General features: G+C 44.7%; 1 protein-coding gene and 4 pseudogenes across 1 annotated transcript; 4 read left to right on the forward strand and 1 right to left on the reverse strand.

Annotated features, from left to right (window-relative positions):
- The first annotated feature begins 8,235 nt into the window (after positions 1-8,235).
- On the forward strand, positions 8,236-9,171 carry LOC115638283 (olfactory receptor 10C1-like). Its single transcript, XM_030539873.1, has one exon. The coding sequence runs from the start codon at positions 8,236-8,238 to the stop codon at positions 9,169-9,171; it is 936 nt and encodes a 311-aa protein (XP_030395733.1).
- Positions 9,172-17,434: 8,263 nt separating this feature from the next.
- LOC115638203 lies at positions 17,435-18,366 on the forward strand (annotated as a pseudogene).
- A 4,429-nt stretch (positions 18,367-22,795) lies between these two features.
- Positions 22,796-26,377, forward strand: LOC115637918 (annotated as a pseudogene).
- Positions 26,378-34,749: 8,372 nt separating this feature from the next.
- Positions 34,750-35,683, forward strand: LOC115637919 (annotated as a pseudogene).
- A 19,036-nt stretch (positions 35,684-54,719) lies between these two features.
- LOC115637920 lies at positions 54,720-55,669 on the reverse strand (annotated as a pseudogene).
- Positions 55,670-72,089: the final 16,420 nt, after the last annotated feature.

A 72,089-nucleotide genomic window follows, 5' to 3' on the forward strand; every position in this document is an offset into this window, starting at 1 on the left:
ATGAAGGCAGCTTTGCTGTTTGGGAAAGTGCTTGCAAGAGAAGAGGACTGTAAAGCAGCAAAGAGACTGTAAAGCATTTCCCCAGTCTGAGAAGAGATTAAGAGGTGTTATCATCCAACTAGGTCCTAGGGTTACTGACCTCTGGTTATACCAACTTGCACCTTCATAGGGCTTCTGCAGCTTGTAATGATCCCAAGTTAGCATCTGTCTGCCCCTTGTTGCCAGGGCTGGATGACTTTATTGGACCAGCAGAGTGTTGTCCCCAGCTTCAACATCTTCTAGCACACCCGCACAAGCAAGTGTCTAGAACTCTGAAGTTGAGAGGAGTGCACACTTGGGATGGAGGGGGGAGTGTGGGGCTGGTGCCAATGTAAATGTAAGCTGGTTAAGTTTCATGTACGGCTGTAAACTGTATGTATCAACTGATTTATTGAAGCGACTCCTGCTTAATTAAATTGGTTGGGATATTTTAATTAATCTCAGCCTGTTATATAACATTTTCTTAAATTGTTAAGTAAAGGTATGTTTATTCTAATCTAAGTATATATTGTTTATAATTGGAAACTTTGAGCAAGTCCCATTGCACAGATTAGCTCAGGTTTCTTCCTGAAGGTTCCCAAGGTATGCCATTGAGTGGGTACAGGACCCAGCCTGGTTGGGGAACCACCAAGATTCTTTCTTTGCCGGTTTGTGGGATGCACTGAGACTTGTGCACAACATTGTCTTCGTATTGCACAACATTTTTATTTGAAAAAATTGAACAACATAAAATTAAGACAGCTCACATTAAATGCATTAAAAACGGGCTAACTGTTATATGTCAAAATGTACCTGTAAACTAGGAATCATCATAGAGTGGAATTGTGTCTGCAGGGGTCAGTACTTAGCCCTACACTAAACAAAATATTCCTCAATGACCTGGATAATATTTGCAGGTGAATGACGAGGATAGGTCACTGATTCTGAGAGATCTGAATCTCTTGGTTAACTGTGCACAAACAATTTGCTTTTCAATACGGCTAAACGTAAATGCATACTTCTAAGAGCAAAGAATGCTGGACATACTTACAGGATGGGGGACTCTATCTGAGGAAACAGTGACTGTGGAAAAGATTTGGGGGTCATAGTGGGAAATCAGCTGAATATAGAATCTTAGAATCATAGAACTGGAACGGACCTCGAGAGGTCATCTAGTGTGGTCCCCACTACTCAAGGCAGGACTAAATATTCTAGAGCATCCCTGACTGGTGTTTGTCCAACCTGCTTTTTAAAATCCCCAATGATGGAGATTCCACAAACTCCCTAGTCAATTTATTCCAGTGCTTAATCACTTTGACAGTTAGGAAGTTTTTCCTATTGACCAACCTAAACTGCCCTTGCTGCAATTTAAGTCCATTGCTTCTTGTCCTATTCTCAGAGGTTAAGAAGAACAATTTCTCCCCTTGAAACAACCTTTTATGTACTTGAAAACTGTTATCATGACCCCTCTCAGTCTTCTCTTCTCCAGACTAAACAAACCTATTTTTTGTTCAATCTTCCCTCATAGGTCATGTTTCCTAGATCTTTAATTATTTTTGTTGCGCTTCTCTGGACTTTCTCCAATTTGTTCACATCTTTCCTGAAATGTGGCACCCAGAACTGGACACAATACTACAGTTGAGCAAGGAGTAGAGCAGATGGATTACTTCTCGTGTCTTGCTTATAGTACTCCTGCTAATACATCCCAGAATGATGAGGGTTTTTTTTCAACAGCATTATACTGTTGACTCATATTTAGCTTATGATCCACTATGAACTCCAGATCCCTTTCCACAGTACTTCTTCCTAGGCACTCATTTCCCATTTTGTATGTGCGCAACTGATAGTTCTTTCCTACTTGGAGTACTTTGTATTTTCCTTATTGAATTTCATCCATTTTACTTCAGACCATTTCTCCAGTTTGTCCAAATCATTTTGAATTTTCATCCTATCCTCCAAAGTACTTGCAATCCCTCCCAGCTTGGTATCATCCACAAACTTTATAAGTGTACTCTCTATGCCATTACCCAAATCACTGATGAAGATATAACACAGAATTGGACACAGAACCAATCGCTGTGGGACGCCACTCATTATGCACATCCAGCATGACTGTGAACCACTGATAACTACTCTCTGGGAACGATTTTCCAACCAGTTATGCACTCACCTTATAGTAGCTCCATCTAGGTTGTATTTCCTTAGTTTGTTTATGAGAACATCTTGTGAGACAGTATCAGAAGTCTTCCTAAAGTCAAGATATACGACATCTACCGCTTCTCCCACATCCACAGGGCTTGTTACCCTGTAAAAGAAAGCTATCAGATTGGTTTGACACGATCTGTTCTTGAGAAATCCATGCTGACAGTTATTTATCACCTTATTATCTTCTAGGTGTTTGCAAATTGATTGCTTAATTATTTGCTCCATTATCTTTCTGGGTACAGAATGAGCTCCCAGTATGATGCTTTGGACAAAAGAACTAATTCCATCCTGTAATGTATAAACAATGGAATCTTGAGTAGAAGTAGAGAGGTTATTTCATCACAGTATTTGCTTCTGATGTGACCACTGCTGAAATACTGTGTCTAGTTCTTCTGTCCACAATTCCATAAGGCTATTGATAAATTTGAGAGGTTTCAGAGAAGAGCCACGAAAATGATTTAAGGGTTAGAAAACCTGCCTTATGGTGATAGACAATATGAGCTCAATCTGTTTAGCTTTAGAAAGAGAAAATTTATGGGTGATTTGATTACAGTGTACAAGTATCTACATGGGGAACAAGTATATAATGATGGGCTCTTCAAACTAGAACCAAAAGTTCTCACATGATCCAATAACTAGAATTTACAATAAGACAAATTCAGACCAGAAATAACGTGTAACATTTTTAACGAAGGAGGTAATTAACCATTGGAACAATTAAACAAGAGTCATGGTGGATTGTCCCTCACTGACAATTTTAAAAGCAAGGTTGAATGTATCTGAAAAAAGTTTTGTTCTATGAATTATTTTGGGGAAATTCTGTGGACTGTGTCATACAAGAGGTCAGACTGTGATCATCACAGATCATCACAATGGTCTCTTATGTTCTTGGAATCTTTGAATCCAGAGGCCTAGAGAGAGGCTGCTCTGCTCACGCCCAGAGCCTTATAACCAGGTACCCAGGGAATGCTGACACCAAGAAACTGAGGTTCCTCCAGGATTTTGTGAATATCAGTGGCAGCTGAATCTGGGACTTAGGCTTCTAAAGTATCAGTTAAGATACATCAAGATTATCTTTGTGAATCTAACCCTAACTCTCTCTCACAATGAGAATATGAGTTATGGGGTAATGTTTCCATGAACTTGCCTTAAAGGCCAGATTTTCAAAGGTATTCAGGTCATTCAGCTGCCTAATTCTGAGTCAAGTAAATGGGAACTGGGAATGTATATATCTTGATAAACATGGGCCCAGCTGCCTAAGTCACTTTCAAAACTGGTACTTAAGCTTGTAAATCAAAAAGATGTTTCAAAAATTATTTGGATTAGATTGGTTATCAGACTTCACCCTTGATTAATTAGGAGCAGTTTCTGGCAATCTTATTCACACTGACAATAATGAGGCTTCTGTAGATGAAGGAACAATTTATTGTTTTTAAGAATCTTCCCTTTGCCCGTGTGAAGTTGTCATTTGTTGAAAACAGCATTGGCTCAGTCCATTAATTGTGATGTGATGCGAGCATTGTGCCGTTGTCCTTGGGTGGGAATTGCAAGTACTCAGCGGCATTTTGCTGGAGGCGTCCTGCACTTGAACCAAACCCTGAGGTCCTTGTAGGGTATGAGAGGTGGAATTTGGAAATGTGTCTATGGGATTTATGAGCCTAAGTGCCAGCTGGATATCTGTCCCAAAAATGCAAAATATTCAGTGCCGTGTTCTACTCTGTTGAAATCATTAGATATTTAGCACTAATTTCAGGAGAAGAAAGAGTACAGTATTCCCATTATAATTATGTTATCACTTCATGTAACGAGACATCCGAGGTGTACCAAACCCCAGGTCCCTGGGGCTTATAAAGAAGCTGTTAAATATTGAAGTTCCATCCATGATTGAATTCTTTGGTAACCACAGAGAGGAGATGAATGTGGGACACAGAACAGGTGAGAAATTCCTTGATTTGTCCAGAGTTATGTATATTTCCTTTGGATTTTTCTAAGTGATCTCAATCTAGATGAGTCTTTTGAAATCCCTATTATTTCTTCAGTTGAAATGTGCTCTGTTTAAAAGTCCTGAGTTCAATCCCACTTGGCGTAAACACTGAGTAACTCTACTGCAGTTAATTGTAGAACTGTTTGAAAATATTCCAACACAACAATTTTCCATCAGAAAATGCTGGTTGGATGGAACCAAAGCGTTTTACATGGGAATATACTGATTTTGTCTACATTTTGAAATAACATTATCAAAATGTTTTGTCCATTATATTCCTTTCTATTCTGTTCCAGTTAAAATGATAACTCTGAGAGATATTATTTGACCTTTTTAAAATGAAACATTTTTACATTACTGAAATGAAACATTCTAACATGCTTGTAAGGTTCAAAGAAAATTTTTTGACTATATCAGTCTTCATAAAAAAAACTCTGAACATTTGCCTTTCATCCTGATTTGTAATTTAGTGAAATTTTGAAAACTTAGCATTTATCATGGCTCATAAATTCATTTTTTTTACTACTTATACTTAATACTATGAAACAGGCAGATGAATTGCTTGATTCTGATCTCATTTACACTGGGTTTTCACTGATGGAACCACATGACATCAGAAGAAGATCTGACAGGATATATGTAAAGCTACCACATCTTCACTCCTGTTTTTCACTGGTGTAACTACATCAAATTGAGTGAGTCACCTTAGGAAAAACTGTGATATCACTAGTTATTCATGATTTACTTCCATTTATAGACAGGAGAAACGCCCTAAAAATTGTAGATTGACAAAGACATTTGAGAAACTGTCAAAATATTTATTCAGTTAAATCTGAGACTTCCAAACGAACATAAGGAAGTTAAATTTCAGTGATGAGTAGGTCTCATACAGATGATAAAATAAAATAAAATAAAAATAAAAATGGCACTCAATAATACTGATTCCTTTTTAAAGCACACATTCCAGAGAACACTAGCCTTTTCCAAGCATGATCTACATGTCTTTCATCAAGTCTTTATCTTCACTGGTGGCACTGCGTAGGGTACAGGACTATGTCTACATCTATATGCCACAGTGAAAGGAAGTCCATGATCACAGTTCAGTGTGTAGTTATTAGGACCGTTGATTAATCACAGTTAACTCACATGATTAACTCAAAAAAATGAAGTGTGATTAAAAATAATTGTGATTAATTGCATTGTTAAACAAAAGAATACCAATTGAAATTTATTAAATATTTTTGATGTTTTTTGCATTTTCAAATATATTGATTTCTGTTACAACACAGAATACAAAGTCTACACTGTTCACTTTATATTATTATTTTTTATTACAAATAGTTGCACTGTAATATGATAAACAAAATAAATAGTATTTTTCAATTCACCTCATACAAGTACTGTAGTGCAATCTCTTTATTATGAAAGTGTAACTTACAAATGTAGATTTTTTTGTTCCATAACTGCACTCAAAACCAAAACAATGTAAAACTTTAGAGCCCACAAGTCCATTCAGTCCTACTTGTTCAGCCAATTGCTAAAACAAACAAGATTTTTTTACATTTATGGGAGATACTGCTCACTGCATCTTATTTACAATGTCACCTGGAAGTGAGAACAGGTGTTTGCATGGCAATTTTGTAGCTGGCATTGGAAAGTATTTACATGCCAGATATGTTAAACATTCATATGCCCCTTCATGCTTTGTCTACCATTCCAGAGGACATGCTTCCATGCTGATGATGCTCGTTAAAAAAAATAATGCATTAATTAAATTTATGACTGAACTCCTTGGGGGACAACTATATGTCTCCTCTTCTGTTTTACCTGCATTCTGCCGTGTATTTCATATTCTAGCCATCTCAGATGATGACCCAGCATGTTTGTTTTAAGAACACTTTCACAGCAGATTTGACAAAACACAAAGAAGGTACCAATGTGAGATTTCTAAGAATAGATACAGCACTTGACCCAAGGTTTAAGAATCTGAAGTGCCTTCCAAAATCTCAGAGGGACAAGGTATGGAGAATGTTTTCGGATGTCTTAAAAGAGCAACACTCTAATAAAGAAATTGCAGATCCCAAACCACCAAAAAAGAAAATCAACCTTATGCTGGTGGCATCTGACTCAGATGATGAAAATGAACATGTGTTGGTCTGCTCTGCTTTGGATCGTTATTGAGCAGAACCCGTAATTAGCATGGACACATGTTCCCTGGAATGGTGGTTGCATCATGAAGGGACATATGAAGTGCATCTACACGTAAATATCTTGTGATGCCGGCTACAACAGACCCATGCAAATGCCTGTTCTCACTTGCAGGTGACATTGTAAACAAGACATGGGCAGCATTCTCTCCTGCAAATTGTAACCAAACTTGATTGTCTGAGCGATTGACTGAAGTAGGACTGAGTGGACTTGTAGGCTCTAAAGTTTTATATTGTTTTATTTTAGAATGCAGTTATTTTTTGTACATAATTCTACATTTGTAAGTTCAGCTTTCATTATAAGAGATTACACTACAGTACTTGTATTAGGTTAATTGAAATATACTATTTCTTTTGTTTTTTACAGAGCATATATTAGTAATAAAAATAAACATAAAGTGAGCACTGTATGCTTTGTATTCAGTGTTGTAATTGAAATCGGTATATTTGAAAATGTAGAAAACATCCAAAATTATTTAAATAAATGGTATTCTATTGTTGTTTAACAGTGTAATTAATTGCAATTAATTTTTTTTAATCGTGATTAATTTTTTAATTGCTTGACAGCCCTAGTAGTTATATGCTGTAGTGAAAGGCTCCAGCAGGGGGAAACTGTGAAGAGATGCAGGATTTTTCCCCATTTCCACACTCATTCTCTGTATTGGGAGAGGCTCCATCAGGGGGGATTTCGCAGGACACCACACTGCTAAAATAAAAGTGTAGATGGGGGAGAGATTGCTAAGGTATGTAGAGAGCCAAGTAGGGTACATACCCTAAGGATCATGCATGTCTTTACTCACCGAAGTCATGCTTCGCCATTTCCACTGCCAAGCTAGAGGATCATACCCTGTATGCCTCCATAAGTACAGTGCAGTATTAATGTACCCATATAGAGAAACATGGACCCTAATCTTCCTTACCATACTGTAATATTCATGCAACCCAGCTGGGTCCAGTGAAGCTACTCCTAATTTATCGTGGTGTCAGTAAAAGGACAACTGTTGGAAAAGAAATGGATTACAAGAGGTTTAGAATGTGGGAAATAGGGAAAGATTAATGGGTAGATAAAGAGAGGCACAAACAAAGGTGCAGGCATGAATGAAGACGGAACAAAGTGAATAAAATCAGAATTAAGGACACTGAAGTCAATGGACTGTTGCCAATGTTGTGGAAAGAAGAGGAGAAACAAGCCATCTCTGTAGCACAATGCATAACATAACTCCCACATGTATTCCCATGTAGTCTGTTGGAACTGTCATGCAGTGAATATATGATAAACAAGTCTAAGTTCTCAGCTGATGTATATTGGCCTAATTTTTCTGATTGTGCCACACACCAGGCAAAAATCTGCTATATATTATCTTAACTTACATGCCCCAACAGACTTGGAGGCAGATTTTGACATTTAATTCCATCAGTGTAAATCCATTGAAGCTGTTTCTGATCACACTCATGGTTTACACAAATACAATTTCATCGGTCAAAGTTTTTTTTTTCCCTTTTGATGCTAGTAAAAAAAGTATATTTACACTGAGGTTAGGAAGATACCCTAGTATAAACCTGTTGGGACTGAGAGGAGAATGCAAACCATCAACCTTACTGAAATTATTCTGGATTGACAGTGTTCTGACAGGACAATTGGAGCAAAATAATGCCAGTCCTGATTCATATCAGACAGATAGAGGGATGTATGTGTGGAGAGATAGTGGACAAGTCATGATAGATAGATAGATTAGATGTCAGTTTGACTTGATTTAAGGTATCAAACTAATATGCAGTTTTTCTTTTTAATTCTCAAGTTGAATTATACTGAAGAAGAAAATGAGAAAAAACACCTCTGTGATTGAGTTTGTCATACTGGGCTTCTCTAATAACCCAGATATGAATCCTGGTTTGTTCATGGTTATTCTATGTATTTACATCATCACAGTGCTGGGCAACATCCTCATCATTATCATCATAAGTGTGGATCCTGTTCTTCACACTCCTATATATTTCTTCCTCAGGACCTTGTCTTTCCTGGAGATCTGTTACACATCAGTGACTCTACCCAAGATACTAGCCAACTTGGTCTCAGAGAGTAAAACCATGTCCTTTGCCAGTTGTGCTGTACAGATATATTTCTTCCTACTCTTCGGTGTTACTGAATGCTTCCTGCTTGCTTGTATGGCCTATGACCGCTACAGTGCCATATGCAATCCATTGCACTACACTGCCATCATGAATAAGAGGGTTTGCATCCAGCTGACAGGTGGCCCGTTTATCTGGGGCACCTTGGCGGCCATGGGGCACACAACTTTTGTCTTCACACTTCCTTTTTGTGGATCCAATGCAATCAATCACTTATTTTGTGAAATCCAGCCAGTGCTGAAGCTAGTGTGTGGGGACACCTCTTGGATTGAGATCCTGATAATTTTGGATGCTGCCTTCGTCCTCATAATGCCTTTCATTCTGATCCTGGAATCCTACATCTGTATCATCTCCACCATTCTTAAAATTAGGTCCACTGAGGGCAGGCGCAGAGCCTTCTCCACCTGCTCCTCACACCTCATCGTGGTAACATTGCTCTATGGGATGGCCCTTGTCATGTATGTGCGTCCCAAGTCCAGCTTCTCTCCAGATGTGAACAAGTTACTCTCTCTGTTCTACTCAGTGGTGACTCCGATCTTGAACCCCATTATCTACAGCCTCAAGAACAAGGAGATGAAAAGTGCTTTGAGGAAAATAGGAATGAAGATATTTCTTTCAGAAATATAGATAATTTCCCTTTAACTGGGTTATGCCCTCTCAAGAGACTCTACAGCATGGAAGAAACATCTCAACATTATGAAGAAATTTATCTAATCAAATGTAGTGCTGGAAACCTTTTTTTGAAGTTTGTATTTCAATTAGTTTTTGTAATTAAAACTATGAATTTTCAGCAAAAGAAATGAGGATTTTTTTTCAATCCCCTTCTGTCCTAAAAATCTGTGACTATTTAGAAAAGAAAAGAAGAGAAAGTTACACTGCTCCCTCTTTGCATTTTTCGACCTGTTCTAATTCTAGTGTATCTATATTTTGTAGAAAAATCTCTCATATTTAAATTAGAGTTGGTTGACATTTCTAACTTCCTCAAAGATTTCTCTTCACTAGATGCAAAGAAAAAAAGATGTATTGGGTGGAGGAGCTTGAAAATTTTTTGCTATTATTTTTTCAGCTTCAGTAGAAGTATTTAAGTATTTAAAAAACAGCTACCCCTCTGATATTTATAATTAGATTGCACGTGGTATATTTGAGGTCTAAGAGGAAATCTACATTGCTGGTGAACTCATATATATCATTCTTTGGTCCTGGGACACATAAAACCATTAATCACAACATCTATTTTTCACCAGGAATTCATTGTTCATCAGGGGTACATCCAGTGTGATTAATATGTCTCCTTCTCACCATGCCTAAATTTTAGGCATATTGAAAACCACTGTGTTTCACAAATCCTGGGTTTGGGGCCTAGCTTCCCTGTAGAATGAGTGGAAGGAGATAGACTCCAAACAATGGGCTCCACAAAAGCCAGGATAAACTAGCTAGTGGGAGATGCTGAGTTGAGGCATGTGTGCTAAGCCCTGCCCCTCAACAGGAGTCCAGTGCCTAGGTCCACACTGAAGTGAAGTGTCTGTCTCTGCTTGTGATGTCCAGAAAGGAACTGTCTTCTGGAGGTAGGTTCCTGAGGGGTTTCTTGCAAGAAACAATGGAGGAGGAGTTGGGTGCAGTAGCAGCTTCCCTATAACTTTTAGCTTAGAGGCTTTGGTACACACCTGGTAAGTGGGAGACCCCCATTCAGTTCCCCATCTATCTGATGAGGAGAAGGGATTTGTCGAGAGGGTTTCCACCTCCCAGATGAGTGCCTGAACAACTGATCTCTGGGATATTCTTTTATGGGGTTCCCTCAGCCTCATCTGTTGAGTAGCATTCCAATTTACATAAATAATTAAAGAGTCGTCAGAGCAGTGCACCTGGTTCCTGGGGCTGCCACCTTCCAGGGGAGAACCTCAACCACCAAACTAGAGGGTGATTCTCACATGCCCTTTGGCCTAATGAATATGCAAGTATTTATCAAAAAAAGCCATGAGAGGTAGGAAATGTCTGTTCAAATTCTTGGTCCTTTTCAGGGGGAGGGGAAGTTGAACAAGGGATGTCCCATACCCCAGCTGGGTGTCCTAACTGTAGGTACCCTCTACTAGAGGGATGTCTGAACTGGTTTGGGATTGTTACAGTTGGGAAAATCCTGAGTGTGGCAATCCAGCCTTGGAGACTACAACTCCCAAGATGCCTTGGGAAAAAGAGAGACACTTCTGCTTCAAAGGGATGCAGGGAAACCATGCAGTGGGCTCCATCTTGGTGGGGAGCTGAGATCCTGCCAGGAGTGTGTGTGTGGAGATTTCTTTGTGAAGCTCTTTGCAAGCCAGGACTGCTGCTAAACTGCTGCTAGAAAGCCGGAAGCTGCTATTGAGAGTCTTCTGGGACTTTGGCCTAGCCAGGAGCCAGGACAGCTAGTGTTGGGCTTCACTGGAGCCAGTGCAGAGAATGTTGCTGTGCCCAGAACTGACAGAAGTGGGTCTCCAATGAAGAGCGTGTGAGCAAGGTTGTAAACATCTGGTTTTGGACCAGAACTCCTGGTAGAAAAGGGACTCTGGTGGCTCCAGTAACCAGTGCTGACCAGGCCACTGAAAGTTCGGTCGGCAGCGCAGCAGGATAAGGCGGGCTCCCTGCGTGCCCTGGCTCTGCGTGGTCCCTGGAAGCAGCAGCATGTCTCCCCTCTGGCTCCTAGGCTATGGGGTAGCCAAGGAGCTCTGTGTGCTGCCCCTTCTCTGAGCTTCGGCTCCCCTGCTCCCATTGTCCAGGAACCACAGCCAATGGGAGATGTGGGGGTGGTGCCTGCAGATGGTGCATCACATTGAGCCACCTGGCTGCATATCCTCCTAGGAGATGGAAGGAAGACATGCCACTGCTTCCGGGAGACATTTGAGGTAAGCGCCAGCTGAAGCCCACACCTCCTACAGCACCTCAACCCCTCAGCCTCAGTCCTGAGCCACCTCTTGCACCCCAAACCCCTCATTACCAGCCCCACTCCAGGGCCTGCACCCCCAGATGGAGCCCTAATCCCATCCTGCGCTCCCACCCCAGCACAGCCCAGAGCTCCCTCCCACACTTGGAACCCCTCATTTCAGGCCCCACCCCAGAGCCTGTACCCCCAGCTGGAACCCTCACTCCCTCCTACACTCTGAATCACTTGGGTCCAGCCCATAGCCTCCTCCTGCACCCCAATCCCCTCATCCTCAGCCTCACCCCAGAGCCTGCACTCCCAGACAAAGCCCTCATTGCCTGCCACAACCCAACCTTTTGCCCCAGCCCGGTGAAATTGAGTGAGTCGGAGAAGGTGCGGGAGATGGAGTGAGTGGGGTGGGACCTCAGAGAAGAGTGGGGCTGGGGTTGGGCCAAAACTGTTTGGTTTTCTGTAATCAGAAATTTGGCAACCCTAAATCTGAGTAACCACCAACTTTGTTGTTTGGGAAAGTGCTTGCAAGGGAATGGGGACAGCAATGAGACTATAAAGGGTTGTCTGAGGCTGGGAAAGAAACAAAGGGGGGGAGGGATAGCCCAGTGGTTTGAGTATTGGCCTGCTTAAACCCAGGGTTGTGAGTTCAGCCCTTGTGGGGGCCATTTAGGGTACTGGGGTAAAGATCTGTCTGGGGATTAGTCCTGCTTTAAGCAAGGGATTGGACTAGATGATCTTCTGAGGTCCCCTCCAACTCTGATTTCCTATGAAGGGGTCTTATCATCAATCCAGGGTTACTGATCTCTGATTATGAAAACTCCCACCTTCAGAGGGCTTACAAAGCATTTAATTACTCCAGGTTAGCAGCTCTCTGCCCCTTGTTGCCTGGGCTGGATAGCTTTATTGAACCAGCAAAATGTTGTCCCCAGGTTCAAAATCTTCTAGCAGGCCCATGCAAGTGTCTAGAACTCTTACATTGAGAGGAGGGCACATTCCAGGGCGAGGTAACTGGTGCAGGTGCAAATGTAAGCTGGTTAAGTTTCATTCACTGCTGTACACTGTATTTATTAATTGATTTATTTGTGTGCCTCCCACTGATTTAAATTGGTTGTGACATTTTTAATTATTCTCAGCCCATTATATTACATTTTCTTAAATTGTTAAATAAAGGTGTGTTTGTTCTAATCTAAGTGTCTATCAAGTGTTTATAATCAGTGCCTTGAGTAAGACCCATTGCATAGATTAGCTCAGGTTTATTCCTGGAGATTCCTAAGGTATGTCATTGAGTGGATGCAGGACCCAGCTCAGTGGAGGAACCACCAAGATTCCATCTTCGCTGGTTTGTGGGTTTCACTGAGCCTTATATACAACATTGTCTTGGAACTAAACAACATTTTTATTAAATAATAGAACAACATAAAATTAAGACAGCTCACATTAAATGCATTAAAACTAGCTAATTGTTAGATCTCAAAATGTAACTGTAAACAGGGAATCATCACTTAGTGGGAATGTGGCTAGCGAGGTCCTTTAGGTATCAGTACTTAGCCTTTCACTAGTCAAGATTTTTATCAATTACCTGGATTGTATTTGTAGGTGACACAAAAGTTAAGGCTGTAGAAAATAATGAAATGGCTAGGTCACTGATTCTGAGAGATCTGAATTGCTTGGTTAACTGTGAACAAGCATGCAATTGGCTTTTCAATCCAGCTACATGTAAGTTTATGCATCTAGGAAGAATGAATGCAGGCCATATTTACAGCATGGGAGACTCTATCCTGGGAAACAGTGACTCTGGAAAGGTTGTAGTAGAAAATCAGGTGAACATGAGCTCTTAGTGCAATGCTTTGGGCCAAACAGCTAATTCCATCCTGTGATGCATAAACAGGGGAATCTCAAGCAGGAGTAGAGGGGTTATTTCACCACTGTATTTGCTACTGGTGTAACCACTGCTGAAATGCTGTCTACTGCTTCTGTCCACAATTCAAGAAGGTTACTGATAAATTTGAGAGGTTTCAGAGAAAAAGAGCCATGAAAATCATTAAAGGATTAGAAAACCTGCCTTACAGTGATGGACTAAAGGAGCTCAATCTATTTTGCTTTAGAAAGAGAATATTAAGTGGTGACTTGATTACAGTGTATAAGTATCTGTAGAGAGAACAAATATTTTAATAATGGGCTCTTCAATTTAGAAGAAAAAGATATAACATGATGGAATGGCTGAACATTAAAGCTAGACAAATTCAGACCAGAAGTGGGGCATACACTACCCATTGGAACAATTAACCAAGGGTCATGGTAAATTCTCTCTCACTGACAATTTTTAAATCAAGACTGGATTTTTTCGAAAAGATCTGTTCTAAGAATTATTTTGGGGAAGTTCTGTGGACTGTGGTATACAGGAGGTCAGATAGGGTGATCACAACAGTCCCTTCTGTCGTTGGAATCTGTGAATCCGGATGCCTAGAGAGAGGCCACAGTGCTCATGCCGAGAGCCTTACAAACAGGTATCAAGGATACATTGACATCAAGAAACTGAGCTGCCTATAAGGCTTTGCGAACACCAGTGGTAGCTAAATCTGGGATTTAGGTACCTAAAGTGGCATTTAGGAACCAAACTCTCTTTGTGAATCTAACCCTAACCCTTCCTCACAATGAGGATATGAGTCGTGGGGTAATGTTTCCATTGACGTGCATTAAAGGACATATTTTCAAAGGATTCTGGTCATTCAGGTGCCTAACTCTGAGTCAAGTCAATAGGAATTAGGAATGCACATACCGTGATAAATATGGGCCTGGCTGCCTAAGTCACTTTCAGAAATAGTACTTAAGCTTGTAAATCACTTAGATGTTTAGAAAATTATATAGATTAGATTGATTAGAAAATTTTACCCTTGATTAATTAGGAACAGGTTCTGCCAATCTTATTCACATGGAAAATAATGGGGCTTTTGTAGATGAAGGTGCTGTTAATTGTTTTTAAGAATCTTCCCTTTGACTTTGTGAAGTCATCATTTGTCAAAGGTAGTCTGGGCTCAGTCCTGTAGTTGTGATGTGATGCAACGATCCTGCCATTTCCCTTGGGTGGGAATTGTTTGCACTCAATGGCGTTTGGCTGGAGGCATCCTGCATTTGGACCAAACTGTGAGGCCTTTGCTTGGTTATGAGAGGTGGAATTTCGAAAGGTGCCCACAGGACTTAGAACTTTAACACACAACCAAAGATGCAAATATTCTGTGCCAAATTGTACCCCTGTTGAAGTCAACTATTTGGTATTGATGTTAATTGGAGGAAGACACTGCCTGAATAGCTATGATATGGCTTCATACAATAGGGATTTGAGGTGAATCAAAGACCAGGTCCCCAGGGTTTCCAAAGAAGCTGTTAAATTTTCCCATTTCTTCTGATACTGAATTTGTTGTTGATCACAGAAAGGAGATGAACATGGCCTACGGAGGAGGTGAGAATTTTTTTGTTTTGACTATATTTCTTTTGGATTCTTCTAAATGTGCTGAATCTAGATGAGTCTCCTTAAATTTCCATTATTTCTTGAACTGAAATGTGCTCTGTTTTAAAGTTCCAAGCACAGATATTCAACTGAGTGCAGAAAATGCTGATTTGATTAAATCAAAACCTTTTACATTGCAACATATTGATTCTGTCTAAATTTGGATAGCACATTATCAGAAAGTTTTGTCTATTTTATTCAATTCAAAATGATTACATGGAAGATATCATTCAAACGTACAAAAATGAAATATTGTTAGATGATTGAAATGAAACATTTCATCCTGTATTACAAGATTCCAACAAAATACTTTTGGAATACATAATTTTGTATAATAAAATCAGATATTTTGCCTTTTCATCCTGGTTTGTGATTAAATGAAGTTTTGAAATCTTTGTATTTACCATGGGGCATATAAATTCTGGTTTTTGATCAAATATAGTTAATAATATGAAAAAGGAAATTAATTCCTCAGCTCTGCTCTCACTTAATTGAGTTTACACTGATGGAACCATGTGGACTTCAATGAACTGACTGTGTACATCAGATAGGGTAGATGTTTAGCTACCATAGCTTTCTTCCTGTTTTTTACTGGCATGACTGCATTAATTGCAATGAGTTTCACAGGGATGCCCCAAACAACTGTAATGTGACAGGTTTCAGAGTAGCAGCCGTGTTAGTCTGTCTCCGCAAAAAGAACAGGAGTACTTGTGGCACCTTAGAGACTAACACATTTATTTCAGCATAAGCTTTTGTGGGCTACAGCTTACTTCTTTGGATGCAATTTGACAAAGAGACTTAGGAGACTGTCAATATATTTATTCAGTAATAATTCATTATTGGACTTTTGGTGAAGACTCAGGGTACAATTTTAGTGAGGAGCAGGTCTCAAATATAAATGAAATGAAAAAATGCACTCAATAAAAACTGATTCCCATATATATACACATTCAAGAGGACAATAATTTTTACAGTCATGATCTAGATGGTTTACACAAGGAGAGACACGTGTTCTCATCTTTCTTACCATAATATAATGTTATTGCAACTCATTTGGTTCCAGTGAAGCTACTCCTGATTTATCATAGTATAATTAAGCTTAGAAAAGGGACAACTAATGAGGGAAATGTTAGACTTCTATCAAATCATGAATGGTGTGGAGAAAATGAAAAGGGAAGTCTTATTTACTCATTTGCATAACAAACAAACCAGGGGTAACTCAATGAAATCAGTAGGCAGCATGTATAAGACAAGCATAAGGAATTATTTCTTCATATGTACACAGTGATCGCGTGGAACTTATTGCCAGGGATGTTGTGAAGACCAAAAGTATAACTGGGTTAAAAAAAGAACTAGATAAGTTCATGGAGGATACGTCCATCAATAGCTATGATTGAAGATAGCCAAGGACACAACCCCATGCTCTGGGTTTCCTTAAGTTTCTAACTATCAGAAGCTGGGACTGGATAAGAGGGGATGGATCATTCATTAATGGCTCTGTACTTGTTCATCTCCTTTGAATCATCGTACACCTTCCACTGTCAGAAGACAAGATATTGGGCTAGATGGACCATTGATTTGATTCCAGGTGAGCACCCTTACTTTCTGAAGTAAAAATAGAATTGATGAAGAGGATTAATAAAGTTTTATGATGTGAGGAAAAGGGGAATGTTAATGGGTAGATAAAGTGAGGCACAAACAGAGGTGGAAGGATGAAGAAAGAGAGTAAGAGTAAATCAGATCAGGGTTACTGGCACTGAAGTCAATGGACTGTTATCAGTTTTGTGGAGAAGAGAGGAGAAACAGGCCATTACATTATATGTGTGTGTGTGTGTGTGTGTGTGTGATTGTGTGTGCTATAGAGTAGCACAGTGAATAGCATAACCTCCACATGTGCTTTTCATATAAAGAGTTGGAATTGCCATGCAGTGGAATTACAATAAACCTGTCCATATGCTCAGTTGAAGTATATTGGCGTAGCTTCCCAGATTGTGCCACATTCCTGTTGAGAATTAAATAAATGGTGATATATTATTTTAATGTACATGTTCCAAGAAACTTGAGTGCAGATTCTGAAATTACTTATAACAGTGTAACTCTGTTCAACCTGATTCTGGTTGCACCTCTGTTTTATATAAGATCATTGATCCAAGTATTTTTTCTTCCAATGCTAGTATAGAACAGGTGCACTTCCACTGACTTTATTAATATACACTAATATAAAGCCAGTGATACTGAGGAAAGAATGGAAACCATTGACTTCAGTGAAGTTAGTCTGGATTTACTGTGTTGTGATAAGAGAATTGGTCCAAAATGGTGTCAGTCCTGATTCAGTCCTGATCAGACAGGCAGAGTTATGGTTCCATGGAGAGAGAGGTGAAAGAACATAGATTAATAGATAAATAAATTTAATTCACTACACCATGCTAATATGTAGTTTTTCTTTTTATTTCTCAAGATGACGTATGCTGATCAAGGAAAAAATGAGAAATAAGACCTCCGTGATTGAGTTTGTCATACTTGGCTTCTCTAACCACACAGACGGGAATATCATTCTGTTTGTGGTGTTTCTCTGCATATACATCATCACAATGCTGGGCAACATCCTCATAATCATTGCCATAAGTGTTGATCTGGCCCTTCACACCCTCATGTATTTCTTTCTTGGGAACTTGTCCTTCCTGGAGATCTGCTACACCTCGGTCACTCTGCCCAAGATGCTGGCCAACCTCCTCTCAGAAGACAAAACCATCTCCTTTGCTGGTTGTGCTGTACAAATGTATTTCTTTCTATTCTTTGGAGGAACAGAGTGCTTCCTCCTAGCTGCTATGGCCTATGACCGCTACTGTGCCATATGCAACCCACTTCGCTACACGGCCATCATGAATAAGAGGGTTTGCATCCAGCTGTCTGGTGGCTCATATATCTGTGGCATGCTGGTGGACCTGGAGCACACAATTTTTATTTTCACACTTCCTTTTTGTGGACCCAATGTTATCAACCACTTCTTGTGTGAGATCCAGCAGCTGCTGAAGCTGGTGTGCGGGGACACCTACTGGAATGAGATCCAGATCACGTGGGTGCTGCTATCATCCTCATTCTACCATTGTTGCTGATCCTGGTCTCCTACACCTTTGTCATCTCCACCATCCTTAAAATTAGCTCTGCCGAAGGCAGGTGCAAAGTATTCTCCACCTGCTCTTCACACCTCCTTGTGGTTACATTGTTCTATGGGATGGCCCTTATCATGTACATGCACCCTAAATCCAGTTTTTCTCCAGATGTGAACAAGTTACTCTCTCTGTTCTACTCAGTGGTGACTCCGATCTTGAACCCCATTATCTACAGCCTCAGGAACAAGGAGGTGAAAGATGCCTTGCGGAAAACAGGAGTGAAGATATTCAGTTAAGACAGAGATTATTTTCCTTCATCAGGTTTGTCATCCATGGCCTGACTAAACTCTAAGGGGACTTTACAGCTCTGAAGAGACCAACTGGCATCTGAACTCTACAAAGAATTTCCCTTTATCAAACTGGTCAACCTGTTCTGAAGTATTGTATTTCCAGGAAATTTTTCATTAATATTTTGAATGTTGACGAAACAAATAAGGAAATATTAATTAATTTATTCATTTGAAATCCTCTTCTGGCCTTACAAGCAATTAATTCTATTAAAATAAAGAATAAGAAAGGAAAAATTTGAGATGTCATCTCTCTCCTTCCCATTGTTTGAGCAGCTGTAATTCTGTAATTCAAGTATATCTGGATTTTATGAAAAAATCTTCCTTATTTTAATCAGAACTGGTTGAAATTTCCCATATGACCTTTTTTCTTCTGAAATCTGAGGACAAAAATGTGTGTTGGGTAGAGAAACTTTCATGGGACATCCGAGGTCTAAGAGTAAATTTGCATTTTTGGTGTGATGCTTGTCTGGGCAATTCAGGGTTGCTTTATAGTTAAATCAAATGTAAGTTTATTAAATAAAGCACAGATATTCAAACGATAGTAGGCAGAAGCATTGGAAACCAATGGTTACGTATAAAATAAAATCATAACTGTGATGTAGAAACCCAACACTGGGCAAGAAGGGGTTAAGGGATTACTTTGGGCTGAGCCAGCGCCCCATTCCGGTTCCCACATGCAGCAAATGCTCCATCTGCTGGAGGCATTCAAAAACAGGGATTTAACTCATTTGAGTGGCAGAGCTGGAGGTGAGCAGACCTGCAGTCCACAGCTCCAGCAGCGCAGAGCAGAGGGAAGCCTAAAGGCTCTCAGACAACTGCCCAAAGGAGCCCTCCCTGAGGGAAGGGAGGACTCACCCTAGAGACAACCAGAGAGGGAAGTGTCCTGTGGATCTTGGACATTGGTAACCCTCTTCTTTTGGTCTGGATTTCCCCACCAGGGGAAAGCCTTGGATGAAGCACTCCAGGGCAGGTGGAACAAACAAGAGGTTGCCAGGGCCCAGGGTTGGAACATGGTGGAGTGGGAGGACTCAGGCTCCTCTCCTCACAATCCTTTTGGCAGTCAGCTCTTGCAGCCATGCCCACTAGGCCATGCTCCCCAACCAGACCTAGATGAGGACTATTACTTAACACACCCTCTAGAGACTAGATTTAATTAACAACAACCTCAGGAACAAGAAGTGAAAGGTGCCTTCAAGAAAACAAGAATGAAGACTGGCCAGAGACAGGACACTAGATGGGGAGGGCTCTGAGTTACTACAGAGAATTCACCATTTACACTAGTTTAATCTTCCAAGTGACCCATGCCCCATGCTGAGGAAGGCAAAAAAAGTGGCTGGATCACTACAAAAAGTAATTTTCCCTCTGTTGATACCTCACACCTCATTGCCAACTGTTGAGAATAGGCCACTTCCACCTTGATCATATTGAACTAGTTAGCATTGACCCCCCACTTGGTAAGACAACTCCCATCTTTTCATGTGCTGTAATATATATACTGGTTACTGTGTTTTTCACTCCATGCAGCTGATGAATTGGGTTTTAGCCCACAAAAGCTTATGCCCAAATAAATTTGTTAGTCTCTAAGGTGCCATAAGTACTCCTCATTGTTTTTGCTGATACAGACTAACATGTAAAAGCAGCAAAGAATCCTGTGGCACCTTATAGACTAACAGACGTTTTGGAGCATGAGCTTTCGTGGGTGAATACCCACTTCCTCAGATGCATGTAATGGAAATATCCAGGGGCAGGTATATATATGTGTTCTAGCAAGCAAGCTAGAGATAACGAAGTCAGTTCAATCAGGGAGGATGAGGCCCTGTTCTAGCAGTTGAGGTGTGAAAACCAAGAGAGGAGAAACTGGTTCTGTAATTGGCAAGCCATTCACAGTCTTTGTTCAATCCTGAGCTGATGGTGTCAAATTTGCAGATGAACTGAAGCTCAGCAGTTTCTCTTTGAAGTCTGGTCCTGAAGTTTTTTTGCTGCAGGATGGCCACCTTAAGGTCTGCTATAGCGTGGCCAGGGAGGTTGAAGTGCTCTCCTACAGGTTTTTGTATATTGCCATTCCTAATGTCTGATTTGTGTCCATTTATCCTTTTCCGTAGAGACTGTCCAATTTGGCCGATGTACATAGCAGAGGGGCATTGCTGGCATATGATGGCGTATATTACATTTGTGGATGTGCAGGTGAATGAACCAGTGATGGTGTGGCTGATCTGGTTAGGTCCTGTGATGGTGTCGCTGGTGTAGATATGTGGGCAGAGTTGGCATCGAGGTTTGTTGCATGGATTGGTTCCTGAGCTAGAGTTATTATGGTGTGGTGTGCAGTTACTGGTGAGAATATGTTTCAGGTTGGCAGGTTGTCTGTGGGCAAGGATTGGCCTGCCACCCAAGGCCTGTGAAAGTGTGGGATCATTGTCCAGGATGGGTTGTAGATCCTTGATGATGCGTTGGAGGGGTTTTAGCTGGGGGCTGTATGTAATGGCCAGTGGAGTCCTGTTGGTTTCTCTCGTGGGTTTGTCTTGCAGTAGGAGGCTTCTGGGTACACGTCTGGCTCTGTTGATCTGTTTCCTTATTTCCTCATGCGGGTATTGTAGTTTTGAGAATGCTTGGTGGAGATTTTGTAGGTGTTGGTCTCTGTCTGAGGGGTTAGAGCAGATGCGGTTGTACCTCAGTGCTTGGCTGTAGACAATGGATCGTGTGATGTGCCCGGGATGGAAGCTGGAGGCATGAAGGTAGGCATAGCGGTCGGTGGGCTTTCGATATAGGGTGGTGTTAATGTGACCATCACTTATTTGCACCGTGGTGTCAAGAAAGTGGACCTCCCGTGTAGATTGGTCCAGGCTGAGGTTGATGGTGGGGTGGAAGCTGTTGAAATCATGGTGGAATTTTTCCAGAGTCTCCTTCCCATGGGTCCAGATGATGAAGATGTCATCAATGAAGCGTAGATAGAGAAGGGGTGTGAGTGGACGAGAGCTGAGGAAGCGTTGTTCCAGGTCGGCCATGAAGATATTGGCATATTGTGGGGCCATGCGGGTGCCCATAGCAGTGCCACTGATCTGGAGATATATATTGTCATCAAATTTGAAATAGTTGTGTGTAAGTATAAAGGCACAGAGCTCAGCAGCCAGTTGTGCTGTGGCATCATCAGGGATGGTGTTCTTGACAGCTTGTATTCCATCTGTGTGTGGGATGTTTGTGTAGAGAGCCTCTACATCCATGGTGGCTAGGATGGTGTTTTCTGGGAGGTCACCAATGCATTGTAGTTTCCTCAGGAAATCAGTGGTGTCGCGGAGATAGCTGGGAGTGCTGGTGGCATAGGGTCTGAGTAGAGAGTCCATATATCCAGACAGTCCTTCAGTGAGAGTGCCAATGCCCGAGATGATGGGGCGTCCAGGATTTCCGGGTTTGTGGATCTTGGGTAGTAGATAGAATAACCCTGGTCGGGGCTCTAGGGGTATGTTGACTTCTTCTGGTGTTAGTGTAGGGAGTGTCCTGAGTAGATGCTGTAGTTTCTTAGTGTATTCCTCAGTGGGATCTGAGGGAAGTGGCCTGTAGAATTTGGTATTGGAGAGTTGTCTGGCTGCCTCCTTTTGATAGTCAGACCTGTTCATGATGACAACAGCACCTCCTTTATCAGCCTCTTTGATGATAATGTCAGGGTGGTTTCTGAGGCTGTGGATGGCATTGCGTTCTGCACGGCTTAGGTTGTGAGGCAAGCGATGTTGTTGTTCCACGATTTCTGCCTGTGCACGCCGGCGGAAGCATTCAATGTATAGGTCCAGGCTGTCATTTCGACCCTCAGGAGGAGTCCATGTGGAGTTCTTTTTCTTGTGCTGTTGGTGGGAGGGCACCCGTGTATCAGTGCACTGTTCAGTGTTGTCCTGGAAGTATTCTTTGAGTCGGAGACGGCGAAAGTAGGCTTCCAGATCACCACAGAACTGTATCATGTTGGTGGGGGTGGCAGGGCAGAAAGAGAGTCCCCGAGATAGGACAGACTTTTCTTCTGGGCTGAGTGTGTAGTTGGATAGATTGACGATATTGCTGGGTGGGTTAGGGGTACCACTGTTGTGGCCCCATGTGGCAGGTAGGAGTTTAGACAGCTTACAGTCCTTTTTCCTTTGAAGAGAGGTGAAGTGAGTAATGTAGATCTCCTGTCTTATTCTAGTGAAGTCCGTTTGTATAGAAGTTTGGTTATTAATGAGAGTCTCCAGGTTGGAGAGCTCTTTTTTGATGTTTTCCTGTTTGCTGTATAGGATGCTGATCAGGTGGTTCCTCAGTTTTTTAGATAGAGTATGACATAATCTCTCACTGTGGTCCGTGTAGTATGTAGATAGCAGTGGATTTTTTACCTTTAGTCCATTTGGTATGGACTAACATGGTTACCACTCTGAAAAAACCCCAGGTTCTCTTCCAATATGACCCAGAGGAAAATTCCTTCCTGACCCCAAATATGGTGATCGGTTAGACCCTTAACACATGGGCAAGACTCACCAGGCAGATACCTGGGAAAGAATTCTCTGTAGTAACTCAGAGCTCTCCCCGTCTAGTGTCCATGATTTGAGGACTTCAGTAACTCAGCCTGAGGTTAGGGGTCTCTTACAGGAGTGTGTGGATGAGGTTCTGGGGCCTGCAATGTGCAGGAGTTCAGACTAGATGATCACGATGGTCCTTTCTGACCTTATAGTCTATGAGTCTATGAGTAACAACGTATTCCCCTGTCCAATAAAGTATAACTCTCCAGCACTTTACAGCCAGGCTGGCTGTGACCTCCTGTTTCATGAGACAAAACACAGTGTTGGCTTGTCTCCTTGGGGAAGGATACAGGGAATGTGTTGCACCCCTAGATATATCGAATGCCCTTTGTTCTGTATTCATAAACAAGAGGCCCTCCTGCTGATTGATTATTCCTGTATATTTGCTTTCTTCTAGATATCACAATCTCTTAATCAGCACTTGGCTTAGTATGCAAGTAAGCTAAAATTATGAGGCAGACAATATACAATGCACACATGATTAGACAGGAAGATAAGCATCTGTTAACAAGTGCCTGAAGGGCCCATGTCCTCAGTGTGTCATCTCCTGGTAACCTTCCTTACCTTTAAAATCTTAAGAACGTCATTTCCAGTATAGATGCATAAGTTTTTAAATATTAGCCATCCATGGATTTCACAATAATTATGATGTCCACAGGGCTACTTACGTGCCACACGTTGGGGAACTAATATGCAGATATCTGACCTATAGAATCCCTTAAAATACCTCTGCCCCACCCACCAATGCCCTCTGAAAGTTAGCAACAAGAGGTTGCTGGTTCACTGTTGGTCAGCTTATTTTTATGATTGTGGGGTCCTTGGGCATGAAAAATCCTTCATTACAGGATCTTTTTTGCCCCTGGGGAATTCATTGTTAGCCAGGCGTTCACTGAGTATTATGAGGTTTTCTCATTCTGAGAAGGCCTAAGTTGGGATTCACAGACCCTGAGTTAGGGGCCAAGGCTCCCTCTACAATGATTGGAGGGAAATAGGCAACAAATAATAAGATCCATAAAAGCCAGAATGCTGAGTTGGGAACTGCCTAAACTAGCTAATTGGAGATGCCGAGTTGAGGGGTGTGTGCTAGGCCCTGCCCCTCAATAGGAGTTCAGTGACAAAGTCCAGACTGAAGAGAGGTACCTCCCATGTCTTAGGTTCCACAGCCAGGAAGCCCTCTCAAAGAGTTCGGTGCTTCTGGGGTTTCTCACAAAAAAATAAAACCAAAGCTAAAAAACAACAATGGAGGAGGAGGTTGTGCAGGAGAAGCTGTCTCAGAACCTTTAGCTCAGTGGCTAGGGCACTCACGTGGGATGTGGGAGACCCCCTGCAGTTCGGTTCCCCATCTGTCTGATGAGGAGAAGGGATTTGTATCAGGGTTTCTCACATCACAAATGACTGTCATAACCCCTGGTTACAGGATATCCTGACGTGGGACTCTCTTGGTCTCTTCTGTTGGAGCTGTTCCACTTGAATAAACAACTAAAAGTCATTGAAGCAGGGGGACAGGAACCCAGGGCACTCAGCTTCCAGGGGATTACACTAACCACCACACAGGAGAGTCAGTATCACACACTCTCTGCCCCAAAGAAGATTCAAAATAGTAAGTACTAGGTGATAAGGCTAGTTAGGCTTATGTTTGTTTTCCTTATTTGCAAATGTGCATTTGGCTGGGAGGAGTTCAAATGTGTGTTTGGCTGGAAGGAGTTCAAATTTGTATTTTGCTGAAAGGATTTTAATTTTTACTTGTATACATAGACTGGGAGGGTATTCCCAGTGTCTGTAGCTGAAAGACCCTGTAATATATTCCATCTTAAATTCACAAAGATAATTTTTACTGTTTTTTTCTTTTTTTTAATTAAAAGCTTTTCTTTTTTAAGAACCTGATTGTTTTTTTTATTCTGGTGAGACCCCAGGGGACTGGGTCTGGATCCACCAGGGAATTGGTGGGGAGAAAGGAGGGAAGGGGGAGAGAAGAGGTTAATTTTCTCTCTGTGTTAGGATTACTTTCTCTCTCAGGGAGAGTCTTGGAGGGGGAGAGAGAAGGAGGGGGGAAGGTGAATTTTCCTCTCTGTTTTAAGATTCAAGGAGTTTGAATCACAGTAATCTTCCAGGGTAACGCAGGGAGGGGAAGCCTGGGACAGGCAATGGTGAGGGAAAGGGTTTACTTTCCTTGTGTTAAGATCCAGAGGGACTGGGTCTTGGGGGTCCCCGGGCAAGGTTTTGGGGGGACCAGAGTGTACCAGGCACTGGATTTCCTGGTTGGTGGCAGTGCTACAGGTTCTACGCTGGTAATTGAGCTTAGAGGAATTCATGCTGGTACCCCATCTTTTGGACGCTAAGGTTCAGAGTGGGGAATTATACCATGACAGTACCCTAACCACTTAGCTAAAAATTCTGAAGAATGTCCTCATCTTTGGCTGTTTTTTTGTGGAGTTAGGTGCCCACTGTGACTAAGTTTGTCATTCTCAGCTTCTCTAACCACCCAGACATGAATCTCATTCTGTTTGTGGTGTTCCTATGTATTTACATTGTCACAGTGCTGGGCAACATTCTCATCATCATCGTTGTACATGTCAATCCGACCCTTCACACACCGATGTACTTTTTCCTTAGGAAATTGTCCTCCTTGGACCTCTGTTACACCTCAGTCACTCTACCCAAGATGCTGGTCAACCTCCTCTCAGAAAATAAAAATATTTCCTTTTCCATTTGTGCTGTGCAGATGTTTTTCTTTCTATTCTTTGACATTACTGAATGCTTTCTCCTGGCTTCTATGGCATATGACCACTACAGTGCAATATGTAACCCCATTGCGCTATGTTGTCATTATGAATAAGAGGGTTTGCATCCAGCTGACAGGTGGTTAGTGGATCTGTGGCGTGCTGGTGGCAGTCAGGCACATAACCTCTGTCTTCACACTTCCTTTTTGTAGGTCCAATGTGATCAACCACTTTTTCTGTAATATCCAGCCAGTGATGAAGCTGGTGTGCTGGAACACCTACTGGATTGAGATCCAGATCTTCGTGGTTGCCGCCTTCACCCTCATGATGCCATTGTTGCTGAGTCTGGTGTCCTACATCTGTATCATCTCCACCATCCTGAGAATTAGGTTCACTGAAGGCAGGCATAGAGCCTTCTCCACCTACTTCTCATACCTCATCGTGGTGACATTGTGCTACAGGATTGCCCTTATCATATATGTACACCCCAAATTCAGTTATGGTCTGGATGTGGACAAGTTGTCCTCTCTTTTCTATTCATTGAGGATTGCACTTTTGAACCCCATTATCTACAGCTTCAGGAACAAGGAGGTGAAAGATGGTTTGAGGAAAATAACAATGAAAATATTTTTAAAAAATCGGATAATTTTCCTTCAGTCACACGAGCCTCTGAGAAATATCTCCCAAGTAGTGTCTCAATCATAGACTCATAGACTCATAGACTCCAGGACTGGAAGGGACCTCGAGAGGTCATCGAGTCCAGTCCCCTGCCCTCATGGCAGGACCAAATATTGTCTAGACCATCCCTAATAGACATTTATCTAACCTACTCTTAAATATCTCCAGAGATGCAGATTCCACAACTTCCCTAGGCAATCTATTCCAGTGTTTAACTACCCTGACAGTTAGGAACTTTTTCCTAATGTCCAATCTAAATCTCCCTTGCTGCAATTTAAGCCCATTGCTTCTTGTTCTCTCATTGGAGGGTAAGGTGAACAAGTTTTCTCCCTCCTCCTGATGACACCCTTTTAGATACCTGAAAACTGCTATCATGTCCTCTCTCAGTCTTCTCTTTTCCAAACTAAACAAACCCAATTCCTTCAGCCTTCCTTCATAGGTCATGTTCTCAAGACCTTTAATCATTCTTGTTGCTCTTCTCTGGACCCTCTCCAATTTCTCCACATCTTTCTTGAAATGCGGTGCCCAGAACTGGACACAATACTCCAGCTGAGGCCTGACCACCGCACAATAAAGCGGAAGAATGACTGGAGATGTTTCCCTTGTGTAATATAGTGCTGGTGAAATTTACTGAATTTTGTTTTTCCATGAAATTTTTCCTTTAATGTTTTAATTTTAACACAAGAAATGAGGAAAAAAATTCATTGTTAGAATATTACTGTATTATTACTTGAATCCTCCTCTGGCCTTAAAATCTCTTAATATTTTAGGGAAAAAACAAAATACAAAATAAAGACATTGCTTTACCAGGTCTAATTCACAAACATTTCAGTTCAATACAAAAGTGTCCTTGAGTGGTTGACCTTTTCTGAATTTCTCAAATATTTTGTCAGAAATGTTAATGATAGAAATTGGTAGGAGGAAAAGGAACTCAAAATCTTTTACTTTTTTTTTATGAGCCAGCTCTAACCATTATATTTTGTGACACCAGTGGTCCTCTTTCTTATAGGTAGTTTGACTTGGGCTACTGTAGCAGGGACCTCAGTATTGCATAGGTGGTTTAAAAGCAGAGCTGGACAATAATTGGAATTCCTGTCCCACAGGAAAAGCTGGCATTTCAACATTTGTTTTCATTCCAAATAAGGATAAAAAAAATAAAAGTTTTAAATTTTTCACAGAATTGAAATTCTGAAAAATTGTGATTTGGAATTATTGAACCATTTTATTAAGAACATAAGAATGGCCATACTGAGTCAGACCAATGGTCCACCTAGCCCATTATCTTGTCTTCTGGCAGTAGCCAATGCCGGGTACTTCAGAGGGAATGAACAGAGCAGATAATCAACAACTACTGAGGCTAGGGACACCATCCCTGCCCATACTAGCTACTAGACAGTGATGGATCTATCCCCATTAACTTATCTAGCTTTTTTTTGAACTCTGTTATAGTTTTGGCCATCACAACATCCTCTGGCAAAAGTTCCACAGGTTGACTGTGCGTTGTGTGAAGAAATACTTCCTTTTGTTCGTTTTAAACCTGCTGCCTATTAATTTCATGTAGTGACCCTTAGTTCTTATATTATGAGGAGTAAGTAACACTTCCTTATTTACTTTCTCGACACTAGTCTTGATTTTATAGACCCCTATCATATCATAATACATTTTGAGATTCCAGCAATAACAATGTTTATTTTTGGTTCATTAAGCTGACCAGATGGCTCCATTCTCCCATCTGAAACAGGCTCATTGAATGTATTATCTCCCTTATAATCCATCCAGAGACATATGACTCCCATGATGCATCATGGAACGTGGGAAGGTGGAATTCCACATTGTATTACCGGTGATGTAGACCTTCAGGGAGCCTGGCCCTTAAGAAAGAATGGGGGCTGGAATTACAACTCCCAGAAGGCAATGCAGTGATAGGGAAATGCGGCTTAATGTTTTTTTGAAATGCTTTGAAACAAATAATTTTGGGTCAGTTCTAAGAAACAAAATATTCTCATCTGAGTTGAACTGACTCAAAACCTAACATTCCCATTTCAAGTTTTTCAACGGAATTCATTGTCATGGAAACTGCATTTTCTGCCAGAAAATCCATCCTACAAAAAATTCCCAAGCACCTCTACTGAAAACCTTCCCTATTTGACTTTGCTCTTAAATTGCAGCATTGGAGGTTTTTAAAAAAACAGTTTAGACCATCAACTGTCAGGGATGCTCTAGATAATGCATAATCCTGCTGTGAGTGCAGAGGACTGGACTAGAAGATCTGTCAAGGTCCTTCCAGTCCTACGTTTCTATTTTTCTATGATTCTCTGCTATTTCAAAGAGATCACAATTCAATATTTTCTCCCAAGTAGATACTTATAGACAGTAATCAAGTCATTCCTCAACCTTCTATTTGTTAAGAAGAATAGATTATTGTACAATGTATACAGTATAATAGACCTTAGTGTGCAGCAAAAGATGAGGGATTGAAAAGGGGCGGCTATATTGTATAATGGGCACTAGGAGCAGCAGAGGGTCGGGGTGGGGAAGGGGCAGCTATACTGTATAATGGGCACCAGGAGGCAGCAGAGGGTGGGGGTGGGGGAAGGGGCAGTTATACCATTTAATGGACACTTGGAGGCAGCAGAAGACAAGGGAAGAGAAGGGGACAGGCACACACTGTATATTTGTAAGATCATGTCACAAATTGCACAAAACTAGAGGCTGAGTTGAGAAGTTTTTAGAGCAGTGGCTTTCAACCTTTTTTTCATTTGTGGATCCCTGAAAAATTTTGAATGCAGGGGCAGACTCTTTTGGAATTTCAAGCTGTGGTATCCAGACCCCTGCCATAGAAGTCTGAAACCGAAAACTGACTGAACAGAATTCAACTATAAATGTTGCACATGTTCAGTTGCATGAGAAAGGGTGCTAAACTGTTGGCATCTATGGTAATGACAACGCTCCGGGTTTTGTCCTGTAGAAGAAGTAGTCACATGTTTTTGATTTATCTGAAAAATGGAATTCCTTTTTTTGGGATTTGAAACTTTATTTTTATAGTCACATTTGTGGACCCCTTAGACATAGTCTGTGGACCACAGGTTGAAAACCACTGTTTTAGAAAATTTGGCCCATGAACTATGAAAATAATCCAATCTCCTAGTGGCTCCACTTGAAACTTTGAAATGGGGTAGGCAACCTATGGCACGTGTGCCAAAGGCGGCACGCAAGCTGATTTTCAGTGGTACTCACACTGGTCAGGCCCTGGCCACCGGTTCAGGGGCTCTGCATTTTAAATGAAGCTTCTTAAACATTGTAAAAACCTTATTTAATTTACATACAACAATAGTTTAGTTATGTATTATAGAGTTATAGAAAAAGACCTTCTAAAAATGTTAAAATGTATTACTGGCACATGAAACCTTAAATTAGAGTGAATAAATGAGACTCGGCACACCACTTCTGAAAGTTGCCAACCCCTGCTTTGAAAGAAACAAAAATAAAACCAAAACCCTTGGTCAAAAGATATCTCATTTTCCATCTGAGGCTAATAGACAGAATCTCTCTTCAGGGATCACAATGTAATAGATAAAACTGCTTTTGTTCACAGCTACATAAACATGTTAATAGATCCCTTTGGTAGCATGTGCCACAATACTTGTGAGATCTCTAAACAGGAAGGAGTGGAAGGTGGGAGGAGAGTGAGAAAGAATAAAAATCCCCCAGGTCTTTTTGATTTGAAATTAACAATAACATGAGAGCCTACATCAAAGAAAGAGCTTCTTTCAGGTATGAATGATGACAATAGATCGCTCTAATTAGTGACTATTTATGTAGTTATGATTGCTATTACAGTGCACAGGTACATATGTGATGTCTGTCTTAGACATAGCTGGATGCAGGATGGATGGATGGAAGCTGTGAACTACATATGTGTGTGTCTGAGAGCAATCGAATGGAATATATATGATCACTGTTCAAGACAGTACAGATGAAGTGTCCCTTTCAAAACAGGTAAATTTTTAATTCTATATTTTTAGTGGAAATTTTCACTAAAATAATCCATTTCCTAAAAGTAAAATAAAATAAAATAAACATATTTTCATTGAGAAAGAGATAAGTGTTATTTTTTAAAATTATGTTTGACAACCAAAAACAAAGAAAATCAAAACAAAAATTGGAGATTGTGTTTTTTTCAGTGAAAACTCAAAACACTTTAAAAATATTGTGTCAAGTATGAGAGGGTAGCCGTGTTAGTCTGGATCTGTAAAAGCAGCAAAGAATCCTGTGGCACCTTATAGACTAACAGACGTTTTGGATCTGAGGAAGTGGGTATTCACCCACGAAAGCTCATGCTCCAAAACGTCTGTTAGTCTATAAGGTGCCACAGGATTCTTTGCTGCTTTTAAAAATATTGAATACATGAGAAAACACTTTCATTTTCATCAAAATTGTCCTTGAGGGAAAATATTTCCCCAAGCAGCTCTTTTGTTTCTGGCAAACTTCTCATCTTTGCGTTGTTACATAAGAACATAAGAATGGCCATACTTCATCAGACGAATGGTCCATCTAGGTGCTTCGGAGGGAATGAACAGAACACGTAATCACCAAGTGATCCATCCCCCGTCGCCCATTCCCAGCTTCCAGCAAACAGAGGCTAGGGACACTTCAGAGCATGGTTTTGCATCCCTTATCAAGTTCTTCTTTGAACCCTGTTATAGTTTCGGGCTTCAGAACATTCTGTGGCAAAGAGTTCCACAGATAATAGCCAGAGGCTCAGATACCTCCTCTATTAGCTCCTTGAGTATTCTAGGATGCATTTCATCAGGCCTTGGTGACTTGCAGGCATCTAACTTTTCTAAGTGATTTTTAACTTGTTCTTTTTTTATTTTATCTTCTAAACTTACCCCCTTCCCATTAGCATTTTCTGTGTTTTTCTGTCTTATTATCTGTCCCTTTCTTAATGATTCCCAAAATCCTGTTCACTTTTTTAACTGCCGCTGTACACTGAATGGATGTTTTCAGAGAACAATCCACAATGACTCCAAGATCTCTTTCTTGAGTGGTAACAGCAAATTTAGACCTCATCATTTTATATGTTTAGTTGGGATTATGTTTTTCAATGTATATTATTTTAAATTGTTCCATTCTTGTAATCCTTGTTATTGTTCAGATCTGAACTCCTTCTAATTCTATTGTATCCTCTTTTGAGACGGGGCTAGCAGAATCAGAACACAACATTCCATTTGGAGATATCTTGTTAGTAGATCAAATGGCATTAGACTATTTTCAGTGTTACTTGTCAACATATTACATATGCATCCAAGCTGGGATTGTCAAAGGAGTTTAGGTGACAGAAAGCCATGTGTTGTCCCTTTAAAAATAAAAGATAGTGAGACATTGCAATAACTTTACACACCTGGGTAAATCTCTTCACGTCTCAGTTCATAGATTCATAGATACCAAGGCCAGAAGGAACCATTGTGATCATCTGATCTGTCTTCCTGCAGAACACAGGCCAGAGAACTTTCCCGAAATAATTCATAGAACAGAGATTTTATAAAAACATCCAGTCTTGATTTAAAATGGAGTGGGAAACAGAGGGAAACATGTTCCCCCTTCCCCCGTGCTATAGGGTGGTTGAATTAACTAATTAATGTTTGAGAGACAACATAGGTGAATCATCTTCTGTTGAACCTCACCCACCTTTTCTCTCTAATATCCTGGGACCAACATAGCTACCACAACACTGCATACACTAACTAATGTGTGTGAGTTTCACAGTTACAGCGCTAGCTGCCTTTTCTGAGAGCCTCATGTCTTGGGTCTCTGACCCTTCCCTGTCCTGAGATGGTATCTTGTGCTTCTCCCACTCTTAAAAGGCGATGGGAGCACACTGCCCTATGCACAAACTACTTAGCGCCCTGCAGGGCCAGTTGAGCCAGAGAATGAAAATGATGCTGTAGCCTGGTGGTTAACATGCTCACTTGAGTGAGAGGAGACCAAGGATCACACTCCCTTTGCTGAAATAGATTATACAAAACAGAACAGATACAGGAGAAGAGTTTGAGAGAGAGCTCCCCCATAGCCCAGTGGTTAGGGCTCTCCTCCAGTATCCCAATTTCAAATCCCTTCTGCACTTCAGGCACACTGGGGAATCAAAGTGGGTCTTGCACATTGCACATAAGTCCCCTAACCACTGGGGCAAAGATTATAAAGAAGTAACCACCATCACCTCCCCTTGGTATTTCGTGAATTCTTTACTTTGCTTTGCCCTGAAAAATGAAACACAAAGTTCTAGATCAAAATGAAATTAAAAAATTCTATTTGACATTGCCAAAATGTTTCCACTGTTTTGGTTCCATGAAAACTATTTGGAAAACTCTGCATGAGCTTCAGTCTGCGATTTACAGTGAATAAACTATTTGTCCGAAAAAATTTCACCAAGCTCTAATTTATACTCCTTACAATGTAGAATCACTCCTCTGAACTTGGATCAATATTGATTCTGGATATATAAGGGTGTAACTGAAGGCAGATTTGAGAGTGATATACCTGCCAAGCATGCAGAAGGAGATTTTTACTCCTTCCTTTCTGCTGTTTTTCTCCAACACTTTCTCTTATATGTGAGTTACTGTCATTTTTCCACAAAAACTACCATGACCACTTGGTGGAAATTGCACTGATTTTTCCTTTTAAACCCTTTTTTTTTTTTTTTTTTGGTCACCTTATGCCCAAGGTCTGAGTTTGCTGCCTCCTCAATTGAATTTATACAAGGGCCACTCTGGAAATTTGGATGAACTTGTGACATTGTGCAGTCTATATGCGTTTATAAAAATATGGTAATAAGTGAATATAATATAACTGGAATATGCTTCATGCAAAAGGTCTCTTGTAAGGTATCATTACAAAGTTTATAATCTACTGAGTATGATCATCGTATTGTATAAATGTATCACTCTTGTATCTGGGACTAAAAATATGAAATATAACTGTGAGTGCCTATTGTAATTATGCAAAGTGTGGGCCATTAATGGTGGTTTGGAATCTTAATGGCTCCCATCAACCAGGACAATTGACTGGGGCTCTGTTTGCAAGCAAATCTTCCTGTGAGTCAGGCTGGGAGGAATGAAGGCTTGGGGTCTTACAGTGACATGTGATCAGGTCATATGAACTGGAATCCATCTTTAACCTGGTGCTTTTCCAGTGGGGGTGTGTGTGTGGAAACCAAGAGAGAGACAAAGGATTCCCACCTTATACAAAAAGGGATGGAACAGAACAAAGGAGGCGAGCCGTCATGAAGAATTCCCTAGCTACCAGCTGAGCTGGAACAAGAGCTGTACCAGGGAAAAGAGTTGTGCCCAGGTGTGGAAGATGTCTGGTCTCAGGAAAAAACTTACTGAAGCATCTCTGAGGGTGAGATTATCTGTATTCAGTTTGATTAGACATAGATTTGCAGGTTTTATTTTATTTTGCTTAGTGACTTACTTTGTTCTGTCTGTTACTACTTGGAACCACTTAAATCCTACTTTCTGTATTTAATAAAATTACTTTTTACTTATTAATTAACTCAGAGTATGTATTAATACCTGGGTGAGCAAAAAAATGTGAATATCTCTCTATCAGTGTTATAGAGGATGAACAATTTATGAGTTTACCCTGTATAAGCTTTATACAGGGTGAAAAGTATATATTGGGGTTTAGATCCCATTGGGCAGCTGAGTGCTAATGGTGAGCACACTTCTGTGAGCTGTTTTCAGGTAAACCTGCAGCTTTGGGGCAAGTAATTCAGACCCTGGGTCTTTGCTGGAACAGACGGGAGTGTCTGGCTCAGCAAGACAGGGTGCTGAAGTCCTGAGATAGCAGGGAAGGCAGGGGCAGTAGTCTTGGCACATCAGTTGGCAGCTCCCAGGGGGGTTTCTGTGATCTAGTCTGTCACAGAAGTTACTCCTGAAGAGATCAGAATTAACACCATTGACTTTAATAGGATTATTCTTTATTGACATGAGGTGTAAATGACAGAAGAATTAGGCCTATATACTTGAAATGAATGAGGTCACCTATATTCAGACTGAAGAAAGTACTTTTCCTTCCTTCAATAATCTAAATATCCATCTATCCCGGTATTAGCTCATCTATCTGTAACCCACGAACACTGAGTGTGGAGCTGTGTCCCCCTTTGCTGGTGACTGGGCTGCATAGAGGTTGATGAGCGTTGGCTAACAGAGATGGCTTTTTTAGCATAGACAGTAGAGGTTCATGTGTTAAGTTCCAGAGGTCTCAGGTCTAATTCCTGCAGCCAATAACCTATCCAAGGCCATGGTGCTTCATATCTATCTATTTTATAAGGTTTCCCACCACCATGGTGTCTGAGTGCCTTTTCACTTCCTTAGGAGGTGAAACATCCTGATGACATGAAAGGAAGAAACCAATCCACTGCAATTGAGTTCATACTCCTAGGATTTTCTAGTCTCTCTAACCTTCCAGTTTTACTCTTTGTGTTGGTCCTAATTACGTACATGATCATCCTGCTGGGGAATGCTCTCATTTGCTGACCCAGCCCTTCACACCCCCATGTATTTTTTTCTCTGGAACTTGTCCTTCCTGGAGATCTGCTACACCTCAGTTACTATCCCTGAAATGTTGGTCAACCTCCTCACCAGGGAGAAAACCATCTCATTTTCCAGTTGTGCTGCACAGATGTATTTCCTCATTTCCCTAGGTGGCACAGAGTGCTGCCTGCTGACCCTGATGGCACATGACAGATATGTGGCCATATGCCGCCCTCTGGTGTATACTGCCATTATGAACAAAGGTGTTTGCATACAGCTTGTGGGCATTGCATGGCTAAGCAGCAGCCCTGTGACACTAATGCATGTCACATGGGTATTTAATCTCCCCTTCTGGCCATCTAATGAAATTGACCATTTCCTCTGCGATGCTCCACCTGTACTTGAGCTGGTCTGTGGAAACACCTATATGATTGAAATTGAAGCCCTTACCTCAACTGTACTATTTGTCGTGATCCCATTTGCACTGATACTTTGGTCCTACATTTGCATTTTGGCCACAATCCTGAAGATGCCATCTGCTGAGGGGCGGCGTAAAACCTTCTCTATTTCCTCCTCACATCTCTCTGTGGTGGTCTTGCTCTTCAGCACGGCTGGTCTCACCTACTTCCAGCCCAAATCCAGTAGTTCAGCCACTACCAGCAAATTCTTGTCCCTCTGTTACACCATCCTCACACCATTGTTAAACCCAGTTGTCTACAGCCTGAGGAACAATGAAGGGAAAGGAGCGCTAAGGAGAACCTTTGCCAGGATATTATCTTCCTGGGGACAGCCATGATTTTGAGATGAATGACTCTGGATTGAAACTTGCAGATCTGAATGTGACTCCAGAATTGGGATCACAATCTGGATCAGCACTGCCTTTGCAATTCAAAAAGATTCTTGAAAACTGGTTCATTAAGACTGTGTTGCACAAGTTAGCTATAGAATTGTTCTATTGTCCATCACTCCTTCTTCTGGGATGCTTTCTGCTGGTTTGGGCTCAGAATAGGACTCCGAGGAGTTCCCTCAAAGAACTCAGCATCATTGTACTCCTGCTTTTTGGCTCAGTTTGTCTGGGGTTTCTTTTAGCACTGATCAACAAAATTATCTCTAAAATGTTTTTTTACAGAAAGGAAATTTTCACTTAAAGAGTCTGCTTTCCTTAGAAATTTTCCACTTTTTAACCAGGAATCCAAATCCTCCCCAAATATCCCTTTCTTTAGTTGGTTTTGGACATTTTTTTGTTTTGTTTCTCATTTGCTGAAAAACAAAACTTTTGGGGGGAAGGATTTTTGACAAAAAAAAAATGAAATTTTTCAAGGGAAAAAAAATTCTGACCCATTGTTATTATTGTCAGAGGTGTGTTGTTGTCAGATGCTACTGGTGTGGTGCTCTGCTCTGCTCTCTCCTTGTTGGTATCACTCAGCTGCGTGCTTGTGCTCCCTCTGTGTGCTGTCCCAGCTTTGCGCAAATAGCTGACACAGCAGACCCAAAGAGAACCCCCAGTGACCACAGAGTCTAGTAAGGTACGAAGGCACGTCGGCCAGGTTGATTGCCGTATGAACACAATTGCAGTTCCTCTGAGATTGTTACTCTACAGGGCATACTAAAAAAAGTGTCCCCAGTCAATGGACTCGGCTCAGTTAGTGATGGGACTTTCCACTGCCCCCTCGGCCGGACAAAGACATCGCCCCAGGGATACATTTTTTATACACAGGTACAAACAAGTTACACATCACTCCTGATGTATTGAGGTGCAGCCCCTCTACGCAGCAAGGTACAACCCCTCTACATAGTAAGGTGCCGCCTCTCACCTTGTACATGTTGGCTCGATCAAAACAACTCTATCCATCATATTACCCTTTTGCCCCTGTCATTGGGATGGGTCAGTCTGTTCCTTGTTATCTGTGTGAAATGTGCAAGTATGTGAATGTTCTGATCTCTAGTGTTCAGTACCTTTTAGGTACGTATCTTCTTGCAGCACCAGCCCTTTCCTTGCCAGCTTCTGTGAGCAGGGCCTGCCTCTGGCTCACAGCTTCACTTTGCTTTATGATAGTAAAGTCTTGACCATTACTTTAGTTCAGGCATCAGGCCTCATACTGGGCCTTTATCAGGGCCTTCACTTACTACAGTGATCAATTTTTTTGAAACTCTAATCAAACTTATTCACTCTAAAATTGGAGGAGAAAAAAACATGCAGAAGAAGAAAATGAAGTGGTGGTGGATGCAGTCAGTAGAAAGAGATGTGGTACTGCATTCTGGCTGTCTGTCCATCTAGGATATTTTTCTTATTGTTGTTCACTTATTGTAATGATTTATGTATTTGTTTATAATTGTATACCTATCAAAAACTGACACCAAAATTTCACTGGTGTAAATGGGACCAAAGTTTCTGGATAAATTCCGTCATTGATATGAGGAGTTGTATAGGGAAATATGTGTACAAACAAGCATATGCAAATGATGGAAAGAGAGAGAGAGAGAGAGATCATACTGTTTCTCTCTCCCTCGCTCTCTCTCCTTTTTTCTTGGTCAATAATTCAGATTAGGTGTAGCTCATTGCAGAAATTACAAAGTGCGCATTTTTAACCAATGAGAATAAAATGTTCAAGAGTGTCTATTTAATTTAGGAGCCTAAGTCCCATGTGCAAAAGTAACATAGGTGCCTAAATCCCATCAGCCTTGAATGTTAATTTACAATATTTGTTAGTCTATTTTTGTCAGCCCTCACTGATTCTCTATCTATCTGTCTGGTCTCTGTCTCCTTGGTATTTAGGTAAGTCATTTATGTATGTGTGTGTATGTAGCTATGTGGTCAAATGTGTGAGATCCCATGTGTGTGTCATCAGCGCCTTGAGTCAGTCCTTCTTTCTCTCTGGCCCAATAGTTATTTAAATATTTATTGCAAAGTGGAACAACCTCAGCAGGATAGAGCTCCACCTGAAAATACCCTATAGACCAGTAGTTAGAGCATTCAGCTGGGATGTGGGACGCTGACGTTCAAACCATGCTGCTAGAATCAGGCAGAGTGCAGACTCAAACCTAGGTCTCCCACACAGAGCGTAAGCTTGAAGGGATAGAGGTATTCAGACAGAGAACTCTCTGAATCTCTCTAGAGTTGTTCCACCTTGTAGAACTGATGACATATTCATCAGACCAGGGTAAGAATGACTGGTTGCACTGACTGTTTGGACAATCAGCTAGAAAGATGGAGCCTTTGGTTCTAGTCTCCATGCCAGTGAAAATACAATTAGCTTGCAAAGTGGAACAGCTTCAACACGGAAGATTGAAAGCCATCTTTGAATACTGTAGTCCATGGATTAGGACACTAGCCTAAGAAATGTAGGTGCAAGGCATTGCTTCAAAACAGATTAGACAAGAGTCTGTTGCCATGAGGCTGGCAAACCAAGTGCCACTTCTGGCCAAGGCCATAGGCTAAGCTAAGAACTGACAAACTCAGAGCTGGAACCCAAACCAGCTCACCTGTATATCAGTTTTGTCCAAAATAATTAGTTGTATAAGAATGAAAAGACGGTTACTCACCTTTGTAACTGTTGTTCTTCGAGATGTGTTGCTCACATCCATTCCAGTTAGGTGTGCGCGCCGCGCGTGCACGTTCATCGGAAACTTTTACCCTAGCAACTCCAGCGGGCCGGCAGGTCGCCCCCTGGAGTGGCGCCGCCATGGCGCCCAATATATATCCCTGCCGGCCCGCCCGCTCCTCAGTTCCTTCTTGCCGGTGACTCCGACAGTGGGGAAGGAGGGCGGGTGTGGAATGGATGTGAGCAACACATCTCGAAGAACAACAGTTACAAAGGTGAGTAACCATCTTTTCTTCTTCGAGTGATTGCTCACATCCATTCCAGTTAGGTGAATCCCAAGCCATACCTAGGCGGTGGGGTCGGAGTGAGAAGTCGCGGCATGGAGCACTGCAGTTCCGAAGGCCGCATCCTCTCTTGACTGCTGGACCAGGGCGTAGTGGGAAGCAAAGGTGTGGACCGATGACCAGGTCGCTGCCCGACAGATTTCCTGGATGGGCACACGGGCGAGGAAAGCCAGCGACGACGCCTGCGCCCTGGTAGAATGCGCAGTCACACGGCCCGTAGGGATATGGGCCAAGTCATAACAGGTCCTGATGCAGGACGTAACCCAAGAGGATAACCTCTGGGAGGAGATAGGAAGCCCTTTCATGCGGTCCGCTACCGCCACGAAAAGCTGGGGGGATTTGCAGAAGGGCTTGGTCCTCTCCACGTAGAACGCGAGAGCCCTACGGACATCAAGCGAGTGGAGCTGCTGCTCCCTGCCTGAGGAGTGAGGTTTCGGGAAAAAAACCGGGAGGAATATCTCTTGGTTGACGTGGAAGGCTGAGACCACCTTGGGGAGAAAGGCAGGGTGTGGTCTCAGCTGCACCTTGTCTTTGTGGAAGACCGTATATGGGGGGTCTACCACAAGAGCCCGGAGTTCCGACACCCGTCTAGCTGAGCTGATAGCTACTAGAAAGGCAGTCTTCCAAGAGAGGTAAAGCAGGGAGCAAGTAGCTAACGGCTCAAAGGGGGGCCCCATGAGCCGGGACAACACCAGGTTAAGATCCCAGGTTGGAGCAGGGGGACGGACGTTAGGGAATAAACGTTCCAGCCCCTTAAGGAATCTCGACACCGTTGGGTGAGAAAAAACGGAGCAACCATCCGCACCCGGGTGAAAGGTGGAGATAGCTGCTAGGTGGACTCGCAATGACGATATGGCCAGACCTTGCCCTTTGAGGGACCAAACGTAGTCTAAGATGTCGGTTACCGAAACTTCCATAGGGCGGAGATTTCTCTCTACGCACCAACAGGAGAAGCGCTTCCATTTGGCCGAATATGTCGCTCTTGTGGACGGTTTCCTGCTGCTCAAGAGCACCTCCCTCACCGGCGTGGAGCAGCGCAGCTCAGAGCCAGTCAGCCACGCAGGAGCCACGCCGCCAGGTGCAGCGACTGCAGGTCTGGGTGACAGAGGGTCCCGTGTTCCTGGGTAATCAGGTCCGGATGAAGGGGCAGGGGAACTGGGTCGGCTACGGACAGGTCCAGCAGCATGGTGTACCAGTGCTGCCTGGGCCATGCCGGGGCCACCATGATCAAGTGAGCCCTGTCCCTGCACACCTTCAGCAGGACCCTGTGGACCAGAGGGAACGGGGAAAATGCATAGTACAGGTGGGTCGACCACTGGATGAGGAAGGCATCCGCTATCGACCCCGGCTCCCTGCCCTGAAAGGAGCAGAACGCTTGGCACTTCCTGTTCCCCTTGGATGCGAAGAGGTCCACCCGGGGATAACCCCACCTCCGGAAAATGGAGAGGGCGACGTCCGGGTGAAGGGACCACTCGTGTGACAGGAAGGATCTGCTCAATCGATCCGCCAGCGTGTTCCGTACTCCGGGGAGGAAGGAAGCCCTGAGGTGAATGGAGTGGGCTACGCAAAAGGGAGGAGGACCTGGTGCCGCCCTGCTTGTTGATATAGTACATGGTCGTCGTGTTGTCGGTGAACACGGCGACACAGCGACCCTGAAGCTGATGACAGAACGCTTGACAAGCAAGGCGGACTGCTCTCAACTCCCGCATGTTGATGTGTAGCCCCACCTCCTCCTGGGACCACAGGCCCTGCGTCCGCAGGGTCCCTAGGTGGGCCCCCCAGCCTAGATCTGAGGCATCCGTTGTTAGGGACACCGAGGGCTGAGCGGGGTGGAAAGGGAGACCCGCACATAACACGGACTGGTCTAGCCACCAGCCGAGAGAATCTAATACCCTCTGGGGGATTGTGACTAACATGTCTAACGGCTGCCTTGCCGGCCTGTAATGATTGATGAGCCACAGCTGGAGGGGCCTCATGCGGAGCCGAGCGTAATCGGTCACAAAGGTGCAAGCCGCCATGTGGCCTAACAGGGTTAGACATGTCCGCACTGACGTCAATGGGGCTGTCCGCAAACGTTGAACGATCGCCGACATGGTCTGGAACCGCTGCAGTGGCAGCAAGGCCCTGCCTACAGTGGCGTCCAGGACGGCCCCGATGAATTCCACCTTCTGTGTGGGCATCAGGGTGGACTTGTCTGCGTTTACCAAGAGGCCCAGACTTGCGAACATGCCGGTGATCACGCGGACATGGCTGTTGACTTGTTGTTCCGACGTGCCCCGAATCAACCAATCGTCCAGATAAGGAAACACGTGGACATGATTGCGCCGAAGATGCGCCACAACAACTGCCATGCATTTTGTAAACACCCTCGGGGCCGTGGACAGGCCAAATGGGAGGACTGCAAATTGATAATGAAGAGGCCCCACAACGAAGCGAAGGAAACGTCTGTGGCGTGGCCAAATGGCAATGTGAAAATACGCGTCCTGCATGTCGAGGGCGGCGTACCAGTCTCCCGGATCCAGGGATGGGATAATGGTCCCCAGGGATACCATGTGGAACTTCAACTTCACTAGGTATTTGTTGAGCTCTCGCAGGTCGAGGATAGGCCTGAGGCCTCCCTGGGCCTTGGGGATCAGAAAGTAGCGGGAATAAAACCCCTTGCCTTTCTCGTTTTCCGGAACCGCCTCTATAGCCCCTTTGCTGAGGAGCGTCTGCACCTCCTGCCGAAGGAATTGCTCGTGAGAGGGGTCCCTGGAGGGGGACGAGGAAGGGGGGCGGGAAGGAGGAAATGAAACAAACTGCAGGCGGTATCCCGTCTGCACCGTGCTTAAGACCCAGCGGTCCGATGTTATTTGGGACCACGCCGGGAAGAAAAACGAAAGGCGGTTGGAAAACGGGGGGGAAGGATCCATTAGGGAAACTGTTACTGCGCCCTCGGGCGCACCTTCAAAATGAAGGCTTAGGTCCAGGCGGGGGCTTAGAGGAGCCTTGGTTCTGCCCTCCTTGGTTCCCCGAATGCCTGCGCCTTCCATTCCTGCCACGGCGCCTGTTAAGGTCCTGCTGCTGGCGGAACTGGGAAAACGGCCTGCGCTGTTGTTGTTGCTGTGGCCGGAAGGGTCTACGCTGCTGCCACCCAGGAATTGAAGGCGTATCTGCTCAGCAGGGCTTGCTGGTTGGAGACCCTGAGCTGCAGCGCCCCAGCCGAGTACACCTTACGGCCGAGGAGGTCCATCCGCCTGGCTTCTCTGGATTTGGGGGCTGGAGCCTCCTGGCCATGACGCTCCCTATCGTTCACTGATTGAACCACCAGTGAACACGGAGTCGGGTGTACATGGAGATATTCGTAGCCCCTAGAAGGGGCCATGTACTTCCTCTCGACGCCCTTCGCAGTAGGAGGGATGGAGGCCGGAGACTGCCAGATGGTGTTGGCGTTGGCCTGGATGGTTCGTATGAAGGGCAGGGCGACCCTGGTGGGAGCATCAGATGAGAGGATGGTGACAATTGGATTCTCTATCTCCGAGACCTCCTCGGCTTGCAGACTCAGATTTTGAGCTAATCGCCTGAGGAGGTCTTGGTGCGCCCTGAGATCCAGCGGGGGGCGGCTGTTGGAGGAGGTACCAGCCACCGCTTCATCCGGGGAGGAAGATGAGGAGACCCCAGGCACGAGAGTGTCTAACTGTGGGTCTTCCTCAGCCCTCGCCTCTGCCTCAGGAGCCAAAGCGGAGTCTTGCTGCTTGGACCCTTCCTCCCCATCCGGGGAGGGAGGGGGACGAGACAACGAGGCTTCAGGAGCCCTACGCTCCGCAGTTGCCGGCCTAGCAGGGAGCTGTTGGGGGCCCTGGGCCTGATGGTATGCCCAGGGTGTCCAGAATCCCCACTGTTGCGGGCCTTGGTCCTGCTGCGGCGGATCACTGAACAGCGCCGCCTGCTGGTCGGTGCCCAGCGCATACCCGCTGTCCGTTTGCGAGGATACGGACGGCTGTCTAGAGGGCCATGGTGGGGCCGACCCTGGATGGTAAGGGTCTGCGTGGGTTGGCACGGAAGATCGTCTCGGTGCCGGGAGTCATATCGGTGCCGGGATCGGGATCGGGACCGGGTTCTGTCACGGTGCCGGGATCCGGATCGGTACCGGGCGCCGCTTCGGTGCTGGGACCGGGACCTGCCACCAGCTCGGTGCCGGGAGGTCGACCGGGACCGGGACCTGCCACCAGCTCGGTGCCGGGAGGTCGACCGGTGCAGTGAATAGCGTAGGGACCTGCTCCTGGAATCGCGGTGCCAGTCTCGGCGACTGGAACCTGACCGCGATCGTCTTGATGTCGACCGGCGCCGCGAGTGCGACCGGTACCGCTGAGGGGAGCGGTGCCGGGACTGCGAGCGGCGGCGGGACCTGGAGCGACCATGACATCGGGACCTGGATTGTGAACGAGAGTCCCGAGATGGTGCCGACATCATGGGCTTGCCTCTGGACTCGACCCGCACCGGAGGTACCGGGGGTGGCAGCCGAGTGGGCTCAGTCAGGGCTATGAGGTCCCGAGCCGAGGCAAAGGTCTCCGGTGTGGATGGGACCACTATCTCAACCCCAGATCTCATGGGGGAGCTCGGCAGCACCGGACTCGACGGACCCGCCGGGCCCGAAGTCGACGGTGCCGGCGGCGCCGCGGCCGATGTCGAGGCCGGGCGCTCTAGCCGGGTCTGCCTGGCCGGAGTAGCGGACTTCGACGGCCTTGGCTCTGTCTCCGGTGCCGGAGAGGGTCGGTGCCGGGGAGTCTTCCCTGTGCCGGTGCGATCCGGTGCCGGCGCCGAGATCACGGCCTGCGAAGCCGTCGGGTCAAGTGCCGTCTCCATAAGGAGAGTTCGGAGTCTTTGAGCCTTCTCCTTCTTTGTCCTTGGCTTAAAAGCCTTGCAGATGCGGCACTTGTCGGATCTGTGCGATTCCCCCAGGCACTTCAGGCACGCTTCGTGGGGATCGCTGGTAGGCATGGGCTTCTTGCAGGCCGCACACTGCTTGAAGCCCGGCGAAACAGGTATGAGCCTGGCGCCGGGTGCCAGGAAGGGCTAAGCCCCCGGCGAAGAACTATTTACAAACTACTTATTACTTAACTACTACTTAACAATCTAATTAACAACTACAATAGTACTAGAGATAAACGGTAGATAACTAGGAGAGCTAGGGACGTGGAGGACAGCTATGCCACGCTCCACAGTTCCAACGACCGACACGGCGGTAAGAAGGAACTGAGGAGCGGGCGGGCCGGCAGGGATATATATTGGGCGCCATGGCGGCGCCACTCCAGGGGGCGACCTGCCGGCCCGCTGGAGTTGCTAGGGTAAAAGTTTCCGACGAACGTGCACGCGCGGCGCGCACACCTAACTGGAATGGATGTGAGCAATCACTCGAAGAAGAACTTAGTGTTTAGCCTCTATGAAATGTGTATAAATTGCTGCATGCATTAATCTCACTTGCAATGTCTGTATCCCATGCTCTTAAGAAATTCATACATTTTGCTTTTTAACTATGTAAAGGTTTGCTCTGAATCTGTGAACCCAGGCACATGAATCATCTCCCCCTGCCCATTCAGGAGGCCTATCAAGATTCAATGGCCCATTAAGGAACATTGCAATACCAAGGACCAGTGAATGGCTCTACCACACCTTGGAAATGCTACATGCCAGGGAGCAGCTCTCCTGGACTGGAAGGCCAAAAGTCAAAGAAAAATCAGGGTCACAATAATTTGTCATCTTTTTGCTGTTTGAGGGCCAGAGGAATTAAACTAATGCAGCTATCCCCAGGGGTTATGCCTGGATCTGCCCGGAAAGACATTTTGAATGGACAGATGACTACATCTCTGTCATCTTTAGGAATCATAGATGGTCACTCATTTGTGTGTATCTGTTTGCTTGCTTTAACCTGTAAACAACTCTCTTATTTCTTTTACCTAGTTAATAAACCTTTAGATAGTTTATTACGGGATTGGCTACAGGTGTTTTTTTGGTGTAAGATCTAGGGTATCAACTGATAGGGAGTAAGCGACTGGCCTCTTAGGACTGTAAGCGACCTGAAAATTTTGTGATTTTTGGTGTAATTGATCATTTATCATGAAGTCTAGCTTGCTTGGGTGGCAAGATAGACTGGAGAGTCTAAGGGGAATGTCTGTAACTCCATGTTAAAACTGTTATAGTCATCCAAGAGTTCATATTTGTTTCTGGATTAGTGAAAGCTAATGACAGAAGACACCAACAGTTTGGAGTGTCTGCCCTGTTTTTGACAGTCTGTCCTGAGCTGGCACCTACAGTCACAACCCACTCCAGGCAGTGCAACACCCACATTTTAGAGGTATATTCTAAGTATTAGGCTACTGGATTAAAAGGGGCCCCAGCACCTCCTCCTCTGGGTGGGTTTGCAAATGCCCGAAAACAAAAAATTACAAATTAAAATGTATGAATCTGTGAACAGTGTGTGGAGAGGCTTCCTCACAATACAGCATCATGGCCACTGACAGTGTCCAGAGTGAGACAAAGAACAGCAGCATCACTGCCGAATGCTGTAGGTAGCGGCCAATGGAAGCAATTCAGCTCAGTGATGAAAAGACGGTTACTCACCTTTGTAACTGTTGTTCTTTGAGATGTGTTGCTCACATCCATTCCAGTTAGGTGTGCGCGCCGCGCGTGCACGTTCGTCGGAAACTTTTTACCCTAGCAACTCCCGTGGGCCGGCAGGTCGCCCCCTGGAGTGGCGCCGCCATGGTGCCCAATATATATCCCTGCCGGCCCGCCCGCTCCTCAGTTCCTTCTTGCCGGCTACTCCGACAGTGGGGAAGGAGGGCGGGTGTGGAATGGATGTGAGCAACACATCTCGAAGAACAACAGTTACAAAGGTGAGTAACCGTCTTTTCTTCTTCGAGTGATTGCTCACATCCATTCCAGTTAGGTGACTCCCAAGCCATACCTAGGCGGTGGGGTCGGAGTGAGAAGTCGCGGCACGGAGCACTGCAGTTCCGAAGGCCACATCCTCCCTCGACTGCTGGACCAGGGCGTAGTGGGAAGCAAAGGTGTGGACCGATGACCAGGTCGCTGCCCGACAGATTTCCTGGATGGGCACGCGGGCGAGGAAAGCCAGCGACGACGCCTGCGCCCTGGTAGAATGCGCAGTCACACGGCCCGTAGGGACATGGGCCAAGTCATAACAGGTCCTGATACAGGACGTAACCCAAGAGGATACCCTCTGGGAGGAGATAGGAAGCCCTTTCATATGATCTGCTACCGCCACGAAAAGCTGGGGGGATTTTCGGAAGGGCTTAGTCCTCTCTATGTAGAACGCGAGAGCCCTACGGACATCCAGCGAGTGGAGCTGCTGCTCCCTGCCTGAGGAGTGAGGTTTTGGGAAAAAAACTGGAAGGAAAATCTCTTGGTTGACGTGGAAGGCTGAGACCACCTTGGGCAGAAAAGCAGGGTGTGGTCTCAGCTGCACCTTGTCCTTGTGGAAGACCGTATATGGGGGGTCTACCACAAGAGCTCGGAGCTCCGACACCCGTCTAGCTGAGGTGATAGCCACTAGAAAGGCAGTTTTCCAAGAGAGGTAGAGCAGGGAGCAAGTAGCTAACGGCTCAAAGGGGGGCCCCATGAGCCGGGACAACACCAGGTTAAGATCCCAGGTTGGAGCAGGGGGACGGACGTTAGGGAATAAACGTTCCAGCCCTTTAAGGAATCTCGACACCGTCGGGTGAGAAAAAACGGAGCGACCGTCCGCACCCGGGTGAAAGGTGGAGATAGCTGCTAGGTGGACTCGCAACGACGATAAGGCCAGACCTTGCCCTTTGAGGGACCAAACGTAGTCTAAGATTTCGGTTATCGAAACTTACATAGGGCGGAGATTTCTCTCTACGCACCAACAGGAGAAGCGCTTCCATTTCGCCGAATATGTGGCTCTTGTGGACGGTTTCCTGCTGCTCAAGAGCACCTCTCTCACAGGCGTGGAGCAGCGCAGCTCGGAACCAGTCAGCCACGCAGGAGCCACGCCGCTAGGTGCAGCGACTGCAGGTCTGGGTGACAGAGGGTCCCGTGGTCCTGGGTAATCAGGTCCGGATGAAGGGGCAGGGGAACTGGGTCGGCTATGGCCAAGTCCAGCAGCATGGTGTACCAGTGCTGCCTGGGCCATGCCGGGGCCACCATGATCACGAGAGCCCTGTCTCTGCGCACCTTCAGGAGGACCTTGTGGACCAGAGGGAACGGGGGAAACGCATAGTACAGGTGGGTCGACCACCGGATGAGGAAGGCATCCGCTATCGACCCCGGCTCCCTGCCCTGAAAGGAGCAGAACGCTTGGCACTTCCTGTTCCCCTTGGACGCGAAGAGGTCCACCCGGGGATAACCCCACCTCCGGAAAATGGAGAGAGCGACGTCCGGGCGAAGGGACCACTCGTGTGACAGGAAGGATCTGCTCAATCGATCCGCCAGTGTGTTCCGTACTCCAGGGAGGAAGGAAGCCCTGAGGTGAATGGAGTGGGCTACGCAAAAGTCCCAGAGTCGTATCGCCTCGAGGCACAGGGAGGAGGACCTGGTGCCGCCCTGCTTGTTGATATAGTACATGGTTGTCGTGTTGTCCGTGAACACGGTGACACAACGACCCTGAAGCTGATGACAGAATGCTTGACAAGCAAGGCGGACCGCTCTCAACTCCCGCATGTTGATGTGTAGCCCCACCTCCTCCTGGGACCACAGGCCCTGTGTCCGCAGGGCCCCTAGGTGGGCCCCCCAGCCTAGATCTGAGGCATCCATTGTCAGGGATACCGAGGGCTGAGAGGGGTGGAAGGGAAGACCCGCACATAATACGGACTGGTCTAACCACCAGCCGAGAGAATCTAAGACCTTCTGGGGGATTGTGACTAACATGTCTAACGGTTGCCTTGCCGGCCTGTAATGACTGATAAGCCACAGCTGGAGAGGCCTCATGTGGAGCCGAGCGTAGTCGGTCACAAAGGTGCACGCCGCCATGTGGCCTAACAGGGTTAGACATGTCCTCACTGACGTCAATGGGGCTGACCGCAAACGTTGAACGATCGCCGCCATGGTCTGAAACCGTTGCAGAGGCAGCGAGGCCCTGCCCACAGTGGCGTCCAGGACGGCCCCGATAAATTCCACCTTCTGCGTGGGCCTCAGGGTGGACTTGTCTGTGTTTATCAAGAGGCCCAGACTTGCAAACATGCCGGTGATCACGCGGACATGGCTGTTGACTTGCTGTTCCGACGTGCCCCGAATCAACTAGTCGTCCAGATAAGGGAACACATGGACACGGTTGCGCCGAAGATGCGCCACGACAACTGCCATGCATTTTGTAAACACCCTCGGGGCCGTGGACAGGCCGAATGGGAGGACTGCAAATTGATAATGAAGAGCCCCCACAACGAAGCGGAGAAAGCGTCTGTGGCGCGGCCAAATGGCAATGTGGAAATACGCGTCCTGCATGTCGAGGGCGGCGTACCAGTCTCCCGGATCCAGGGATGGAATAATGGTACCCAGGGATACCATGCGGAACTTCAACTTCACGAGGTATTTGTTGAGTTCTCGCAGGTCGAGGATAGGCCTGAGGCCCCCCTTGGCCTTGGGGATCAGAAAGTAGCGGGAATAAAACCCCTTGCCTTTCTCGTTTTCCGGAACCGCCTCTATAGCTCCTTTGCTGAGGAGCGTCTGCACCTCCTGCCGAAGGAATTGCTCGTGAGAGGGGTCCCTGAAGAGGGACGAGGAAGGAGGGCGGGAAGGAGGAAATGAAACAAACTGCAGGCGGTATCCCGTCTGCACCATGCTTAAGACCCAGCGGTCCGATGTTATTTGGGACCACGCCGGGAGGAAAAACGAAAGGCGGTTGGAAAACGGGGGGGAAGGATCCATAGGGGAAACTGTTACCGCGCCCTCGGGCGCACCTTCAAAATGAAGGCTTAGGACCAGGCGGGGGTTTTGAGGAGCCTTGGTTCTGCCCCCCTTGGTTCCCCGACTGCCTGCGCCTTCCGTTCCTGCCGCGGCGCCTGTAAAGGTCCTGCCGCTGGCGGAACTGGGAAAACGGCCTACGTTGCTGCTGTTGTTGCGACCTAAAGGGTCTACGCTGCGTCACGGGGGTGTGCATCCCGAGGGACCGCATAATGACCCGGTTGTCTTTTAGACTCTTGAGTCTGGGATCTGTCTTATCAGAAAACAGGCCCTGGCCTTCGAAAGGAAGGTCCTGTATGGTATGCTGGAGCTCCGGCGGAAGGCCGGAAACCTGCAGCCAGGAGATGCGACGCATCGTAACTCCTGACGCGAGGGTACGGGCAGCCGAGTCCGCAGCGTCCAAGGAGGCTTGTAAGGCCGTGCGTGCGACCTTCTTGCCTTCGTCCAAGATGGCCGTAAACTCTTGGCGAGCATCCTGTGGCAGCAGCTCCTTAAATTTGTCCACTGCCACCCAGGAATTAAAGGCATATCTGCTCAGCAGGGCCTGCTGGTTGGAGACCCTGAGCTGCAGCGCCCCAGCCGAATACACCTTACGGCCAAGGAGGTCCATCCGCCTGGCTTCTCTGGATTTGGGGGCTGGAGCCTCCTGGCCGTGACGCTCCCTATCGTTCACTGATTGCACCACCAGTGAACCCGGAGTCGGGTGTACATGGAGATATTCGTAGCCCCTAGAAGGGGCCATGTACTTCCTCTCGACTCCTTTCGCTGTCGGAGGGATGGAGGCCGGGGACTGCCAGATGGTATTGGCGTTGGCCTGGATGGTCCGTATGAAGGGCAGGGCGACCCTGGTGGGAGAATCAGAAGAGAGGATGGTTACAATTGGATCCTCTATCTCCGAGACCTCCTCTGCCTGCAGACTCAGATTTTGAGCCAATCGCCTGAGGAGGTCTTGGTGCGCCCTGAGATCCAGCGGGGGGGGACTGTTGGAGGAGGTACCCGCCACCGCCTCATCCGGGGAGGAGGATGATGAGACCCCAGGCACGAGAGTGTCTAACTGAGGGTCTTCCTCAGCCCTCGCCTCTGCCTCCGGAGCCGCAGCGGAGTCCTGCTGCTTGGACCCTTCCTCCCCTTCCGGGGAGGGAGGGGGGCGAGACAACGAGGCTTCAGGGGCCCTACGCTCCGCAGTCGCCGGTCTAGCAGGGAGCTGCTGGGGGCCTTGGGCCTGATGGTATGCCCAGGGTGTCCAGAATCCCCACTGTTGTGGGCCTTGGTCCTGCAGCGGCGGATCACCGAACAGCGCCGCCTGCCGGTCGGTGCCCAGCGCATACCCGCTGTCCGTCTGGGAAGATACGGACGGCTGTCTCGAGGGCCATGGTGGGGCTGACCCTGGATGGTAAGGGTCTGCGCGGGCCGGCACGGAGGATCGTCTCGGTGCCGGGGACCGGTGCCGGGAGTCATATCGGTGCCGGGATCGGGATCGGGACCGGGATCTGTCACGGTGCCGGGATCCTGATCGGTACCGGGCGCCGCTTCGGTGCCGGGACCTGCCACCAGCTCGGTGCCGGGAGGTCGACCGAGACCGGGACCTGCCACCAGCTCGGTGCCGGGAGGTCGACCGGTGCGGCGAGTAGCGTCGGGACCTGCTCCTGGAATCGCGGTGCCGGTGTCGACGACTGGAGCCTGACCGCGACCGTCTCGATGCCGACCGGTGCCGCGAGTGCGACCGGTACCGCTGAGGGGAGCGGTGCCGGGACTGCGAGCGGCGTCGGGATCTGGAGCGCCCAAGACGTCGGGACCTGGATCGTGAACGACTGTCTCTGGGCGGTGCCGATATCATGGGCTTGCCTCTGGACACGACCCGCACCGGAGGTACCGGGGGTGGCAGCCGAGTGGGCTCAGTCAGGGCAATAAGGTCCCGAGCCGAGGCGAAGGTCTCCGGTGTGGACGGGACCACTATCTCAACCCCAGATCTCATGGGGGAGCTCGGCGGTACCGGACTCAACGGACCCGCCGGGCCCGGAGTCAACGGTGCTGACGGTGCTGGCGGCGCCACGGCCGATGTCGAGGCCGGGCGCTCTAGCCGGGTCTGCCTGGCCGGAGTATCAGACTTCGACGGCCTTGGCTCTGACTCCAGTGCCGGAGAGGGTCGGTGCCGAGGAGTCTTCTCGGTGCCGGAGCGATCCGGTGCCGGTGCCGATACCACGGCCTGCGAAGCCGTCGGGTCAAGTGCCGCCTCCATCAGGAGAGTTCGGAGCCTTTGATCCCTCTCCTTCTTTGTCCTCGGCTTAAAAGCCTTACAGATGCGGCACTTGTCGGATCTGTGCGATTCCCCGAGGCACTTCAGGCACGCTTTGTGGGGATCGCTGGTAGGCATGGGCTTCTTGCAGGCCGCACACTGCTTGAAGCCCGGCGAAACAGGCATGAGCCTGGCGCCGGGTGCCGGGAAGGGCTAAGCCCCCGGCGAAGAACTACTTAACAACTATTTAACTTAACTATCTACTTAACAAACTAATTAACAACTATAATGGAACTAGAGATGAACGATAGATAAACGATAGAGAACTAGGAGAGCTAGGGACGTGGAGGACAGCTATGCCGCGCTCCACAGTTCCAACGACCGACACGGCGGTAAGAAGGAACTGAGGAGTGGGCGGGCCGGCAGGGATATATATTGGGCGCCATGGCGGCTCCACTCCAGGGGGCGACCTGCCGGCCCACTGGAGTTGCTAGGGTAAAAAGTTTCCGACGAACGTGCACGCGCGGCGCGCACACCTAACTGGAATGGATGTGAGCAATCACTCGAAGAAGAACAGGACCTTCTTTGTTGAGGTCCACTCCTGGAGGTCATTTAAATTCCATTGAGTTTAACTCAGAGACTTGACTCTGATTCACCACTCCTGCATTATTCCAGCTCTATGGGCTCTATGGATTAAAATAGGTTTATATCAGCTAAAAGTGGAATAGCACATTTATGAATCTGGCTCATTTTTTTTTCAGAGCATTTGAGATAATTCTGCTAGGACTTCTGAACTCAGGGCCAAAGTCAGCAGTGGTAGAAATAGCACAATACCTCAGCAACCAATGATCATGACACAATTTCAGCACTAGTGTTTGTAACTCCTTAAGCGCTCAGATAATGAAATGTGATAAGAGTATATGGGCCAGAATCTTGGTTGTTGTAAATTGGCATAACTTCACTCAAGATAATGCTTCATATCTCCAGATGGTGTAAATCAGTGTCTCTACATTGGAGGCAAAGGATGAGACATAGATAATAGGCTGTGTATCTATCTATCTACTACATGTTATAATTGTTTCCACAATTATTGCAAACAACTCTAATCTCAATGCTTAATTCAATGAACTCCCATTCTCACTACTTGTCACTCTGACATTTAATCAATGGGGCAGGAAGCCCAGCTGATGTCAATCAAGGTGGCCCCAGCGGAGTCTATGGGCCACTTCCCTTGCTGTTGTACATCAGCAGAGCTCCATTGAGGTCAATAGGTCAGATCTCCAGCTTGGGTAAAGCAACGTAAATCCTCTGAAATCAACAGCCAGTTGCCCAGATCCCCAGTATAGTTCCATTGAAGTCAGTAAAGCCAGCATTATAAAATGGAATTATGGAGATTTGAGAACATGGCCCATAGAAGTAATGCATGGTTGAGAGTTACTTCACAAGGAGGCATCTCTGCATAATTTCTGCCTTTGATCCAAATAATTGCTTCATGTAATATTTCCAGGGTGGGGAGAAGTTCAACCCATTGATGGGGTAGCCATTCCTTTGAGGGACTCTGGGACACAACCCATACACACCCTAAAAACTGGATAGGAGCTTGGAGTGGGCGGATCAGATTTCATATTTACACTCAAAGACTTTGAAGTAAGAAGGGTGCATGAAATTGCCTCCCCATAAACACTAGGGAGAAAAATTAAACAGGACACCTGATGCATGGTGACCTGCTAACAGAATGTTTATTTTCTGAATAGTTGAAATGTGAAATTCTCTAGGGTCATAGCAAAAGGGTCATCTAGGGAATAAATTTGTCCACTGTCATATTCCCAGAAAGCTTCAACAGGCCATTGTCTGCACTTTGCTTTCTCTTCTAAGGCAATGAATAATGTAATAGCCTGCAGTGATAAGTTACCACACTGGTCCTTCTAAGCAAGCACATTTATTCTTAAGGTGAAAGCATTACAGGGAACACATATAGAAAACAATGAAAGAATTTAAACACATGCTAAAAAGCTTACTAGAGATCACCTTAACTCCAATCTCAGGCTCTAGTAGGTGACAAACCTTCAAAATCCACAGCTGTTTTTTCCCTTTGATTACAAGTTCATAATTATCTTAGATTCAGAACAAGAACAACCATGAATAGTTCATTCTTTCCTTTAGATAGCTTGTGCCTTTAATCTTAGCATCACCTAATAAGTGATCAGCAGATAATACCATGGAATCACAGTCTCGGTGCTCTGAAAAAGCTCAGAATGAAGTTCAGCTAGGACTCTGGTGCAGCGTGTCTCCTCTCAGGGCATTCTTTCACCAGGGCAAGAAGCCTGCTCTGCTTCAGTGCTTCCTGGGTCCTATCTTGGAGTGTTCCGCTCCCTGTTCACTCTGTGAACTCCCTGCAGCAAGTCTACCTGCATGTCTCACCTGGAGAAGCCTTGTATGCCCCCAAAGGACCCATCACACCAACTTCGCAGTCAGAAGTGACTCTCAGCCAACATTGTAAAACAGAAGGTTTTATTAGTTGAAGGGAACAAAGCGTAGAACAGAGATTGTTAGCACAGAAATCATGAACTTTCAGTAAAGTCCATCTTGGGGGGACCCAGAGCTCCAGAGCCTTGGCCCTCCCTCCCGAGTCCCAAGCCAGGAGACTGGTCAGTTTCCAGCTGCCTGGGCTCAGTTTCACCTGTTGCCCCTCCATCATTTGTCTCTTTCCTGGGCAAATGGGATTACCTGGCCTGCACCTCTGACTTTGCTCTCCAGTGCCTCCGGCTGATTCTTATATACGATGGGGCCTGGCCATCAGCTGCCAGGCTGCAGAGTGTCGGCCATACTCTGTCCCCAGGCAGCCAGTCAGTAGTCACACCTACCCTCTAGGGGTCCCTACAATGATCACACACCCTTATCCCACCACCTAGATACTTGAGTAATACATATGGGAAACTGAGGCACACATACTGTATTCAGAAAAAAAACATTAAGAATATTCCTATTTCTTCACATCTCTCCCACTTTCAAGACCAAACTGAGCAGGTCACTTTATCCAGTGACCTGGCAAAGTTCAACCTCTGCCCCCCAAGACAAAGCCTGGGCTATAACATTTTTGCACTCCCATTAACATGCACCACTTTTATATCATAATCATGGAGGGTCAAACTCCACCTCTGCATCTTGGCATTAGCCCCTTTCAATTGGTGCAGTTTTTTAAGACTCCACAGCAGGGCCAGAGAATTGTCCACTTCTCAGAGCATAACTTAAAAAGGCTGAGTTAGTGCATAACCAGAGATAGATATTTACATTCACCTCTTCCTAGAAATTCCTCAGACAAACCACTTGACACAGTTTGCCTCTAAAGTCCATTATTGTCTGGCCCATTGTTCACTAGAGTCCTTTGAAGTTCAAAACCTTTCCCACGGTTTACATCCCATCTCCTCCCTGATGAGGGTATGTACAAACACAGCCCAAAATAATATACAAACTTTGAATTAGCACAATGGACTCCAAAGACTTTTAAACTTAATCCATTTAGGTTTTTTCAAGGATGTTGCAGCGACTTACCATATCTGTCCCATACACAATGCTTAAAGACCACTTAGAAACACATAATTGACTTGGCCTGTAGTGAAGCCTCCCAGAACTGTGTTCTGTTTACATGAGTTTTCATAATGCACACATCATCACAGTACCTTAGTGCTACCCTGTAGTGCATTAATGAACATCTCTGCAGTTAACTGGAATCCTCCTGTTCATTTAGGAATATGAACCCCTGGAATGGGGAGAAAATATTAACCTATATTAAGAGGTAAAAAGGTTCTTGGTAAAGAACCGCTTGCTTAAAATTTTGCCCAGAGCTTCTTTTATCTCCTGGTTTCTCACGCTGTAAATGATGGATTTATTATTGGGGAAACCACAGTATACAACACAGCAGCCAACATGCCCTGATACGGGGAAGATGCTGATCCCGGCCTTAGGTGCATATATGTGCCAGTGCTGATAAACAATGAAAACACAAGTAGGTGTGGCAGACAAGTGGAGAAGGCTTTATACCTGCCCCGTACAGAGTGGATTCTACAGAGTGGATTCTTAGCACAGCAGAAAAAATGTGAATGTAGGACACAAATATTGAAATGAAGAAAAATAAACTCACCAAAGCACTTAATACAATAACCACAATTTCGTTAGCACTTGTATCAGCACAAGAGAGTTTCAGTAGCTGTGGGATATCGCAGAAGAACTGATCAACAACATTGGACCCACAGAAAGATAATAGGAAGATATTAGCAGTGTGGCACATTGAATAGATACAGCTGCTGATCCAGGAACCAACTGCTATCTGTGCACATGCCCCTCTGGTGATGATGACCCTGTAACACAAAGGATGGCAGATTGCAACGTAGCGGTCATATGCCATTGCAGTGAGAAGGGTCACCTCTGCAAAGGCAAAGGTGATGCCAAAATAGAGTTGGGCAGCACAGCCAAAGAAAGAGATCAGCCTGGTGTTATTTAAGGAGTTCACCATGGACCTGGGGACAGTGACGGAGATGTAGCAGACATCTAGGAAGGACAAGTTGCGCAGGAAGAAGTACATGGGGGTGTGAAGGTGGTGGTCAATGTCTATGGCTGTGATGATGAGAAGATGCTGCCAGATAAATCACTAGAAACACCAAGAAGTGTAAAATCTGCAACTCCCGAACATCAGAGAATCCCTGGAGAAGGAACTCGGTCACAGTGCTTTGGTTGACCATTTTCTGCTGTGTGGAGAGAAATTCAATAGTAAAAACCAGGGTCAGGGTAGAAAAGAAGAAAAGAGGACAATATGTGCACTTATTTTTCTGTAGAAAAAGTTCCTAGAACTAATGTGGAGGGTTTCCTTCTCTAATGTCAGACAGATCCAAGAAGAAAATACTAGCGACAAATTATTCTCAATGAAACTTTTATTCATATACTTTTTGTGTATTTAATGTTCATGATATGTCCTAGAGTGGCTTGCAATTTTCCCAAACTTATTTGCTCTTCAAAATGCCTCAGGATCATTTACATCTAGAGAAACCCATTGGGTCAAATTCTCTGCTACTGTAAATTTTTACCTTCTATAAAACTGTGTCAGCTTACATCAGCAGAGAATTTATCTGTTTGTTTTCAATATTTAAACTTCACCAGGCAATATCAATGTTAATTTTTAACCATTAGTATTACTTATTTATATTTTCACAGTTGCAAAAATGTATGAGTTTTAAGCATTTTTTCCTTGCACTATATCTATTTAAATTTTCACAGTTGTGGGAAATTATCGGAAGGGTATCATACAATGAAGGGACAGACAATGCTTATTTAATTATATTGAGATTCAAAAAATTGAAGGTTTGTAACCATTAAAATTCAAATTGTTAACATCATGTCAAAATATACAAATTAACTAGCTTTTAATTAAAATTCTATTAAGTTCTCAAGCAGCATTTTTCTTATTTTGCCTAGCTCTATCTTTTGATTGTTATCAATGGAAATATGTTTTGCTGGTTTGTGTGTTTATGGTAAAATTAATATTTACTGATATTTACCAGGAAATCTCTAACTCCTCCAAGCATACTTATAATTCAATACAGAGGACATGGGGAAAAAAAAATCATAATTTTTATATACAGTACACGTGGAACCACATTTCTTTGTAATTCTCCGTTCACTGAGATCTGGAAAGGAATACTGTCCTGTGATTGTGCCATCAATGATACCCATGAAAGAGAATTGGCATGAGAATTGACTCTTGTAGATGCTATTTCTATTGAATTGGATCTCCTAATCAATTTGTGCTTTAAGATTTACTGTAAATGAAACCTGGAATTGTTCTGTGAGCAAGGCAGAAATAGACTTGCATGTGCCCTGAAGAAAGCAGTCAAACGTGAATTGAATAATCTCTCATTCTGTTCCCTGCTCAGCACCTGGACACTTAGGCTGAGATTTTTTAAAGCTGCCTAAGGGACCTTGATGCCCAATTCCCATTAAATGAGTGGGAGCTGGATGTGCAAATCCTTTAGGCATCCTTGAATATTTTAGCCTTAATCTCGAGGAAGAATTTACTGATTTACTGAATACGTCAAATGAGGATAAACTTTTCTATCCTTCCCCTCCCATTCATCAGCCCCCTGTCGATCCATCTTCACCTGTACGCATCCTTAACAACTTCAGCTGGGGTTTTCAAAGTTGCCTATGAGAGTTAGGGACTCAACTCCCATTGACTTCAAGGTGTTTAACTCCCTGTGTCCCTTTGAAATGTATTTCACGAAATGTTTAATGCTTTCTTTATTTCTTCAATACGTATCACATCCAAACTCACTTCCTATTCCATAAACCACCAAGATAGGAGCTCCTTATCCTGTGCTAGAAAATGACATGCCCAGAATATAAGAAACCTTCTTTCCTCTGCCAAGAAAAATACAATTCACTTGTTATTCTCTGGTAAAATTGCAGCCAGTGCACGTGTATTTACAATGTTATTTGTTGTTTGTCTACACTGCCAAAGAGCACCCATTAGCTGCGAGTCTCAGAGCCTACGTCAACTGACTTGGGCTAAAAGAGCAGTGTAGACATTCCCGGATGGCTTGGAGGACCAATTATAAAACCCAGTGAAGTGAAATGTTCTCAGAGCCTGGCTCCAGCCTGAACGGGAATGTCAACCTTGCTATTTTTAGCCACATAGGCTGAGACCCATGAGCCCCAATCAGTTGACTGAATCTTTGAAGCTTGCTGCTATAGGATATTTTTTTTCTTCGTTTGTTGTATAGGCATACTCCTGGTGTCCAAAAAGCCAGTGCTGTTTTTGGTGGAATAAACATGAGAAAAAATGGTGGTGATTCGAGTCCCATTCTATCTAATTCTATGCGGCACCTGGAACAAAACACCCAGTTCTAGGCATCAAACAGAAAAATAAATGAAGGCAGAAGTGTGGAGGAACATAATTTTTATAGGTTGGAGGGACTTAATTGTGAGGAAAGTTTATTCTGTCATAGAATCATAGGACTGGAAGGGACCTTGAGAAGTCTTCTAGTCCGGTCCCCTGGACGCATGGCAGGACTAAGTATTATCTATACCATCCCTGACAGGTGTTTGTCTAACCTGCTCTTAAAAATCTCCAGTGATGGAGATTCCACAACCTCCCTAGGAAATTTATTCCAGTGCTTAACCACTCTGACAATTAGGAGGTTTTTCCTAATGTCCAGCCTAAAGCTCCCTTGCTGCAATTTAAGTCATTTGCTTCTTGTCCTATCCTCAGAGGTTGTAGAAGAATAATTTTTCACTCTCCTCCTTATAACAACCTTTTATGTACCTGAAAAGTGTTATCATGTCCCCTTTCAGTCTTCTTTTTTTCCAGACTAAACAAACCCAGTTTTTTTAATTTTCCCTCATAGGTCATGTTTTCTAGGCCTTTAATCATTTTTTGTTGCTCTTCTATGGACTTTCTCCAATTTGTCCACATCTTTCCTGAAATGTGGTGCCCGCAACTGGACACAATAATTCAGTTGAGGCCTAATAAGCTCAGAGTAGAGTGGAAGAAGTACTTCTCATGTCTTGCTTATAACACAGCCCAGAATGATGTTCACTTTTTTTGAAACAGTGTTACACTGTTGACTCATATTTAGCTTCTTGTGCACCATGACCCCCAATTCCCTTTCCGCCGTACTCCTTCCTAGACAGTCATTTCCCAATTTGTATGAGTTCAACTGATCCTTCCTAAGTGGAGTAGAATTTCATCCTATTTACTTCAGACCATTTCTACAATTTGTCCAGATAATTTTGAATTATAATCTTATCCTTCACTTGCAACCCTTCCCAGCCTCGTATCATCTGCAAATTTTATAAGTGTATGCTCTATGCCATTTATAAATCATCCATACATCCTCATAAGAAGCTATCTATATAGCATTCCATCCATCTCCATAATTATCTATCTATCTATCTATCTATCTATCTATCTAAATCTGCTTTGTCTTTTACATAACACAACTCCATATTCTTGAATCAGACAGCACAGGACATCAACATATACCTTGGTAAATTATCCCACTAAAAGAATATTGATAGAAAGACAGATCTGGATGTCAGTGCAGAAATAAATTCAAGATTTACATTGGCTGGTGCTGAAATCAGAATCATGTTCAGTTACATGATAGGAAGCTTACCTGCTGGAATCCCAAGGTGAGATGCCCGTATTTTTTAAGATGGTATAAAACTGTAAAATGAAAATAAAACACTGAAATACATGCATTCCTATATCTTCCTGCCCCCCTAAGTCTGCGACCAAATTACTGATGACTGGGAAAGGGAGACTGACTCATAATGCAGCTGCTTAGAATTGGTTAATAATGTTGATTATAGTTCACCTGTCTCTTAATCAAAGCAAGCAATTCCCACCCTATCACTGCTCTGGAGTCACCATCAGGTATCATGGAAATATATTAAGACAAGATCTGCTTTTGATATGGTGGGTACCCAAGCTGAACCTTCATAGCAGTGAGCCACTGATGCCTTGCCAAGAAGATTTATCCAGGAGATTTCTCTGACATGTATCAGGGTTGTTATTCCCTGGAGGCCTGCAGAGCTCAGAAGCAAGGACACAGGAGGAATCTGCCTTGTCATCAAGAATAAAAACAATTAGATCACTAGGACTGGTCCCAAAAATTTCCAGTGAAACCTTTTCTTGTTGGAAAATAAGGCAGCATTGCCAGTGCCAAATGTTCAAAAATGTCTGCTCCCCAAAGTATTCACATTGGCTTAAAAATCTATCTAGATATCTATCTATTCTAAGGCCAGAAAGGACCATTGTGATCACAGAATATAAGGGGTCTATTCCTTTCCCCTGGGCCAGCTTTGTTGCAGATGGGGTCTATGGTAAAACTCTCTTTGATTTGAATGTCAATTAGATTGGGTCCTGAGTTCTCTATACACAATAGAGGTAGGCCTGTATTATATGGGAGTTGTGTCTACTTAATGTAATGGTTCCTTCCAGCCTTAAAATTTACAAATCTATGCACAGCCAGTGCAGAGGCTTCCCCACAATACAGCACGATGGCTCCAGAGTTTGTCCAGAGTGAGAAAAGTAACAGAAGCATCACTGCCTAATGTTGTAGGTCAAGGCTGTGGTTAGATGTTAATAGATGTTTGTCTCTGTGCATGTTTTTGGCTGCATGTGAGGGTCACCAGTCTGATTAGATGTTAATAGGTGTTTGGCTGCATGTGTGTGTTTCCTTTGTGTGTTCCCACAGCCCAGTGCATACAGCTGGCATGTCAGACCTTGAGTGAACCACCTAATGACCACAAGATCTGTTAAGGGACAAAGGCATTAAGCCAGGTTTATTGTCAACAAAGCACAGTACTAGTATTCAGTGGAATCCACTGGCATATACATGTATACTCATAACAACAGTGAAAGGTGGGACATTCCATACCTCCGTAAGGCCAAACAAAGATAGTCTATCTGAAATATATCTTTATATCTCGATACAAACATGATAGTACTGCCCCTGTGACATAATTACTGTAGTTACTTCCCCCTAACATGGCTAGTTATTTTTCATTGTCTTGTACATGTTGATTTAATTAAAACATTTGTTTTACATACTGTTATCCTAACTTTATCTTTCAGGAGGGGTCAGTACGTTCCTGTTATCCTTGGGGACTGTTTTTGTACCATCCTTAATATTGGAATGTTCTGGTACCTCTTCATATCAAAATATGTTTGCATAAGTACTCTGTGACTAACACTTCATGGAATGTGTATTTCTGCAATATTAGCCTGGTTCTTCCCAGATTCTGTGAGCAGGTCCCTGCTCTATAAGAAAAAGACCCAAAAATCAGGACTGTCCCTATAAAATCGGGGCATCTGGCCACCTGAGTGGGAAATGTCCTTGTAAAGTGTACGACAGCTGCTTGGGATGACAAAGGTATCTACAGACAGGAAGCAGGTGAGACTTCTTCCCACAGTTTCTGACTCCCTGATGTCCTGCAGAAGGTAAAGGACCCTGAGCTGGGTGGGAGAGGAAATCTGCTCTCCTTGCCTGCGTGTGTGGGGAACAACACTATCACTATCTATCACTTTCGTAAATATTCCCAACATTCTTTTAGCATTTTTTGACTGCTGCTGCATATTGTGTGGATATTTTCTGAGAGCTATTCACAATGGCTCTGAGATCTTGAGTAGCAACAGCTAATTTTGACTCGATCATTTTACTTGGTATTCTGTTTTCCAATGTGCATTACTTTGTTTTTGCATGTGTAGCTTGAAAGACTGGGTTTTTGCATAAGCAGAGATAGGAATTTGTATTCACCTTGCTCTAGAAATTCCCTCAGCAAACCACTTGACACTGTTTGTCCCAAAGTCCATTTTTGTCTGGCTCATTGTTCACTAGAGTCCTTTGAAATTCATAACCCTTCCCAGGGCTCACATCCCATCTCCTTGCTAGATAGGATACATGCAAATACAAGACAAACTTTGCATTCACTACAATGGACTCCAAAGTCTTTAAAAAATAATCCTGCCAGTTTTTTTTCCCAGGGATATTCCGGGACTTGCCATATCTGTCCATGTTTAAACACTGCTTAGAGACACATTACTGATTTGACCATGTAGTGAAAACTCTCAGAATTGTGTTCTGCAGTACGTGAGTTTTCATAATATACCCACCATCATAGTATCTTAGCACTGTCCTGTAATGCAGAGATTCTAAAACGTCATTGCACCACAACCCCCTTATGACAGCATATACTACACCACCCCAGAGAGGGGAACAAAGCCTGAGCCTGCCCAAGCCCCTCCACCCAGAGCACAGCGGCTAAATCCCAAGGGTTTCAGCCCCAGCCAGGGACCTATAACCTGAGCCCCTCTGCCCAGGGCTTCTACTGCAGCCTCGGGCGGTGGAGCTTGGGCTTCAGCTGTAGGTCCCATCAAGTCTAAGTCAGCCCTAGTGACAGGATCACAACCCACTTTAGGGTCCTGACCCACAGTTTGAAAGCCACTGCAATAGTGAACTTATGAGCATCTCTGCAGCTAAAAGGAATCCCGCCCATTCATTTATGAATATGAGAACCTGGAGTGGGGAGGGAATAGTAACCTATATAGATATTAAGAAGTAAAAAGGCTCTTGGTGAAAAATATCTGGCTTGAAATTTTGCCCAGAGCTTCTTTTATCTCCTTTTTTCTCAGGCTGTAAATGAGTGGATTTATTACTGGGGTAACTACAGAATACAACATAGTAGCCAGCATGCCCTGATACCGGGAAGATTCTGATCCCGGCCTTAGGTATGTATATATGCCAGTGCTGATAAACAACAAAAACCCAACTAGGTGTGGCAGACAAGTGGAGAAGGCTTTATACCTGCCCTTTGCAGAGGGGATTCTCAGCACAGCAGAATGGATGGGAATATAGGACACCAATATGGAAATTAAGAAAAATAAACCCACAACAGCACTACATAGAATATCCACTATTTCATTAGCACTTGTATCAGCACAAGAGATTTTCAGTAGCTGTGGGATATTGCAGAAGAACTGATCAAGAACATTGGATCCACAGAAAGGTAATAGGAAGGTATTAGCACTGTGGAGCAATGAATAGATACAGCTGCTGAGCCAGGAACCAGCTGCCATCTGTGCACATGCCCCTCTGGTCATGATGACCCTGTAACGCAAAGGATGGCAGATTGCAACGTAGCGATCATATGCCATCACTGCGAGAGGGACAAACTCTGAAAAGGCAAAGAAAATACCAAAATAGACTTGGGCAACACAGCCAGAAAAAGAGATCAGTCTGGTATTGGTTAGGGAGTTCACCATGGACTTGTGAACGGTGACGGAGATGTAGCAGGCATCTAGGAAGGACAAGTTGCCCGGGAAGAAGTACATGGGGCTGTGAAGATGGTGGTCAATGGCTACGGCTGTGATGATGAGAAGATTGCCCATTACGGCTGCCAGGTAGATCACCAGGAACACCACAAAGTGCAAAATCTGCAGATCCCGAACATCAGAGAATCTCAGAAGAAGGAACTCAGTCACGGTGCTTTGGTTGGACATTTACTCATAGACTCATAGGTCAGAAGGGACCAATCTGATCATTTCCTGCTGTGTGGAGAGAAATACAAGATAAAACCAGGGTGAGGGTAGAAAAGAAGAAAAGTGAACAATATATGTGCTTATTCTTCTTCAGAAAAGATTCTGGATTCTAGAACTAGTGCGTAGAATAATGCTTTTCTAAAGTCATTCAGATACAAGGAGAAAGTATTAGTGACAAGTTATTCTCAATTTAATTAGATACATTTTGCATATTTAACGTTCACGCTATGCTCTGGAATTGATTGACATTTTCCCAAACCTAATTGCTCTTCAAAATGATTCAGCCTCATTCACAGCTAGAGAAATCCATTGGATCAAATTCTCTGCTACTGTAAATGTTTACTTTCTATGAAACTTTGTCAGCTTACGTCGGTGGAGAATTTGTTGGGCTATTTTCAAATTCCGCTCTCAATTATGGGAAGTAGAATCCTTATCTTTAGATGTAGCAGAATTCAATTTTTATTTTTTTATAACTTCACCAGACAATATCAATGTTATTTTTTAAACATTAGTATTACCAATTTATATTTTAAAAATTCCAAAAAATTATGTTTTAAGCATTTTCCCCTTGCGTTTTATCTATTTAAATTTTCACATTGGCAGGAAATTTTTGGGAGGGGATCACAGAATGCGGGGGACAGACATTGAGATTGAAAAAAATTAATTCTTCCAAGCCTACTTATAAGTCAATCTAGAGTATATTGGCACAGTCAATGGACATGTATTTACAATGGTATATGGAGTCAAGTAACAGAGGGGTAGCCGTGTTAGTCTGGATCTGTAAAAGCAGCAAAGAATTTTGTGGCACCTTATAGGCTAACAGACGTTTTGGAGCATGAGCTTTCGTGGGTGAATACCCACTTTGTGACATGCATCTGATGAAGTGGGTATTCATCCATGAAAGCTCATGCTCCAAAACGTCTGTTAGTCTATAAGGTGCCACAGGATTCTTTGCTGCTTTTAATGGTATATGGAGTATGTCTACATTGCAAAAAACCTCCTACTAGCGATGAGTCTCAGCGCCTAGATCAACTGATTTGCGCTGATGCGACTGGGCTAAAAGTAGCAGTGTACACATGCCCGTTTGAGCTGGAGATTTAAAACCTGGTGAAGTGAAAGGATCTCACAGCCTGGCTCCAGCCTGAATGGGAATGTCTGCACTGCTATTTTCAGCCCCATAGCCTGAGCCCCGTGAGCTCAAGTCACTTGACTGAATCTTTGAAGCTTGCTGCCATGGGACACTTTTTCCCCAGTATAGACATACTTATGGTGTCCAAAAGAGCCGATGATGTTTTTGATGGGATAAACAAATGAAACAGGCGGGAGTCTGATTCTATCTGATTCCACGGGACACCTGGAACAGTACACTCAGTGCTAGGCATCAAAAAGAAAGATAATGATAAATGAATGCAGAAGTGGGAGGAACAGAGTTTTTAAAGGTTGGAGGGAATTAACTATAGGGAAAGCTTATTCTGTCATCCATTCAACCTGCATTTCATCCATCTACCCATCCCTATAAGCAGCTATCTATATAACAATCCACCCATTTTTGTAAGTATATACCTATCAAGCAACAGCAATTCATCTATTTCCATCATTCTCTCTCTCTCTCTCTCTCTCTCTCTAATCTGCTTTGACTTTTATATAAATCAGCACCAGCTTCTTGAATCAGACAGAACAGGACACCAACATGTATCATGGTAAATTATCCCACAAAAATAAAATTGATAGAAAGACAGATATGGATTTCAGTGGAGAAATAAATTCAAGATTTACATTGTCTGGTGCAGAAATCAGAATCATGTTCAGTTGCATGATAGGAAGCTTACCTGCCAGAATTCTGAGTTAAAACACCAGGTATTGTTTCAGATGCTATAAAACAATATAATGAAAATAGGATGCTGAAATACTTGCATTCCTATATCTCCCTGCCCCCCTAAGTCTGCAACCAAAGAATTACTGATTACTGGTACCATTTGGGGCTGGGAAAGGGAGACCCACTCTTAATGCAGCTGCTTAGAATTGGTGAATAATGTTGATGATAACAAGCAATTCTTAACCTACCAGTGCTCTGGAATCACCATCAGGTATCATGGAAATATATTAAGACAAGATCTGCTTTTGATGTGGTGGGTACACAAGCTGAACCTTCCTAACAGTGAGCCACGGATGCCTTGCTAAGGAGATTTATCCAGGCGATTTCTCTGACATGTACCGGGGCTGTTATTCTCTGGAGACCTGCAGAGCTCATAAACAAGTACACAGGAGGAATCTGCCTTGTAAACAAGAATAAAAGCAATTAGATAACTAGAACTGGTCCCAAAAAAAATCAAATTAAATCTTTTCTTGTTGGAAAATAAGGCAGCATTGCCAGTGCCAAATGTTCAAAATGTCTCCTCCCAAAAAATATTCACATTGGCTTAAAAATCATATCTATCTATCTATCCATCTATCTATCCATCCATACGTCCATAGATTCCAAGGCCAGAAGGGGTCATTGTGATCATCTTCTCGTCTGAGCTCCAGTGTACTATAGGCCAAAGAACTGACTCCTTCCCTGAGCTGTCCAACTGAGCCCTATGAGGCTATTGACTTTAATGTAGCAAATAGGATTTGGCCTTATATCTGACTATGAGGAAGACTTTCAGCCTTAGGGAAAGATTTTAAAGCTATTGAGGTGCCCAGTGGGATATTCAATAGTGCCTAGTTGCCTAACAACCACTGAAATCAAGAGATTTTAGGCAAACAGGTGCTTGTGAAATTCCAGCTAAGCCACTAAATATCTTTATAATTCTGGCCCTTAGTGTTGAGCCCTATTCTCATTCAAATATAGGCTGTAGTTCATTTTATCATTGTGTTATTTTGTATTATAGTTAATTCATATGCTATTTCATATATAGTCAATGTATGTTAACTAGATTTAAAGTGTAGTATTATAGCAGAATAATATTGCAAAGTATTTCGGAGTGATGAATGTGTATTAGGTATATAAGTAAAGCATGACTAGAAGATTTTAGCTGAGCCAGACTAGGTAATAGGCTTAACAATGCTTGATATGGGTGGATGACATAGGAATAGCCCTATGCCAGTCAGGTCACAGGATTACTGTAGAAAATCTGCCAATAGGTGATGTTATAGAAAAACAGATTGCTATAGACCACAACGTACTGCCCAAGATTACGAGACACTTGATTGTAAAATGAAATATCCTGTCCTGACAGCAGGTTACATGTTGTATGTAGATGATAATAAGAGTAGTAGAAGGAGACCCTGAGACATAAGGCCTTGTTTCAGGGGCTCAGTGTTAGGCCTAAGGCCTGAACTAAAGTAGTAGTCCTGCTTTGCTGATATAAAGCAAAGAAGCAAAGCTCGCAGAAGTCAGGCTCTGCCTCCTTGCAAGCTCACAGAACCTGGCAAGAACGGGGCTGGTACTGCAAAAAACACACACATTTCTGAGAAGTGCTAGGCACAGGACAATCCAGCAAATGCATTCCAGAAGGGTGGTACCGGAACACCGCAATACCAAGTATGGTACAAACATCCCCCCCAGTTAATAAGAACACACTAGAACCTCCTCAAGATAAGACACATCAGACCCTACAATACTTTTGAGCATGTGAGTAGCACTCCAGTCTTAGACAAGTCATGGGTTTTATGCATGTTGAAGGTATAATCATAGGTGGCCTATCTGGATGCTCCAGTCAAGTGGGAAAAGCCAGTTGGAGCAGAGAGAAGATTTTACGCCTGGGCCCTCTATCAAAAACATCATTGAGCAATATGGTAGCTGTGTCCAGACATACACAAGCAGGGTGAGGGCTTTCAAAAAACCTGGATTTCCCTGCAAGAGGAAGACAGAGTCATGGAGAGAAACTGAGGCTAGGCTGGATACCAGGAATTTCTTGACTTCCTAAGATGATGTGAGTTTGGTTCATGTCTTATCTTATAACTGAATATGTAAGACCATCAAGATTGGCTTGTAGAGAAGCTTTCATTTAGATTAGATTAAATACAATTTCATAGAGTTCAAGGTCAGGACATGGTAGAGTCAACCACATTTTTCTCCATAGGGCAAGGGAGTCAAATGCAACCCTTCCGTAACTCCACAGAAATAAACAAACTCACTACATGGATGAGTCCAGGTCTTTCAGTTGAGTCATTTCCTCACAAATCTACTCCCGTACTCATTAGGGATAATCAGAGCATCATATCCTCATAGGTGGCTCCTCGGGGACTTTCCACATGGTCTGTTTCTTTTAGGAGCTATTGATATCTGCTTTCCTGAGCTGAAGGGATATTCCTTGTATGCTATGCAGAAGCAGAAGCAAGGACTGTGAATAGACAATGTCCCAAGGTATCCCAAGAATAAACAAAATGTCCTGTTATCAGTCCCACACTGGGCAATGGGTAGCAAATGAGATCTCATTTCACACCACGGTCATGTGGGACTATTATAGAGAGCTCAGTGTACACGGGAAGTAGCTGGCTCAGGGCACAGGGAATGAGGTAGATCCCTTCATGTTTAGTGATCTTCTTTAAGTAAGTGAGTAGCCTGCAGCAGCTGTTCCCTTTCTGACCCCTGAGAAAAGAGTGGTTGATATTTCTCAAGGTCCTGGACAAGGAACCACAGCACACACACCTCAGCCAATCCATCTGAGCTAATTGGCTTCTTTGGGGGACTGAAGGCCCAACCTTAACCTACAAACACAATCTCCAAGCAGGTGATTCAGTTTCCATCTAAGCCATTGGCTTCTCTGTGAATAATGCACCTCTCCTGGTTCAGGACACCTGTGTTCCCTCTCTGTGGTCCACCAAGGGCAGCCATGCTAGGTTATCAACTCAACAGCCATCATCTTTCTTTGGCAGAGACCTGTGTCTTTCTCCCTCCTGAACGGATTTTTGCACAGTTCCCTGCCTATGGTATGACAACCGCAGAAAGTCAGGCCATGTGAAAGGCCAGTGTCTCCTTTGCTGTGTTGGTGCTTTGGGAGCCGGAGCTGTGGCTGGTCCTGTTTGCATTCGCCGACGATGTGCTCCTCGTGGTCCAGGACCCGCGTGACTTGGCACGGGTGGAGGCTTGCCAGGTTGTGTACTTGGCGGCCTCCTCCACCTGGGTCAACTAGGTCAAGAGCTCTGACCTGGTGGTCGGGGACGGGTGGCAGGCAGGCTCCCTCCCACCCGTGCTTCAGGCCATCCGGTGGAGAGTGGGTCCACTGCTCTATCTTGGCATTTACCTTTCTACCACGCATCCGTCTCCGCCGGAGAACTGGCAAGGTTTGCAAGGCAGGGTGATGGAAAGGCTCCAGAAATGGACAGGACTCCTCCGGTGCCTTTCCCTTCAAGGGAGAGCACTGGTGCTCAATCAACTAGTCCTGTCCATGCTCTGGTACCGGCTCAACACCCTCGTCCAGGTCCCGGCTTTCCTGGCCAACCTCTGGAAGGTGGTTCTGGAGTTCTTTTGGCCAGGACTGCACTGGGTCATTGAAGGGGTCCTCCACCTGCCCCTGGAGGAGGGAGGGCAGGGCCTGAAGTGCCTGTGCACTCAGATCCACGTCTTCTGCCTCCAGGCCCTGCAGCGGCTTCTTTATGGTGCAGGTAGTCCAGCATGGAGATTACTGGCGCACGCCTTCCTGCACCACTTCCGAGTGCTTCGATATGACCGGCAGCTCCTTTATCTTGATCCAAGGGGTCTTCCACGAGACCTCTCTAGGCTGCCAGTCTTCTACCAGGACCTCCTCCGAACCTGGAAGCTGTTCTCTGTGACCAGATCCATGGCTGCCACCGAGGGGGCAGATCTCCTCGCGGAGCCCCTGCTACACAACTCCTAGCTCTGTGAGCAGATGGCGGAGACCCCTCACAGTGCGCCAGAGGTTGGTCCTGGCTGAAGCTACCAGGGTCGGACTCCTCCTGGATTACGACTGGGGAGACTGGCTGGATCCCCTGACGCTCGCTCAGCGTATGGGGCTCTCCAGACCTTGTACTCCCTGGCACGTACTACAGGAGGTGAAGGCCGCTTTGTCGCCCGCTGCTCGAGTCTACCTCGAACGGGTCCTACATGAGGGCATGCCCCGCCCACCCTCCACCCCGAGCCCTCTGGACCTTTTCATCGGGCGCCTGCCCCGTGGACCCGACCAGCTGCCCCTTCTCCTCAAGCCGGCTGCATGATTTGTAGCCAGTCCACTTCCAAACCACGCCAAGGAAACATCTCTACACGCTCGTGCTCCACACTCTTCACTTCCTCACCCTCGTGTCCCGCCCCAACACAAAGTGGCAGGACCTCCTGCCACCTCAGGAGGGTGAGGAGCCCTGGTGGGCCGGCCTATACTCTACTCTGGTCTTGGGGCCCACCAGGGATATCAGTTGGTGGCTCCTTCATGAGGCCATGAGCATGGGTGTGTATTTGGCATGGTTTACCCCTGTCCCAGACACCTGCCCCTTCTGCGGCGCGAGGGAGACCCTGGCGAACATTTATTTAGAGTGCGCCAGGATGCAGCCCCTATACCGGCTCCTCACCAATATACTGTTACGTTGCTGGCTGCACTTTTCCCCTCATCTCCTTGTCTATGCACTCCCTATCCGTGGCCCCACAACGTCGCGGGACCTCCTGGTGAACCTCCTCCTCGCCCTGGCTAAAATGGCTATATACGCAACCAGGGAGAGGAGGTTGGCCAATAGAGACTCCTGTCACTGTGGGGCTTGTTTCCAGTCCTTAGTCCGTTCACGCATCCGGGCAGAGTTCCTCTGGGCAGCGTCCACTGGCTCCTTTGACGCCTTTGAGGAGCAGTGGGCACTGTCCGGGGTTCTCTGCTCGATGTCCCTGTCAGGCTCCCTTCTTATGATTCTTTGACCGCACTCCTGTCCCTGTTCTTTTATTAGTTGTCCCCTGGAATCAGTTGGGTTCTGGGGTCCTGTAGATCCTCCCCTTAGGCTGTTGGGGAATCCTTCCGCCCGCCCACTTCCCGGAAATCCAATAGGAACACCCACAAAAGCTTATGCTCAAATAAATTGCTGTATCTTTGAATGCTATGTGTTAGGATATAGATAGTCAGGCCTGTTTGCAAAGGCCTATACTTCAAGAATTTAGGTGTATTCTAATTACTTAGCTAGTCATAGAAATATAAAAGAAAGAATTAAAATTACTATCTGTTGGTATAAGGGCCTTTTTTTACTGTGACAGTCTGAGGCCTGGTCCTTAGGCTAAGGCCTTCAGGTAAGCAGAAGAGGCCAGCCATAAACTAGGAAGTGTAGGGTTACATTTTTACATTTCAAACTAGTTACATTGAAATAAGGTGCTATTGGGCTGTTAGGAATACAGTTTTTGTCCTGATATTCCAGAGAAAGGGAAAAGCCTAAAAGCTTTGAAAGAAAACTTAGTTTGATAGCATTCTGTTTGGCAACAACTGACTTATTAACAGCTCGGATGTGAAATTCTTTTTATGTATTGTTTTATGCTGTAATCTTCACTTTTCTATTGTTTGTCTGTATAATTTTTGTTTGCTTTTGTAATTGTTTTGGTCTGCTGTATAATTAATTTTGTCGGGTGTAAACCAATTAAGGTGGTGAGATATAATTGGTTAAATAACCATGTTACAATATGTTAGGATTGGTTAGTTAAATTTCAGTACAATGATTGGTTAAGGTATAGCTAAGCAGAATACAAGTTTTACTATACAGTCTGCAGTCAATTAGGAAGCAAAGTGGGAATGGGAACAGGGACTGGGGGTGGGGGAACTGGGAATATGTTTTGCTAAGGGGGGGATGGGAGCAGGGGATGGGAACAGGAAGAGGGACACATGCAAGGCTCTGTGGTGTCAGATCAGGGAAGGTGGACTGTCATAAACAGATGGTTAAGGGTTAATGTCTCTTTTACCTGTAAAGGGTTAAAAAGTTCACCTAACCTAGCTAACACTTGACCAGAGGAACCAATGGGGGAACAAGACATTTCAAAAGGAAGGAGGGAAGTCTTTCCTTTTTTTAGAGTTTCAGTTTCAGCCAAAGTGAAAAAGGTCAAGGAACCAGCCTCTTATCAGAGTAGTAAGTTTTAGAAAGGGATACATAGGTTTATGTTCATTTTCTTTGTAACTTGTCTTTGTACCATTAAGGGGATTATCATAATTGGGTATTTGGCTATTTTTTCTTTGTGTAACTAAATTTGTGCCCAGGGGAACGTTCTCTGTGTTTGGAATCTGTTGTCTGTGAGAGTAGCTGCTATGCTAATCTCTCCCAGAGGTTTTTTCTTTTACCTTTCTTTTCTTTAATTAAAAGCCTTTTTTTCTTAATACCTGATTGATATTCCCTTGTTTTTAGATCCAAGAGGATTGGATCTGGACTCACCAGGGATTGGTGAGGGGAAAGGAAGGTGGGGTGGTTAATTTATCCTTGTTTTAAGATCCAAGGGGGTTGGATCTGTGTTCACCAGGGAATTGGTGAAATTCCTCAAGGCTACCCAGGGAGGGGAAAGTTTAGGGGGGGACAGGGAGTGCTCCAGACACTGAAATTCTGGATGGTGGCAGCATTACCAGATCTAAGCTAGTAATTAAGCTTAGAAGTGTCCATGCAGGTCCCCACATCTGTACTCTAAAGTTCAGAGTGGGGAAGGAACCTTGACATGGTGAGCAACAGTGAGGGATTTTTTAGAAACCAAAAGCCAGAATTTTTTTCCCTCCTTTGAGATGCTGGAGAAGCAGTGAAGGAGAGATACCCTGAAGGCAAACAGATAAGAGATTCTAACGGAGGGATTTTTGTTAGACGAGAAGCTCCAGCTGTGATCAGTGGAGGGTCTTTAACATATTGCCAAGGCAAGTAACAAAAACCTGTTTTACTTGGTTTTTTTCAAAGTAAGTCACATTACAGTAACCAAAGATTCCAAGCTATGTTTTCCCCCCTTAGATAGCTAAGGTAGACCAGGGGGAAAATGTCAGGCAAAGAAAAAAAAGCCCATCAAAAAGCAGCTGGAGTTAGCTAAACTCCAGGCTGAGAGCCAAAAGGAACATGACAGACAGATGGCCAGAGATGAGGCTGCCCACAAAAGAGCTATGGAGGAGAAACAAAAAGAGATGGAGGCAAGA

Source organism: Gopherus evgoodei, chromosome 21 (assembly GCF_007399415.2).
Source record: "Gopherus evgoodei ecotype Sinaloan lineage chromosome 21, rGopEvg1_v1.p, whole genome shotgun sequence".
NCBI lineage: Eukaryota > Metazoa > Chordata > Testudines > Testudinidae > Gopherus > Gopherus evgoodei.

What these genes read in the sequence shown, in the direction of transcription:
- LOC115638283 (XM_030539873.1), top strand. Translation starts at nt 8,236, where the DNA reads ATGAGAAAAAACACCTCTGTGATTGAGTTTGTCATACTGGGCTTCTCT.